The 63,733-nt window shown below is 42.7% G+C and overlaps 1 protein-coding gene across 5 annotated transcripts; it reads right to left on the bottom strand.

The window, feature by feature from the left end:
* Positions 1-1,580: 1,580 nt before the first annotated feature.
* On the bottom strand, positions 1,581-43,510 carry esrrb (estrogen-related receptor beta). Of its 5 annotated transcripts, none has more exons than XM_051954863.1 (8): positions 42,992-43,510; positions 39,232-39,300; positions 29,386-29,795; positions 23,480-23,596; positions 17,458-17,568; positions 16,815-16,976; positions 7,849-8,118; positions 1,581-4,837 (listed from the first exon to the last, which is right to left on the bottom strand). In XM_051954863.1, the coding sequence occupies exons 1-8, from the start codon at positions 43,039-43,041 to the stop codon at positions 4,593-4,595; spliced, it is 1,434 nt and encodes a 477-aa protein (XP_051810823.1). In that variant the 5' UTR covers positions 43,042-43,510; the 3' UTR covers positions 1,581-4,592. The 5 variants fall into 5 exon arrangements, with proteins under 5 accessions (XP_051810823.1, XP_051810799.1, XP_051810815.1 ...); XM_051954839.1 differs by having other exon boundaries at positions 17,386-17,568; XM_051954855.1 differs by having other exon boundaries at positions 23,471-23,596.
* Between the last annotated feature and the right edge of the window lie 20,223 nt (positions 43,511-63,733).

The raw sequence follows: 63,733 nt of genomic DNA on the forward strand, positions 1-63,733 counted from the left end.
ACAACAATATAGCAAACTGTCTGCCTTTGGAAATTGATGTGACGTAACGTTTCTGTCTGGGACATTGATAGCCCACGGTTGTGAAAATGCCCAGCTCCTGTTATTGAATAGTAATAGGCTTGTCGGCCGGTGCCTCCAATTTCACAAATGGAGCAATAAATACACATAACAGAATCAGTGGAACAATAAGAATGCCCATAAAGAACGGTTGCGCCTCAAAAACAAGGAGGAGCGCTCGGAGAGGAGGCGAAGGGAGACGGGAGGGAGGGTCAAAAGAAGATTTGACGAAGGAAAAGAGATGAAAAGTGTGCGTGTATGTGAGACAGAAACAAGGAGAGGGAGAGAGAGAAAGATGGTGGCCCACTCTTCATTTCTGTGCCACAAGCTCTCCTGGGCATTTACGTGCTCCGTTTTCAACCTAAGTGTAATTTGAGCCCTGGGTTGATACAAAGTGTATGCAGCAGCTCTGTTCAAACCCAATCACTCACCCTGACGTGTAATCCTTTCCCTCACCATCATCAACGTTGCTTTGGGAATAATGAAACACACTTAAGCAATACACAGCAGTCATACAGCTGCGAGCGGGGCCGCATCTTGATGAGATGCCTCGTAACTCTAATGAAAGGTGTTTTGACCTGTCAATGGAGGTAAATGATTGCCTTGCTACTGTATCTGTGAGAAACGTATTGATGGCAATATCTGGTCCAACTGGATGATTTGCATGGGAAATGAGGAGCGCGTTGCTTTTAAAAACCCAGCGCCTGGCATCATGTGCTCCACATTTGGTTTGCCTCCACGTCTTCTTCTTTTTTTTACTTTCCCTTTCATCCTCAATTTCATCTTGTTTCTTGCCTTGTGATGCCATTGTTTCCACATAGAGGATTATTACAATTAATTGGCTAGCAAGACATTATTTCAAAAAGGGAAATTGGCTCTTATAATTATATAGAGAAGGGAATACTTTAACTCCCTGGAATATCAGCTTCCTGAAATAATGGAGCTACAACCCCTCGCTCCCCCTCCCCTCCATCCACCTCCATCAGCGTTAGCGTGTCTGTCTGCCTGTTTCCTGTGACGGATCCATTTTCAACAGTTCCCGGCCCTGCAGTGGCTGCGGTTGATTGCTGGATGGTTGGGTGGCCTGCGTGAATCTCTCGCTGGCTTGCCTCACTTACTGCCACCAATCTCTGGTCTTCTGGGAGCTCCAATCTGCTCTTTGCTCTTGTCCCATCGCTGAACTTCCACTCAGTGTATCTCTCTCTCTATGTGTGTGTGTGTGAGTGGCCAAATCAGAATGGGTATTTACACCGAGCAGAGGGCGGGGTTCTGGTAAGAGCTGCTCCACTGGGTTAATAACTGAGCAGACACACTACACTGGTGGTAGTGTGAGCACAGTAAAGAGCAAATGTGTGTATTATTAGCATGCTGCGGTTTCAGTCGCCTCACAGAGCTGCCGGCATGGCTGTAGGCCTAGGAAAGCTGCTACTGTAAACACTGTCGACTGACTGGATGAGATTTCTAAAACTTTTCCCTCATCCGACTTTTACTTAGAACAGAATTTTAGTCAGAACACGAAAGAATCACAGAGTTCAGTGAGTATTTAATTCATTGATCCTTTACCTTTTTGAAAATCAAAACATAAAAGTTACACAGATATTGGTGATTCAACGATCAGAGATATCAATGTACACCATCGCCAAATGATATATTTCACACCATAAATACTCATAGCACAGAAGCAGGAAATCAGTCACCTGCCCCTGTCTGCAATTTGTCATCAAGGGACCAATTCTGACACACTGATGTTCATATAAACACATACCCGCTTAGTAACCAAAATGGGGGGGGGTCACACCCACTGATGGCCAAGTCATATGGTCAACGTGAAGCATGCTTTACTTTTACAAACAGATCTATGAAGAATGAAGGGGAGGAGAAGATCAGTTACTACAATTACAAATATTTTGGCAGGAGCACTGAGGGAGGAGAAACAGTTTTTCGATAAAAACATGGATGGCTCAGGTATGTCACAGACGTGAAGATGATATAGAGCAGAGAGTGTAGAATCAGAGAAATATTGACAATATGATAATGAGGTAGTAGTCAGCAGGGCGCTGCATACTTTATTTTCAATGGTATTTCGGCAACCTACTGTATTGATGCTGATATATTTACACACGTAGACACATCTTGTAATGTAAGACATGGTGTCTTTGCCTTCACACAGTGTCATATTGCAAGGTAAAAATAATCAAAATTATTATGATTCATATGGCTGATCATCTTGGGCCGCTACAAAATTCTATCTGTAAAGATTTCTTGCAAAAGTTTTCATTTATACTGCACTGTTATTGAAAGAAGCACAAAGGTCTTTTATCAGTAGAGCAAATCAAATATAGTTCTGATATACAGGATACATGTTTCTGATTAGAGGGACGTAGAATATGTCACTTAATAGCATACAAATTCTCCCAAATCTAAGTAAAAGCATGCTCTTAGCATGGTTTCAGTCAGAATTGGTCCCTGTTGTATTGCACAACAGTAAAACAACTCAAGTTATAATGTCACCCTCTACAGTGGAGCTTGTTAACTGGACAGCGGCTAGTTTAAGTTGGGGAGCAGGAGCAGGAGTGGGTAGTCGCCCTCTATTACGTGGCCAATCAGACTGCTGTATAAAAAGCCATGCCGGCCACTGGATCAGTGCTAGCCACTGATATCACAAGCATGGCGGCAACTCTACCCTACTGCAATGTCAGGGATTGCTTTGATCACAGTATCATATTGTTGTGACAGTGCCACAATTTATCACATCACATAAAATCCTTCAGCAGTATAAGCATTCGCCTGCAACACATCCTCTCTCACATGGAGACCGGTGGCATGGATCAGTTAGACTGGACTACAGTATTACTCACACCCAGTGTCATGGCCCTGCAGCTAAACACAGGGAGAAGGGAGTATGAGATCTTTCTCCCACCAGAGATCACACCTTGTACTGACACACTGTTGGGTTGCTGTTACCCTTTGGAGCATGCTGACACTTTGTTTCTTGCATAGCTATTCACATGTGCACGCTCGGGCATCCCGAGTTCTCCTCACAGATGCCTGCCTGCCCGCCTCCTGGCCGGTGGGAAGGGTGTTACTCTGCACTGGCCACTGTGTCAACATGAGGTCAAGAAGAAGTGTTCCACGTGTCTACTGTACTCCTGGCGTGAGGCTGCGCAGACAACAACCTCCTGCTGGGTTAAAAATAAACCCAGTGTGAAGTGCCACCACTCGGGCTCTGCACCTGCCATTTACCTCTGTTTGGTCGCAGCCCTATAAATGCAGGCACAGCTATTAAAAGACAGGAGGTGTCTAAAATGGTGAGAGCAGATGCTGGGCACCTTGCTCCCTGTGTGTGGCATGACTCTGCCACAGGCTTAAAGGGGCCCAAAATAGAGTGGTTGACATATGGGCCTCTGATTGTTTGAACATGGAATCTCCTGGACTTCTGCCACTCGGCATAAATCCTTTGATACCGCCACACCAAAACCGCTGATTATCTTTCACCTGGCCTGAATCAGGTCATCTATTTGCATGTCAAGAGGCAATTTCCACAGGCTTAAACAATGACCAAATCGGGGGTTCAATGAGTTGCATGAGCAGCATCAGGACAGATCACTTCAGAAGAGGAGCAACACTAGTGTGAAACAGCGGTACAGTGGTGCGTCTCACTAGTGGGACAGAGATACACGCAGGCATGGTCTTTTAGAAACAGCAGCAGTGAAAAGCGCATGAAAGTGAACCCCCAACAGCTCCCTTTTATTGCTGAGTTACTACAGAATAAGACGATTGACTATTGTACCTGCCTATGCTAGTTTGGTTAAACATGGGACCAGCAAGTCTTCCAGTCGGAGACAGATCCACAAAGATCACACGGCTTACTGCTCTGGAGAGGTATATCCAAGGACATTTAAACTGATAAGAGTTCACATTTAGGTAACACCTTTAGTTCATTTTTTTCCAGGAGGAGAATAAGAGAAAATGGCCACCAAGTTCACCAGACTTTGAACTGTACACTCAGTCTTCCAAATAATAAATATTTACACATCCTGGTCAAGTCCAGGCAAAAACACAACTGTGAGACAAGTGAGTCTGTTTGTCGTTGTTGACACCTCTGCTGTCTTCAGAACAAAATTTTTAGGAACTTTTAGTTTTCTGAAAAAAGAATCTTCTTTATCTTGTTATCAAGATCTGGCAACTACTTATTCTGAAGACGCTGAGGGACAGAAGGGTCCTTCTTCATATACAGCATGACCACTGACAATTAACAAAAACCAAAAAAATTATTACTGTACATAGTATTTCTTATATATTTTAAATTAATCTGCATCATTTTTATATTTATACTAATAACCAAGTTTTGCATTTGTTCTTTTTTATGTCGTGTCCCAGGGCTCCAGGTAGAGGAGGAGTGAGGGAGGTCAGTCTCTGTCCTGCACTCAGTGGGCGTCTCCCTCTCCTGAGAACCCTCAGCCTTGGTTCAAGTCACTTTCTGTATCAGTAATGCAGCCCTCCGCTGTCGCCGTGGCCTGTGAGCCTTCCTCCAATCAGACCTTGGCCTCCAGCATCTCCAAGAACAGTTTGTGCATGGGCACCTTGCCCTGCACCTTGATGCTGTAAAAGTGCTGCACAGCCTTAGTGGCTGTCTGCCTCAGCAGGGGCAGGGTCATGAGCAGTTTGCCAGCCCGCCGTGGGTCCTCCTGGTGCTGGCTGCTCTCGTAGTCCTGCAGGGCCTCGTGGAGAGCGTCCTGAAGCTTCTGGACCGCCTCCATGTCCTCTATGTGCATGGAGTCTGACGGGACGAGAGCACAGAAAGCAGCATGAAAGATTGATGGATTTTCAAATTTGAAAAGAAAAAAAAGGAACTTGTAAGAAATGTAGTTTGCACTTTGAGACACTGGTAATATAACAGCAGTCATGGGAAATGGATTTTTCTAAAACAAAATTAAATCTCATGATTGATCTTTACTGCTCTGTCAGTAGCAGCAAGGTAAGAAACACATTACCAGTATAACTCACGCTCTGACAAGATAAAGAATTGATCATAAAAAAGAAAAAAAACCCAACAACATCTGCTTTATTTTATTTATATATTTATTCTTTGGCAGGCTGGGTGGGGTATTCATATGGCCCTTGACCACTGGGACTGAAAATCAATGTTATCCTCCAGTAACAATGGCATGAATAGCACCCAATCTCTGCTGAGTGAGTACACGTTAAACACCTCAGTGTTCCAAAGGACAGATTGTTTTCAAACACAAAAAACAAAGGAAAAAAGGGGGGCTCCATTAGAGAATTGGACACCATAAACAAGCGTGAGATGAATACAACACTTGCTTTCAATTAATCTCCTTCCTGCTCCCTCAAATGGGCATGAATGTGGACAGGAAAACAAACACTTGATTGCTAGATGCAACAAAAAAGCTGCCACTTTTTTGTACTTTCCAAAAAAGGTCTTGCTTACAATATTCTACTGTGAACAACAAAAGCTGGGACTCTGTCAGCTTCAGTCTGCCCAAATCTCTCCCTCCTCCCGAGCAGTTTTAGAGCAGTCTGCAGTTTCAGTCTGGCTTCCCTCCGGTGTTCCTCACTCCTATAACGTTTCGCTACAGTGCCAGCGTTTTTTACTGATCCCACTGTACATCATGTTACCACACTCCCCTCCAATTCTCGCCTTTCTTTCTGTCTCTGTCTCCCAGCCTCCCCCTCTGTCTCTCTCTCAGGGACAGTCCGGGGTCGAGCTTTCTCTCACTGGTTAACTGGCATCTGGCACTCCGGAGGCAGCATGTCATTGGCTGCCTGACTCGTCTCACCTTGGCGGTGCATATTTTACCACACGGGACAATAAAAGGCAAAACAGATTTCAGGCTTCGCCCCAAATTCATTGACTGGAACAACTGTATTCCCAAGACCTTGAGACATTTCTCACCCTGACGGTTTTCAAATCCACAGTGGTAAAATGAAGTAGGTCGTTTTGTAAAGTGAATGCGGGAGGGGGGTGGTGAGAGAGGGAGGATGGAAGAACAAAAGGCAAAAAAAAAAAATCTCAGATGAGGATGTGGTGTGACATAATTATCTCGTGTTCTTTTCACAGAGGTTGCATTCACACCCTAACAAGCTGCATTTTTACAAATCAAACCCATGTTTTGTTCTATTTTTCACACTCGCAAACACACGCACGCAAACACATTTGAGCAATAAACTTGATCTGAACCATGCTTTAATGGGATGTTTTGCAGCAAAGGGAGGAAAAAAAGAGGAGGGAAATAAAAAGAGGGATGGAGACATCTCAACAGATGGGAAGGAAAAGAGGGCAGGAGACAGCGAGCACGCAGCATGCAGTCATTGGAGGAGGGGTAGAGTAAAAAAAAAAAAAACAACTTTGAAGAAACAATTTCCTCGCAATCCATCAGTGAGCCCACGTCGATCCGATTGATAAACTGCTAATTACAAAATCAATCGCTATGAATTTTCACAGCTGTCAGACAGTGGGGCTCCCGGGAGAGCGATCTCCCAGAGACCTTGTTCTAACGTTCCGGACACCCGCCTCCTCCTCCTCTCCTCTCCCCGACCCCCATCTCTCCTCTCTCTCCCTCGCCCCACCTCCCCTCCAAAGCTCTGTTGTCTGAAAGCAAAGTCCCACCATCAGCATTTTCATTTTTCAGCCCCCGAACAAAACAAGGGAAAGCGGCCCGGTGACCCAGGCGTGCATTGATCAGAGCGGGACAGGTCCTGCCTCCTCAAAAGGCGCCTGTCAATAGCAGCGTGCCGTCTTCGCGTTGGAACAAACGAGGCCTATCACTCCCTGATACTCATTCCATTCGACTTAACACATTTTATTGACAGCCCCTGTGCTCCTAATGAAATGCTAAATTTATCTCCCGTGGCTGCTGTGCCCTGCAGCTACTGTTATGGAGAAAGAGGAGGGAGAGGCAGCGCTGGAGAAATACCACAACACGGAAGGTGTTCAATTAAAAAAAGCTCCCTCCTCCATCCCTCTCTCTCTCTCATACACTGGCCTTATCTTCTCTCCATCTCTCCATCTCACGCTACAAACTAAAGGTTACACTGTAAAAGTCCTGAAAAACTAAGAAATGTCATTTCTGAAACTGTGTTAGACAAAACCTACTTTCTGAATATTACATTGCCTCGTGTGCATAGCTCAGAGGTCCAGTCAGGAGAAAGTAAAATATTCTGAGTTATACCCATGAGGGATGCGTTGTGACTTTTTAAAAGTAAAGGTTTAACGTTAAATGTACTTTTTATGTATTGCCTGCATAAAATAGTTTTTCACTGACGAAATAAAATGCTAAAATCTTCATTCTTCTCTTCTGTTGTGTCATTTTATGTGCACTGTAGTTTTGGTTTAGTTTATTTAAAAGCATTGTGTTATATTTCACCTCGTATAATATATTTTTTATTGAATCTATTATGAAAATGGAGAGTGATTAAGTTGATATTTTAAAAACAAAATGAAATTATATCTTAGAGTTCAAAAAGATCATCGATATAAAAATAAAATTATAGTTCATTGTGATTAAATTTAGTTTAAAGAAATTATTTTGATTTTGTGTTTTTTGCAAAATTTGATTAACAGTGATATTTCTGCCTTTATTAACATGTACTATTATTATTATTATTATTGTTACAGTAAAAAACTTAATTTTAATGTCTTCTAAATCAAATCTAAACCACATTCTTTCAGTTTAATGCGTAATTCTTTAGTTCTTAATTAAAACAAAAAAATTACTTAAAGTGCTTGCATGCCATTTATGACGTGTCACTGTGCTGAAGATAACTCACCTGAGTTGGCGAGAGCGATGGCTTTGAGGGTAACAAACTCCTCCTTCTCCACTTTGAGCTTCTTGTATTTGCGGACCAGCTGCAGGATGGAGACGTAGAGGTCGAGCAGGCCTGTCAGCCGTGAGTGCTCCTCGTCCATGATGTAGTCCTCGGCGTACACCAGCTCGTCTTCGTACGGCAATGAGCGGAACACAATGCTGAGGATGAGGATCTCCATCCAGGCACTCTGCAGTAGACTCATCTGGTCTCCCAGAGAGAGAGTAGAAAAGCCTGGACAGGAAGAGACAGAAACTATAAGATGACAGGAGAACAACATAAATGGAGCACAGTGTATATTTAGGGATGTCACATCTGAAAAAAATAAGCGCATACCTTTTACATGATTTAACAAAAGTCTTCTTTATTAAAAAGTATTTAAAAAGTAAAAGAAAGTATCCGAAAGTAGAGAGAAAACTGACACCATCTGATCTTGGAGTTGATCAGTTAAACAAACACGCCTCGGCAGCTGAGAGTGCACGCCAAGGCACATGTTAGCGAGTGGTGTTTAATTTTAAATGCACAGTGGAAGGTCCTCTTTGGAGCCGGTGTCAGAGCACTTGAGTGGGCCTTACTGTAAGTGAGGACAGTAAATCGGTGCAAAGGTCTGGGATACACAAAGCCATGTGGTTACCCCTTGTATCCTGTCACTCTTCTATTGGTGTGAGGGGGATTAGCACCGAGACACGTTCTCATTGGAGGGGTTGAGGACATGACATGCACTGTGTAACAGGAGGAGGTGATGAGGGGACGCACACACACACACACACACACACACCAACACACACACAGACACACACACAGACACACACACACAAACATGTGTCAACCAGGAAAACAAACAGACACATGTGCACAAGCGGATCGTGACATCTATATGTATGCACATAAATCCATACACATAAAAGCACACACATACATGCAGCACTGAGGGGGTCACATGGTTCAAACCAGGACCACATTCAGCAGCAGCTGGATGAGCTGACATTGGCACGGGCGCATCAAACCGCTGTCATTTCCACTCCAACACCTCTACATATGCTCAGAATAGAACATTAAATAAAACAAACTGCTAGATCCCCCAAAGATGAGCTGTGAGAAATTCAAACACATTAAAAAGGGTAAAGGCAAAGAGATAGAGGGAAGAGGGACTGAGGGGCAGACAGACAGATAGCCATCTCATCGCTTCTCCCTCCGTACTACCCTTTAGCTGTCAATAAACTGCATGAACCCCCCAACGCTCCCCTCACCCGTTCCCCTCCGTCTCCCGCCTCCCCTCCCCCCTGCACAGCGTTCCTGCAGGCGGCTCATTCTGACAGCATATTAGGCTCTTCAGCTCCGCCCCTGATTAATATGATTGCTTTTACAAGTTTGCTGTTGCCACGCTACCTGCCATTGTGTGATTAAGAGGCGATAGATTACAGTATTGACCAGGGCGCTCACAGCACCTACGCCCCACGTTTTCTCTTAAATATAAATGATCTTACGAGGGTGCAGCCACCAGCCGGATGTTTATCTCCTCCTGCCAGGATGCCGCGAACACACACACACAGACAGACAGACACACACACACACACACACACAAGCAGCCCAAGAAGAATAAGAGCCGTAATGAGGAAGCGTGAGAGAAAGTGAAAAAGAAACAGGACGGAGAGAGGGAGAGACAGGCGGAGAGAAAAGAAGAGCCACGGAGAGTAGTACCTCAGTGTTCAATTTCCCTTATCGTGGTGATGACCACTGCAGGGGAAGAGCTGGAGGATACATTAATTAACAGATTGTGATCAGAATGTGAGGGCCTTCACATTTTGAAGGGGAATCAATAGTCAGTAGAATAGAGTGCTAACTGAAAGGTGCGAGTGCCCGGGTGGACCGGTCAGAGGTCTGAAGAGCCCAAATTAGACCCAACAAAGCAAACTGCCGAAAGCACTCAAAACACTTGACTATTATCGGTGAAGGCAATAAGCCATATTTTATAAAGCCCTGTGCCATTACACGTATCCAGACGGCATTTTAAAAACCTTTGTTGTGTTATTTGCTTGTCTGCATACGTGGCCATTATGTTGGACAGAATGTGGACTGGCCGGAGAGAAATTGTCATGCAAGCGTGGACGTGGTCTTGATTGCCGCATCAGGTTGGCATCACAATCACAGGCGAGGCTTTGTGTAGCCTTTTAATGGCAAGAAGGACTGAAGCGGAACTAAAACGCTGCTCCCGATATGACAGCCCGTGTGAAGGCCTTGTTCAGGGCTTGTTGAAGTGGCTTTAGAGTTGTTCTGATACAACAGACACCTCTCAGCCATATGCACACATGCGGCCCAGCAGCCTACAATTACCTTTGACGCTAAAAGTCCTTGAATTTAATCCAGTGTTGTGAGATGGAGAGGTAGTGTTTTTCCCCTGCTCCATCCCCTCTCTTCAGGGCCTAAATTATCGCTCCAAATGGGATCTCGTGTCGTTGCCTCGCCTTTTTCCACTCAATTTAATCGAGTAATGAAGTGACTTCCCGACTCCGCAGGTCACACGGCGCTCCGGCCGCCGCACTCCGAAGGTGGCCCGGTTAAGTGCCATCGGAGTGGGTGATTTCCTCTAATGAAATATCAATATTTACATCTTCATTTCCAGCCCACTGCCTTGGCGGGGTTTGACCAAACATGACACAATATTGACCAAATCAGAGAAGCCTGTCTGTGCGCTTGAAGGGCCTTTTCCACTCCGCTGCTGAGTGCACCGGTGGATTTCTGCCTGAAAGTCGTTGCAGTAGGAATGCAGGAATAACAACAATGCAGTTCTGGAGTTTGTCTTTGTTTACTTTTACTTAAGCACCCTGCTCAATGAGTGATCATACATTTATGTTTCAAACAGATTTTCACTTCCAAAAAACCCCTGGTGTGACATATTTTATCCTGCATGAGCATCGCTGAAATTCAATCTAGACAAAGGAACAAAGGTGATAAAGGAGCGACACTACATAATCGTCCACCTGACCATTAATTCCATCATTAATAGCTCAAAGGGTGAAAACAAGACCACTAAAGACCAGCAACAGAAGCCACAACCATCATCTCTCCTTTTATTTCCCCAAAAGCCCTCGGCTGTGGGCAGGAGGGGGCAGCCCAAACCCACAGACGGCTGCTTCAAACCCCTTACAGAGATTAATCAGAGCACTGTTTCATCTGCCAGAGCACAGGACGGTCCAAAATGAAATGCTGGAGATTTCTGTTGAGCTGGAGTTCATATTCTATTAATTTATTATTGTTTCCCTCTCCCCGAGGGCCATTAGCGCGGGTAATAAAAAGAGATGTAATTACGAGGCACGGTGGCCCCCTCCAGCTGCAGCCCCCTCGTAACTCACCCTCAATCAGACAACAGAGCAGACAGAGGGAGGGAGAGAAAAAGAAAAAGATGGCAAGAGGGAGAGAGGCAGAGAAATGGGGGATAAAAGAGAGGAGAAGATATGGGCCAGAGAGGAGAGAGATAAGGAAGAGAGAGAGAGAGAGAGTGAGCAAAAGAGGACTGAAGCATGAGGGAAAAGGAAAAGGGAGATAGAAAGAGGAAAGAGAGTAATTCTGGCTGGACAGGGGCTGATCTATCATGGCCAGCTATCAGAAGGACAAGCAGGCCCTGAAGACTTCTGCCCAGCGGCAATCTCACCTCAGCCAAGTCAAGTGCTCTCCGGGCTCCAGTTGGAGTAAAACTGCCCCTAACAGGACCCCAGAGGTTGAGCACGTCTTTTTTTTGTAACCTCAAACTGGGCTGAATGATCAAGCTGCCATAAGCTTATTATATATCAAAGCTTCTTTTTTATATTTCAGATGGCAGTTTAAAAGAAGAGAGGACAAAGGGGAAAAAAGTACCTCTGATTTGTATAGATTCATCTAATCTGGAAAAGTGCAAAACACTAGATGTAGAGTCAATACAGAAATTTTGAGCAGTTTCATAATGTGCATGTGCAGGCTGGCTGTAGATCGGTATGTGTGTAACCTGCAGCTGCCGACCGTGATTCTTCTTGAATTTACATGACAGCATCGGGAGGATCCAATCAATAGCAGCTTGGTAATAAATTGCTGTGCTTGACGTAAATAATTTGACCTGAAATCCAGCCACATGTACAACACAAACAGCTCAGTTTGCTGAGAGCTTTCCCCGGACACTAAACTGATGATGCAAAGGCTGTTTTTTATATTGAACAAAATCGTGTCAATACAAACTAAATTGACTCGGTGGAGAAAGAGCTTGATGACTGAAAATTAATCGCTCCAGCGCTCGCTTTCAAGGGACCCGGCTATCTGGCTTCTTTCGACGTGATAACCAGCCCATCATTCCACTGCAAGTAGCTGAAGAATGGGTGATTTGACCAGCAGCCTGTGAACGTTATGAGATTGGAGGACGTTAAATACAGTAATCCCCTTGTTTTAATCTGCACCCTATGACCTCGTGACCCCAGCGGAGAAGTGGTTAGCCCTCCCCAGGGTCCCACTGGCCAATACTGACTTTACATTTCTCTGTTTAGTCCCAAAGACCAGGAGGAATCAGGCTTTAATCACTGCCATAATTACACATAATTTATCTTCGCTGCCATCAAGTAACATTGCTTAATGAGGTATGGCGCTCTGCTGACGATCACTTAAAGGCACATCAGCATAGAAGATTTCACACAAGGCACTTTATATAAGATGAGACCCAAATTCTTCACAGATGCTGTGATTTCAGAATTTCTACTAATTTCACAGAGATTATGGCCACACGCATACTCGTGATGCTGGATGTACCTGTTCATGTGCCACAATAACTAAACAAGCTCTTCCCCAACCTGCCTGTCAGATTCCCCTCTTCCTGGCCCTGCATACTCCTGGCTGCCTGTCTGCCTCCGATTTTACCCCCATCTCAATCTCCCTGCAGCTTTTCCGCCTTCCTCCAGCTCTCCTGCCTGGGTTCAGGCCTCAGCATCCACCTGATTGCTCAATCTATCTTTATCTCCTGTGTTGAAGCCTACGTCAGAGGGTAAATTGAATATACTAAGAGCTGTCTGTTGGTGTCTATATTTAATAAAGTGCACTGATGAGGTGCTGATTTATTGCCGGGCAGTATTCACACTCTATTACAAGGAGATTACGCAGCTTGAGTGGGATCAGGCTGGCAACACAGTAAGTAGATTTCACAATTTAATGGCAAAGAGAAAACAGGAGCCCGGAGGGGGCTGGAGGAGGGTGGGTGATTACGGTGGAGGGGTTGAGCTGACACAAACACGACTACATACAAGAGGCGTGATCTCTTTTCAACATCGCTGCCTCCATGCTAACAACTAACACGCCTGGCAGTTGTCTGTCAAACGCAGAGCTGATGAGTGGGAATCCAATAAAGCACAGATGATGAATATTCCCAAAACACCAGTGATGAGTAGAACAATGCAAACAAGCCTGATTCATTAGACTCTTCTGACCTGAATCTGATACAAAAAAAAAAAATCTGTTAACATCTGCTATTATGATGTTAGAATCACTGCTGTGTAAGAAATTAATTTACTCAAATTATAAGTAAGAATAGACTTAACAAATAAATGTAAGTTGTAAATGTGTTTTGAGTACTATACATTCTTGAGGTGACATGGCTGGGTGAAAATAATGTTTTATTGTGTAGGAGCAGAAGCAGCAGCAGCAGCAGCAGAGTGTCTATGTTTGCTTGGCCCTTCAGCCTTAAGAGAATTCCCAGCTGAAAACAGTCAGGCCTGGGAAGCTGGGATGGGAGCAGGCAAACACAAAACAACGAGCGCCTCTTGTATAAACAGCATGCATGGCAGTTTTTACATACGAACGCATGACATTCCCTCTGCGGGTAGGACGGGATGTGGGATGGCACTGGGCTACAGAGGTCACACCGGTATCCCACCACTCATACAGACGGCAGCAGTGTCAACGTGGTAAACAGGTCTTAGTGTACAGAAGCTGTCAGTATACTTAGTTCCTCCCTAAACCTCTTGGACAGGGTAAAATGAAGCTTTACATGATGGAAGGGGGCCAGGAGGGGTGGACAGTGGACTGCTATGTGTGTCAAAGGTTGTTAGCACCTTAGGAGCAACAAGCCATCTGTCAGCATCCCCCTAACGCTGTTCCTAATGACCCTACACCCCTCAGACAACAGCCGTGCTAGACTCTACTTCACGGTGCTATTTGGAGCAGTGACACTAGCATCCAAAAGCTCCACAGTGATGATCAATTAATCAAAGGCAGATTCAGAATGAGGGCAAGGCTGCAGCGTGGCAATGGCAAACCTGTGAAAAAAAATATTGATATGTGACACCGGCCGGGCCTGATTGATTAAATGTATTCGTCATCCACCTGAACTTGCAGAAGAAGCGCTGTATCACCTAAAAAGCACTTCATGAATGTAAACTGACCTTTCATGAGCGAAATATCAAAGTTGACATTGGACCCTGTAAGGCAAAGATATCATCTGCACTAATGATACAGCTTTGTTATCCTCCAATCGCCCTCCCATTAAAACTCAATAGGGCCACTCTTCTCTACATTATGCCACTTCTGAAACGCACTTTCAAATGTTAGCTGAGAATAGGAGAAATTAAAAATCAATTGGGAGAAGGTAAGTGCCAATTTTCGTGACATTTAGATTGTTACATTTGGACTTTAGCTACTAGCCCATCTGTCAATGGCCTAATCAATGTGCTCTACTTCATAATGAACTGTTAATCTTTTTAATTCCATTGCCCAAGGCCACAAAAATCTATCAGAATACAATCAGCATTTTTTTTCCTCCTTTCCGTTCTTGTCCTGTGGTGGATGGAGGGGGAGAAATATAGTAGGCGCTGAGCATGGTAGGCTGCCCTGGGGTACCGTTGGTGCATGGAGTGTTAGTGCATGGAGTCTCGCTCAACCAGTGAACCGTCTCTGATCAGGTTCAGCCATGTACAACTCAATTATGCAGCCATTTCATGGCTAGAGGACACCCACTGTCCTAATACAGACACCACCAAAGGGACAGGCACAGACAAGCACTCAGCTGAAGTGGACGTCTTTTTTCAGTTAAATTGTCATTTAATCTCAAAAGAATACGTGAGATTTTACCACATAAAAAAATTAAAAAGTGAGCAAAATGAAGCAAAAGTGTGAGTGTAAGTGTGTGTTTATATAGAAGAAGATCAGAATAATCCACTTAAACTCTATCATCTCGCAGGTAGTGCAGATTGTTTAGCAGCTCTTTTGAGTTCCAGGTATTTCCTTTCAGTTAGAACAGACACTCAGGCTTATACTGCCTCAGGTTTTGGGTTAAATGATCATTATCGACACATTTGGAATGACAAGCCCTCTGCCGCAATCTGTAGGGCAAATCCCATTAACGTTATGAATCTATCCAGTGTACAATACGTGTAAGTATAATCTGATTAACAGAGCTTCAACAGCATGACACATAAAATCCGAGTTAGCGTGTACACATATTAAAATGATGATGCAATTCAGGATGTGAGATAACACCTTTAACACTTAAAGTATATTAAATCAAACTTTAAGGGTATGATTTATGGAGAAAAATCACAAATCTGAGTCCAAGCAATACACGAGCGCAGCTGTGCACTCTCTTAACTCTTTCTAAATGTGTGTGTGTGTTAGTGAATGGTGCTTCCATGCCTGAACAGTCTATATTCAGCAGTCAGCATGGGAATGTTGTAGCTTTTGTGCACGTCTGTGGCGCTGGTGTAATTTTTGGGTCACAACGATGAGAGTGTGTTATCGGGTCAGCTGTGATCCAGTCCTGACTAAGCTCCTTGGTTAAACTCTCAGTCTGCTGACCATGCATGGCCTGTAGGGAGTGATCCAAACAGTTTAGACGCGTAAGGGATCGGGGCTGAGGCCAGGGGCTGGGAGCGTATCCATCTCTAATCTCCTTACTATCAGATCTGTACCTGATTAATACCCCTCCTTCTGAGAAGTACTCTAATACCTTTTCGGTACAAAATGCACCTGCACGAGGTCAGATGGAGTTCATTTCATAAAATAAATAAATCCTATAAAACTTCCTAATTAACTCATATAATACCAAAATATTTACACACTTTTATGTATGTGAGTGTAAAAGAGTCATGTTGTATTGTGTGCTGGTCAGTGCTGCAGTGATGTTGCACAGCTCCTGCATGCTGACAGCTGTGTGCCTGTCCAAGTTATTCTGATGAGAAGAAATAGGTTATTGAGTTGCCGCTGAGGGACACATTTATTTAGTTTGTTACCCTTCCATGCCTACAGCACTGTAATGTTACAGAGTTATAGGGGTCAAGCGGGAGATCAAGGAGAATCTGCCATGGTTGCAAAAAAAGAGCAGCTAAACAACATGTTCTCTGTCAAAATCAGAGGAAAACTCTCGAAGGAAGCAAAATCTCTGCTGACGTGAGGCAGTGTATCCTTAATTCAACAGCCTCTTATAACCTAACACCTCGTCTATCAGAACGTCTATGGGGCAAGGAAGAAACATGATTATGCCCATCAATAATTCAATGTGTGTGTGTGCTTGCGCTTGTGTGCATTCATGTGTGCATATGTGTGTCTGTGTGTGATATGATGTCTTGTTTGATTGGGCAGGTCCCCAACTTTGCTCTAAATCTCCCTGGTGATTACAACATACATTGGCACCGGGTCTGTGTCCCCCTCTCCATTCAATGCAGGGATTTTAGATGCACTCTATTGATTTGTTTCTTTCACAGCTATGTCCACTTTGCACCCCCTCAATCTTCCACATGCCCCGAGGCTGTATGAGCTGCTGTCATTAATTATCTACGTGTGTGTGCATGTTTATTTTCAGTCCGACTGAGACAGGAGACAAAGGAAGATGAAAGAGGAATATAATAACTAGCCAAAAAGATGTGTCTCGAAAAGACAGGACATGAAGGAAGAAAGAGAGCAATATATAAGAAATGTTTTTCTACCTGGGATGTGTTTCGCCCAGCCGATGATGACCACCAGCTCGCGGTCAGCCAGGTCACACAGCGTGGTCAGAGCCTTGATGTCGCTCTCCGGCATGGTAGGGTCAGGCATGGCATAGATCTTCTCCGGCTCGGCCACCAACAGGTGAGACACTATCTTTGTGACTGAGGATAGAGGAGGAAGGAGGGGAATGTCAAAGTAAAGCAGAGGTCAAAGGTCATGTGTCACTGCAAAGCTCATGGAGGCACAAAGATGCACACCACGGATAAACATGATAGCATGATAAAGTAGACTGGTGGTCTCTGTTTCCCCGTTTCATTTTTCAATTTTCTTTTTTTAATTTGTGCAAGTTAAAATGCAGCTGAGAAAAATGCATGCGTGAGAATGTGAGACACGGGTGTCCTCGAGCGCGGTCGCTGTTTAATATCGGTCATCTGCTCAGAGACTTATCGTAATTCAGCTCTGACCGGAACAATGCACGGCCTATATTTCTGACCAATGAACTCTCAACTGTCCAAACAAGGCAGAGACAGGGGAACATGAGTCTGGCCTAGAATTTTGTCTCAGTTTTACCTGCTTGCTGGCCTGGCAGAGGAGGGGCGACGGAGCAGGGAGACAATGGGCTAGTGACGGAGCAGTACTCACGAGGCTTTTTGGTGGGAGGGGGGAGCGTCAGACCCAGGTAGGGGTTGTTTTCTGTGTCCAACCTCCGCTTGTACTTCTGTCTGCCCCCTCGCACACGGTCCAGACGAACCCCTGGAGTAGAAAAGACAGGAGGGACACGACATGAAGGGAGGGTATTTTTCCAGAACACAGTTGAAGGGATATCAAATGCTTGAAAATTAACTAGGCCAACAAAGCCGTGAAGATTTAGATAGAATATAACACAGTCATAAATATGTTCAAATAAAGCACAAGAATAAAAAAAGGAAGGCCGATGATCCAAAACTATAGATGAACATATTATGTATTAGATCGTGTGTAAAAGCAATGTGAGCCACCATGCTGGCCTCTGGCTTGTATGTAAGCATTATAAAAGGACTGCATGTAGGTATAAGTGTGTGTCGGTGTGTGAGAGGCTGCATTCCAGTGTGTACGTCGATGTGTCAGAGGCGCGGCTGCCTTCCCATATGTGGTCCATGCCTGGCTGGTCTACTGTGACACAGCTGAGCCCAGAGCAGGTCTAAACATATGAATATTTAACGCGGGGTCAATGATCTCACAGACTGGCCCTCTAATTATTTAGCTTTTCGGGTGAGGCAGACTGCATACTAATTAGCTGCCAGCTACTTGCCTCTTTGTTTGTGTGTGTGTGAGTTCAGGTGTGTGCTCTTCAATGTCCAAGAAACAGAAACTTAACCCGCCTACAAGCGAAGACAGAGTCACAAATACAGTGTAAAAAAAAGCATCCACTGTCATACTGCAGATAGATACCTAGGTATTGCTTTCCCATAAAAGACGCTTATTTCACCCCTCTTTCACAGGAGAAGCACTGAGGCCTTATCACCCCGAGCCACACCTAGGAGGCCAGGTTCCACACTGATACTGTAAATGTCAAGTCGGCCTCATCATAACATAAGTTATTTATTATCTCATTATTTGATAAGAATGTTTCCATTTGGATGTCTTTTCTATTCTATTAATTTTCAACATTGTTAACATATTTCATCTACACCGTTCTATTCATTTGATATCACCGGGCAGGTATTTGGTTATTAATGTAATTATATGCAAACATTTATATCCTGCATCCCCATATTTGGAATAGCGTGTCACTGCTCAGTCTAAATATACCGGATATCTTAATCCTGTCAAGAGGGAGAATCCCTTCAATTTACCCTGTATGCATAATGTAACCCCCAAACAAATTTAATACTAAAGGTTGGATGAGAAAAGGCTCAGTGAAATGCTTGTGGTGGAGGAGGAGTTAATTTGTCAGCCTCTCGCGTCCTCTGAGTGAACAACACCCGCAGCCAGAGCACTTCCTTGATGATTTCATCACTTTATAACAGGGAGGACGGTGTCAAACCTGGGCATTGTGTGGCCCCTGCAAATGAGCCTAATACAATTTGCCCATCAGCAAGTGCTCTTGGAGAGGATGAGTTTGGATGTGTCCCATGCACGGTGATTGGAGGTCGCTCGGTGATCGGTGGGGGAAAAGGAAAATCAGATGATATAGGATAGAAGCAATGGCCTTCATTTAACAAAGAGGAATTCAACAGCGGATTTATGCAAAATATCTTCTTGATTTTCACCTCTTATCTTACATTGCCACAGCCTCACTTCCCCTCAGTGAATGCATGAAAGGGAGGGTCCAGTAAAATGTATTATCATGTTACTGTAGAATAGAGATTTCTTCTACTTATATAAATTATTTGATTCCCTAGAAACACAAATCTGATTAGGATTGTCTTTCAATTTCCTGACACTGACAACCTACTAACCTAATTACCCCCAATTCCCAACAGAGCCTCATCCTTCCCAGCAAGAAGCAGGGAATCATCTGATTCCAACTACCTGTACTTTACGCACTTACACAGACGGATACACAATGACTATTTCATTTTTACGTGCGTCATATCAAAAAATAGATTTTGGTGGTGTTGATAAGGTGTCTTGATTAGTCTTCAAAGACACTCCATTTGCAGCTTGGGTTTAAGTGCTTAAAAACTTTCCACTTCAGCTAAGATTATTGTGGGCATGGAAAATTCCTCTCATTGTCAAATGTGATGTCACCACTTTCTACAGTTTCTTCCGGCTCTCCCAGTGAGCTCGGCGGCTGCCAGGTGGCCACGCTTCTGCTCTCCATGTTCCTCTCTGTCGGTTGAGTCATGTGGCTGTGGCAGCCAGCGATGAAGGTAGATGGGTGCCTCTTTTAATTAGAACAGTCCTGGCCATAATTAACAGATGCTGACAGGAATTAAAGCTTGGCACTAACCTGTCTCATTTTACTGTCCAACAGGGCCAGACACAGGCAGAGAGGAAGAGAGAGTGATTAAGAGTAGCTAGACAGATTCATTCACTCACAGTGCTGGTCACTATAGCCAGGACTTTATAGGGGCGTTTGTGAGGTTTGTGTGTCCCTTTGGTAGCACCCGACGCTTTAAGTGGTCTGACTCTGGCCGGTCTGTTGTCCTCCCTCCAGAGTAAACAGTAGGTGTGTTATAAATGTGGAAAGAGAGTCGAGTACCATCTCATCCAAAGTCATCTCACTGTTTTATGGCCCACTACACAGTGTAGCGAGGGTAGCAGCGGGTGAGCTCGGGTATCATCTCTTCAAAGAAGGGTGCTCGGGGAGGGGGCTTTTGGCCAAGGCGGCTGGCATTTGTGCACGGATTAGCGCAGGCCTCGAGGTGGGGGCTGGGGCCAGCTGACCTAGGGCTCTTCTTTCTCTCCAAAAACAATAATAATCCCCTTCCAAGCACACTCCTACAAAAGGGCCTGTCTTCACTCACTTTGTGTGACCAGCCATGGTAGGGGCCCTTATTTTGAGTCCCTCACCTGTTCTGGGTGTCTCTCCCTGGGGAAAGTGTCAGGATGTCTGGGATGGTTGGCAATGCCAAGGGGGGCTTAGGCGGACCCTATTTTAGCTGGGAAAATCAGAAGGCCACATGGCAAGGCATGGTGAACCTTGCCTTTCAAGGAAGCCGCCCAGCTAAACTGCCGTCAGCACTATTTCAAAGGGCCCGTGTTGCCAGCTTTGCATGCTTGTAAGTGTGTTGCAGCATTTTTAATCACAAGTGGTGATGAGCGAGGGTAGCGGAAAAATTGTCACGCACTGCCCCCCTCCTCATCTGCTGACCCCAGAGGCTGCCATAGTGACACCCTCGTCACATACTCCATTTACAGGTTAGCTACAATATCCCTAGTGAGCTGACATCCTTGCTCATACTGCTAATTGAAAAGACTAAATGGCACTTAAACGGCACTTCAGATTCAAACTTACAGTACTGTGAAAACATTTTAAGTAAGGTTCGCTATAGCAGCAGCTTCTTATTACTTGTCATCACTACATTTTAGAAGCAGACTGTTTTACTGGTACAGGAAAATTATATTTACTGCTTCAGGGACAAAGTGCAAGTTTTGTGTGGTTCGTGTGTACGTTCTATATGTTGTGTATGTGGCTACGACCAGGTTATTGTGGCTGAATCTTCTGCACAACTGGAGGTGTATTGTATATCAATACAGACACACTCAACTCCTTTGTTCAGCAAATGTTCACAATTGTCAAACTGTTCTATTACAAGAAGACAGAATTATTACAAAGTGAGGACAATAGAACAAAAAGCTATTGTCTTTGGTCTGTTCCAAGAATGTGCAGGTAAAATATATATATTACTGCACAGAAATAATGCATTTTCCTGCTCTTGGGGCTGGGTGTGCACATCCATACATGTGGCGACGTCTATGTGTAAGTAACTGAGAGAGAAAGGAAGCCAGTGCACAGAGCAACTGCCACTGAATGATGTCAATGTAATCTCTCAATACTATCTTGTCTTCTCTCTTGCTCTAAGCTCTGATCCGTTTCCATTGATCAGAGGAAAAACCTGTTGCCCCTGACATTTGATTCTTCTATTGATCACTTCCTCTTTTATACAGTCAGGGAAGAGTACAGCGACTCAACACGGGGTTTAGGCAGGTCTCCTGTAATCGGACTGCTGATCTTCAAAGACCACTTTCCTTATATCTCATGCCACACTTTCACCTATAAAAGTGTAAACTGTGGTTCCTGTGACTGACCAACCAATATCAAATGAAGTTCATCTTTGAGAGCATAAATAGAAAAAACAAAAACACCAAATCTTGATTTTGTCAAAAGATGCCTGGTTTTGCTATTTCAGAGACGGTAATGGATTTAAACTTATGTTTTTTTGGAGAGCAGCACAGTACATTGTTGGAGCTGTAAAGTTATAATTAGGTGTTTTTCCATTGAGACACAATGTGACCTTTCTGCAGTAATGAAAGTAAGTGGCAACCTCAGTCACATGAGCGGTGGCCATCTCCACATCCTGAGTTTGAGCGTGGCGTTGAGCCGACGGCTTCATAGAGCTTACAGTGGACACAGACCATGTGTCTCTCTTTCTATTTAGTCTTGGTGACACTTTCAAGTGCCGGGCCAGAAGACAGAGCTTACGTGGAAATGTTCTTCACATCTGTCTGTTAATCGTGGCGAATTTTGATTGCGACAAAAGTCGTTTGAGAGAGATCTTTGATAACACCAGCGGAAGACTTTAATCAAACTATGACAATAGCTGCAGCGTGGTGATGACAGCCACTATTAAAAGAAGAGAGTCATTCTTATTCTGGGAATGTGCTGAACACACAGAAGAGTGCATTAGAACCTGAGGCTTAGCCGAAGTCTGCATATTTGAGTTTTACACTCTTTTTACTCTGACCTGACACTGGTCATTCATTTATAGCCAAGGCTACATATTTTTGTAGTCTCTTATTCTCCAAGATGATATATTGGCATAAATTTTCATCAGATAGTAATGCGATTACTCTGTCTTTCTGGCACTGAGGCTTTATCTGGCTGCATGCAGTCCAGGGGATTCTGTTACTGTGTGGGGATCCATACGGACTACGACTCCGGCTTCAGGTGGCGACGGGATATATATGCATCTATAAATCCCACACTGCAATGGGAGAATAATGGGAGGAATAAAGGGGGAATATATATATTCCACAGAGTTTGACGGAGAATTTAAAAGTGAAAGCTTTTACAGAATTTCATTTATCAGCGCTGGTATCTGGCAGAGAATTTATATCGCTGTACAACCATGAGGGACGATCACACTGCGAACACCTGACTCACACTCGTCAGCACTTGAGGAAAGCAAAATAAAAAATGAATAAAAAACAATCAATAACAACTGCCACTTCAACCCCAATCCAGATATCTTCATTATTCATTTGTCTGGCCTTTCTGGAGCAACAAACAAGTGACAAAGAGGACCTGGATGGAAAGAGTGAGGCAGGTGAGAAAGCATCTACTAATCTAGGGGGTGAGGGACAGCGGATAGGTGCCTCCCCGAGAGGAGCAGTCAAGGCTCTTGGCCTCAGGGGGCTCAGTCAGTGGCAATGGGGAGGGGGGCAGAGAAACCCAGCCAGACAAATCCATCGGAAGCATGTTTAATTGTCACTGAATTCCCTGCTGGCGTGACTTTAAAAAAACATCCACAGGAAGAGAGCTGAGATGTTCGGAAAACATTTAGTGGATCAATATGCCGGGGAGAGCTGAGACCGTGGTGGGCGTGTGCTCAGGGACCCGGCCTGAGCCTTTCCAAGTGGAATACTGTTACATTTCTATTACTCAGACGGCAGGATCAACCTATTCAGCGTATTTCTGTCCCCAGCTCAACTGCACATTATTTACTGCTGTGTAGGTAGGGGGAGGACAGGGGGCTGGAAACTGTTGTGTTGACCAGCAAGTTGCATGCATCTCTTACGTCAGTGCAAGAAAAATACTCATTACTGAAGCAATCTGGGACTTGAGCAACAACTATTACGAGAGCAAGTGTGTGACGCTGGAGTATGCAGCCTGCATTGATCGGATCAGATGAGGTTTTGCTTTTGTGTAAATGTGTTTTTACATAAGAATTTGACAAACATCCTGTATGTGCATACGTGGATGTAAGAATAATAAAAATGTTCTTACTCTTCTTACCTTCTTTGAGCATCCCCACTTTGAGGCATTTCATGAAGCGACAAGCCTGACATGATTTGCGTCTCCGTTTTGTGATCTCACATTCATTTGTGGCAGGACAGCTGTATTCTATGTTACCTAAGGAGAAGAACAAGAGGAGCCGGTTAATACCAACAACGTAAAAAAAAAGTGCAAGCATTACTCCAAGCACTACAGTGAATCTAATAATAACCGGGTGCTGTAATAAACACCAGTGTGTCCTGTCTGTGCTATCAGATGGTCTATAATAAATCATCTTTTGCCAATCAGGAACTTGGTAATCGTATGGTTTGGAATACATCCATTTCTGTAGTGTGCAGGCGCTCTAGTGAGCAACTTCCAGAACTGGGGACCACAGCAGGAGGAGAGGTGGGGGTAAGAGGTAAAAGGGTAGGGATAGAGGGGTGGGGGTGGAGGTAAAGCTACAGTAGTCCTACAGGACCGTTCAGTAGATGCCACTGTGGTCCAAAACTAAATTGGCCTCATTAATTCTGCACGTGTCCCCTGCAGGCCTTGGGCGCAGCCGATGTCCCCTTGCGCTCAGAGGGGCCTGCCACTGCCTCAATAGCAGGCTAGAGAGCCAGACATGCTGCCCCTGACCACTTTACATAATACTCCTGCAGACCCAAACCTGTTGTTACCACTGTTGCCATTGTTGACTATTTACATAGCGTACAGGCAAGAGGCCTTATGCATTATTCAACTGCATCGTCTGATTCCAGGACGGAGCAATGAAAAGAGTTTCATTGCTACACAATAAAAGAGGCCGGTTCTGCTCTGCTCTAGCATTAGCAATAGAAAGGGCAGGATATTTGCGGCTGTTCCTCCGCTTCTGCCTGATTCCCTACATTTTACTGTATTCAGGGGTTTTCAATAAAGGGTTTCAGTGTAATGGTTGCTTCAAGCCCAGGAATTTGAATCGTCCTCAATTTGATTCAAAGCTTTTGACATTGGAATTTCTCTAAACTTTTCTTTTAACCCCCTGCTCGTGTCTTTTTCAGTAGAATAGTGATGGGCATTGTTGAGTAATGCAAAAATGTAACGCAGTCATTTGAATTTCCAAAACATATTCTTCCTCATCCACTAAAATAGATCTAGGTGAACATGCACGTCCCCTTCAACAGATAAAATATCTTCTTTTCGTGTGTGTTAACTGGCTGACAAATGTTACACGCAGACACATTCAGATTTCATTCCAACATCCTGCAGCTGCTCCACAGCTCTGACCCTCACTCCACATTTCTGTACAGGAAGCTGTGTAATATTCCACCGGCGTTCCTCCACTAGCCCTCCAACAGCCTTTGACAACTTATGCAATTATGTTAACATTATTGGACAGATCAAGTGGAGGGTCCCAAGATGTTATAAATAATTAGAAATTCCTCCTTATATCTGGGTTAGAAATCATTATGCTAATTCTCCTCATCTCTTTGGGATTGGGGTAAATAAAGGTGTGAGGGAAGCGGCTGATGAGCTCTGATTGTCTTTCCTCGGTCTGTTTTCTCTGTTGTCATAGCAGACCCAGACCATAATAATCCTATCCATTTCCCATAAGCTGGGAGAAGGCAATCAGTGCCACCCTGTGCTGGAGTTAATTCTTCAGGGTCTTTTTTGTTTGTGTTTCCATTATACACTAAACAATCAGCAATTTTGACAGAAACTGCAAAATAAGTTTCATAAATATGAATCCTGAATACAAATCTGATGGAATTCACACTTTACTCACTGTATCAAATTCTAAATTCCAGTAAAATTGGCACTGCAACATGTATTCTGTGTTGTAGATTTGTTTGCAAGGTGCCACCCTGCCCAGTTGACCCATGTGTGAGGACACTTTGCTTACGGGGTTATTTTTTCTCCTCCTCCTCCTCTCACTTCCCTTTTTCAGAGGTCCCAGGGACACGTGCACAAACCACACCTGGTGGCTAACTTAGTCCTTTGATATCATACACTCCAGAAACAAAAACAAACAGCAGCTCCCACGCTGCCGTGCTACTGTGTCCACCTGTCCTGTGAAGCCCTCTGTTCGTCTGATGTTCTGTCAGAGGGGGCTTCTCGTAGCTCAATGCAGAGTGAGGGGTGGATTAACTAATTTTTCATCTCTACATTCGGCTTGTATTTATAGCTGAGGGTATTTTGGTATCAATATACATACAGTCCCTCTAAAGTCCCACTTCATAACACGTCTAATTCCTCCTAGCAGATGTAGAATGACTACCGGTATACACTCTGACCTCCCTTGGCCTATGAATGTAAAAGAAAAAATGTAATGAAATGTTATTGTGTTGGCAAAAGCCATCATGTAAATGTTAGCTAAAGTGAAGCCTTGCAACCAAATGGTAAAGCACAAGATTGAAAATTACTGCGACTCCAAAATCACAGCAGATAGCAGATATTTAAATACATGCAGAAAATTTAAATAGAAGTTAATATAATAACTGATGCTGGTCAAGACTCTCTTCCATCAGTAAAATATCGAAACGCAGAAGCAGAAAACAGACAATCTGATTATATTCAGTCAACATCACATCAACTCTTCATATATATTATAAGCAGAATGTACATTCTATTTTTAAGGTTAATTATTAAATTAAAATAATTACTCATTAGAGATCAATGTGACGTAAAATACATATTGTTAATCAGATTTATATATTTAGTTTTTTGTGCATACATAGTTAATATACTCGATGACAACCTTTAATTTCTCTTATATAGTTTGTCTCTTTCTTGTTTTTGCCGTTGTCTTATATCGTCTCTTTGCTCATAATTTCCCCTGAATTTAAGTGAACTGACTTCACTGAACTAAGCCATACAGAGATTAAATTAAACTGATTTCAAAAACAGGAAGGGGTTAAAGGAGAAAAAGGAAATACGTAGATGAATGAATTGGCAGATTGTTTAGTTCTCTATAAGGTGTCCTGCACAGTAATTAAACAAAGTAACACATAAGTACTGTTTTAAACAGGTATTTCTGATTTCAATAAATTCAGACATTGAGTAGCCAAGTTTTAAATGTCATAAAATATCTTTGCCATTTAGAAATGATGTCCAGAAGTGATGTCCTGGCTCTTACAGTAAAGGTATGGCAAGTTTCTCTTTCAAAAATGAAACACACTGTCGGGAAACCCTTTAACCCGAGGGCCATGCTCGGGTTTATCCGTCTTTAGAGAGGTTATGGTATGGTTACCAATAACATTACAGAGTGAAGGGAGAAGAAAAAGATTTCCCTCCTTCTTCTCTTGATAAGTATCTGTCTCAATCTATTTTATGGCTTTTCAGGACCCATGCCAGGGCACAGAGGGGAAAGTCAGGTCTTGTAAGTAAATTACAGTAAAATGGCAGGTATTTCTCATCAAAATCTAAACTGACTTTTACAGGCTTACTGTCAAGGTCTATTACTTCATATAAAAGAGGGCCACTGAGTTCAGTTGGTTTTCAAGCAATTTTACACTTGGGTTCAAAATGGGAAGAAAACACGGTTCAATAAGACATTTATGTTTTTGATTGGTGGGGCACGTGAGGTGCAGGGATGGGGGGATGATTAGGGAGCAATGAGAACAGGGGTATTTCTGGGATGGATGGAGATCCAGGTTGACATTAATTTGGGTCTGGCCTTGACTAATGCAACTATCTCCACGTATGAGTTCAAGGGGCTTTTCACTGGATGAATAGGTGACGGAAGATGGATTTGCCGTCTGCTTTTTGTTGAAAAGGTAAGAGCCTCAGCTGAAGAAGTGCAGGCCAGAGTGGTAGTGAAGCAGACTTAAAGATAACAGAGTGCTCAGAGAATATGTGTAAATTCCTACACTTATTTAAAAATCTATTCATAAAAATACTATATGTTTAACAACATATTGACTATTAAGAATAAGCTGCTGCATCACAAGAAAACACACAGAGTTACACAAGGTGAGCACAAGGTGATAAAGAAAATGTCATGTACATGGTTAACATTAACTTAGCGTGTTTGCCCTAAGTGTTATAGAACAATGTGATAAAGGGCTGGGAAAGACAGCTCCTTTGTTTTCTTCTCATTAGAGAGGGCCGTCTCACACTCCACCCTTGACTGCCTCGTTATTCCTTTAATTAATCAGTTCTCATCAACGGCACCCTCTCATTCTTTCAAGGGCTCTACATCCCGCTATTTACTGCCTCCATTTTCCTCTAGCAATCCTGCATGTGTTTCTTTTATCATTTCAGAAGGCTTTCACCTCCCCCAAAAAGTCCCTCTGTCGTCCTGCCTTCTCTGCCTGGGACCCCTGTCTGATTATTATGCCATTAAGCCTCTCCTCCTCTCCTCTGAAAGAGCAGCAGGGTCCCTCTCCAATCTAAAGAAGTCCTGGGTTTTTTTCCCCTCCTTTCCCTGAAATTACCCGGCGACGCGTGCCTGAGTTTCTAATTGGCATGCCCGTCCCTGGAGACGGCCCCCTCCCTTCTTCCTAATGAAAAGCCTCGGCCTTAATTACACTTTCCAAACGCTGATTGTTATTGACAAAACTCCTGTGGCTCGGACAAACGACGGCAGATTAGCTCCATTACAGGCAGCCCTCCAAGAAGAGAAAGAGAGGGATTTCAAATCGACAATGCAAAGTGAGGGGGGAAAAAGAGGAGCTTTCAATTTTTTTTCCATGTACCTTGCTCTTAATTGTTTGGGCCATTGCTCCACTTAAGATGTCTCTTTCTCTCCCGATGCCTCTTTTCTGTTCCATTGTGTTGCCGTCAGTGTACTTTTAGTGAGGGGACAAAAGCCCAGTTATGTTACTTGAGAGAAAATGTTCATCTTTTGTCAATAGACAGGATTGCTGATGGCAGCATGAGTAAACATGAGGATTTGGACTAATGCTTTTGTTTGCCTGCAAAAGGTACATAGACTGTCTAAAGCTGATAGGACCGTAAGGTCCAAAATCAACACCTAGCATCTAGACAGACAGCCTGCTATCCACAGAACGCCTGCCATCATTTACTGATGAAAATTTACTCAAAGCAGTGGATGAAAGATGCCATTTAGCCTAAAGATCAAATTCCTATTTTTCTTCCACTCTCAATCATCTCATTTTACCATACTAAAGCCTTTTGGCTCCTTTTACCTATTTTATCTAGTTTTTCCACGGCATGTATTCTGCTACTAAGCTGGCAGAGCTTAGTCCTGGGCAGCTGTGCCTGTTGTGCAGATTTTTTTTCCAGGCTCAACAATATCTTCGTCCTCCTGATTAATCTAGAGCAGAGCGCACGGTTTCACAGTGGGGGGCCTTTCATTGCCTCTCTAATGAGAAGCTGTGATACATCATGCCTTGCAGATAGCCAATCGCACCCTGGTCCCAAGGCATGCACACACACTCACACACAAAACAGGACAAGAATAATAAAGCATGCTCTCAGAGCCCCCCAAGGCATCTGGGCAAACAGCCCCACACTCTACCAAATCTGACCTCTGAGCGATGATGTCGTGTCCACCATACTCCACCAACCATGACAGATGATGTCATCATAAGCTCACTGGGTGTCTATCCTTTGTCACAATATTCTACCGTTTTTTTGTTGCATTAAGTTGATGTATATATTACTTGTGAAATGCAGAGTTATTTGATGATCATTAAATGCATGTGTTTTTATTTTACTCCATAGCAGTCACCTACTGCACATTTTAATAACAAGAAACAGTATTTTTTCTGGAGGCTGCTGGTCTCAGGAGGTTGAGAACACATCTTCCACACTCCAGTGATTATTTTACATAGTGAGTTTCTTGGAGTGAGTATGTTTCAGTGTTGTTGTGAGGCCAAAGGTGTCTTGTATGGAGGGTGTTTCTGTGTCTAGTGATGCGGCGACATGGGATGAAATAACTTGTATTGAGCGTTTGTTGGGGGAAGGTGAGAGGAGAAAAATACCTTGTATTGTCCTTTTAAAAAAGGCTTTGCAGGCCTCACAAGAGGCCACCCCATAGTGATACCCCGAGGCTATATCTCCACAGACCAGGCACAGCCTCTTGGGGAGGGAGTTCAACATGTATTCGCACTTAATGGACGAGTCCTCCATGATGGTGCTGGAGCAGTCGTCATAGCGCTTGCGGCAGGTGCCAGCCCCGAGCCCGCTGGGGGTGAACATAGGCGGAGAGTCCAGGCCGTTCGAGTGGCTGTTCATGGCGCTGACATAGCCACCGCTGGCGTCCGAGTTGCCACTGGGGCTGTGGTGGCTGACCGTGTCGATGACCGAGGAGGGACTGGATGGCTCCGTCTTGATGTAAGACCCACAGCTGGAGGGTAGATGCCGGTCATCAGCGGCCATCCTATTCAGCAGCCTGGAGGAGGTATGAGGTGAGTCAGAGGGGGAGGGTTGATGGGAAAGGGAGGAGGAGAAGATGAAGATGATTAGCAGAGGTCTTCAGAGGGTAGTAATGAATCTCATTATCCAGTAGAGCGACGGAAGGGCCTAAACAGCAAAATATTAGATTGAATATAATGACTATGTGACAATTCATGACAATTACACTGTAAGTGTTGTTTCCCTTTAACAAGACATTATGTTAAATATTTGAGAATAATGAATTTACAGTGAATGAATCACTAAAAGACAATCCTTAATATATTCCTTATACAGAACAGAACAACTGCCAGTTATTTTTAAAACATTTTTGATGAAAAAGATGCATTTCAAAATATAACTACATAATTTTCACAAATAAGGCAGGAAGCAGAAAAGATGTGTGGTGAGACATTTGATAGGTTTCCTGTGGTTGTATACTGTAGTGACACTTCAATGTACCGTACATCTGCTACAGTCATGTCTGCTGTTTTTTCCATCTTTCCAGTGAAGCCAGGTGAGAATTCTAAGTGCTTCATTAGCTGCACACTACGAAAGCTGCAAAAGTGCTTCAGAGCCTAAATACACACAACTACAACACACACATCTTCAGACAGCTGCACACATCTCTGAACAATACAAACACACAGACAGACAGAGAGGAAAGTTTAAGAGAACAAGAGACAGAGGGACAGAAAGAGGGAAAGAGAGAGAGCACTCAAATAACTTAACACACAAGTGCACACACACATGCAGCGCATCAAGACAGGGGCATCTCCATAGTTTAGAGAGCACAGCGGACCTTGACTTGTCTCCTTGAGTCAGCAGTCAACCAAAAGGAAACATGATGGCAAGATATTGACTTTTTCACTGTCTGTCTAATAACTGTATTTTGGAGTACATGCAATCTGATGCTGTAACGTGTGCAGACTAAAGTGCAGCCTTTTGGCTGTGGCCACAAAATGCACTCTGAAGTCTTCCTTGCCCATATAAATCTATTTCAACACTGCTCTATAACCTCTAACTTGAAATTGCACTGAGAGAACAACAGGGGAAAAAACTTGGTCTGGACAAATCATTTTTCCATCCACAAATCGAGTGAATGGAAGAGGTGAACCGGTGGAGGAGATGAATAACTCAATGTGTTGGGGATGCCGTGTAGACATAGTAACCTCTATGGGTCAAGGCGAGGTCACACACTAACATACACACACACATCCTTTTGCATTAGGTACCATGGAGGGGTGAAAGGTCACCTGCACTTGCCTGCATTAACTAAATTGAGCCTTGCATGGCTTATGCAAATTCAGATACAGGGGTTCCTACTGAGTGGCAGCTAGACAGCACAAGTTGTGCTTTAGCACATTAGTTCCATTAGCATATTGCCAACTAATGGTAATGTTTACATATTTGACATGTCAGTTTACCATCAGCACAGGGAGCGGGGATGTCTCCCACTGGGCTCTATCTTTCTGATTGGATGAAGGCTGTCAGTCTCGGAGCACTTCAGAGAAAACCGGAAGCGAGAGGCCTCCACTGCAGTGTCCCCTATTGGTTGGCCGGACTGCTTCTTGCTCTCTGAGGCTGATTTAATTGTGAGGATGGGTGACGGAGGGGTTCAGGCCCAGGGGTCACTGGGTCAACCTTATTTTCTCACCCTGGCTTCCTGGGCCCGTGGAGATGGGGGTCAGCGTGTCAAATTAAATCTCATTCCAGGGTTTCCCTCCCTGCTGTCATGTATATTCATTGGAGCTCCAGGTGCCTACCACTTCTGGAAATTCACAAAAAGGTTAACTGCTAAAATAAATAATAAAAAATGCCCCCTGTTAAAACCGTTGACCTTGTGGAATAAGCCCTTTGCTTGAGTACTTCTGGAATTCTTCTCGCAATATAAGCCTTCACTATATAAAACAGGCACCACTCTGCTCAACAAACTGCTGTCCGATGTAGATTTTTCTCTTTCAGTTACTCTCATTTGAAACAATTAGGTGACGGCATTGTAGGTGGTTGTTCTGATTTACTGCTTTGAGAATTATCCACCTCTACTCTTTAATGTTCGTGCAGACACAGAAAAAGTGAAACCTGTTCATGCCTTTCTAAAATAGAACTTGCCTCTCTTGATAATGAATGCAGATTGCATCCCCATAAATTAATGCACGGCTCTGTGTTCATCTGCTTTATGTTCTCTGTTTCAGATGGATATGTGCACCTGTGCGATAGGGCACCTGCACTTGGCTTATTAAAGGCTATATATTAAAACGTAGGAGCACAAGATGGCTCCATTTAGCTTTTATTTCACAAATTCAGGGTAAGCTTAACCCCAGTTCAAAGGCCACCTTCAGGGTGACACTTAGCATAATTGCATAAGTGTCTTAACTGTTTCCCCTCCAGCTCAATGTGGTCATTTATAATAAATGTGCTGGCTAGAATCCCCTTAACTCATTCTGCTATGACACATTATACCACTGCTATGCTTATGTTTTTAACAAGCCTGCATATATTGATTAATGATACTGAGGGACTCCTAACCACTTGAACCTGGCGTATTAATCAAACAGTCTAAAATATTTCTATAAATATTCGTAATCTCTGCTGGGACAGGTCCAATTTAAATCTATAAATACAATTGTAAGGAGAATGAATTATGAACATTAAATAGTTTGACAGCAGCAATAGTCCTAATAAATAATTCAATATGCAGGGCAGGTGCTAATTAGCTTGTGTGCTACACAGACAGAGCAGACAGGAAAGGGGCTGCTGAACTATCTGAGACTTGATGCTGTAAAATCTATAGTTCTGTCTTCCTTCCTTCCTCAAGGTAAGAGCTTTTCAAATTCTGCTGCCTGGCTGCCCAAAGGAGCAGCTCTCGTCTAAGACACAGTATCTCTCCCTCTCTCTTTTTCTCTCTCTGTTCCTCCTCCTTTTGTTCCCTTTGTACCGATCAAAATTCATGCTGAGTAGTAGGTTATGGGCCCGCAAACGCACACTGCGCAGTTTGGTTTTAATCTGATTCCACCTGGCCCTCCTAACAGCATTTCAGATCCCTAATATCATTCCACTGGTGCTGCTGTGACCAGGATTAGCTGGCCTAATGATCTGGCAGCTCGTCTCACACTCGCTGTTCCTCCACTTCCGAGAGGAGAACCGCAGAGCTCTCATTCCTCTCGTCTCAACACTTCCCTCGCCTGCAAGCAAAATTCTGAACATTGGATGACACTATTGTAAGAACACAGAACATTCAGGATCTAACTGAGCCAATTTGTAAGTGTTCCTGCTGAGAGCTATACCTGCCTCCTTCAGGAGGATCCCGACATCATCCGCTGCTCTCTGTGTGACAACAGCGCTCTCCCTGTTCCATGTATAAATCACAGCCATACAGAACAAACCTGTGCTCCACACTCAACTCAAACAGTGAGTAAATTCCTGATGTCCTTTTCACTCTCAAGGCCACCAGATGCCAAAAACACCATTTTATAACATTTGCTCACCTCATCCCAGAGTGTCACATCCCTGCTACATGATCAGACTGAGTAAGTGAAGGGGAAAGGGTTAGTGGTGGGGGTTGACATCTGAAGGCAGGGTGATGGTGATATCAGATGCCCCAGTAGGGGCAGATCTGTCTCGAGGGCCCCAGGCGATGTGGCCTGATAAGCCACTGGCCCCAGAGTCAGCGCTGGTAGGACGAACTCAATTAGCTCCTGACAGACCTCCTCTCAGCCCGGCTCAGCCTCCCCACCACAGCCAGAACCCACTGGCAGCTGCCATGCTGACCTCTTCTCCAGGGGCCACTGCCACCTTTTAACGCTCTGACACACACAGCCAGGGACTCATTTTTGGGAAAGCAGAGACCATAGTCAAAATCTGTGCAGCCCCACAATAGTCACAGAAATACATGTGGATGCTTGTACGCCACCAAGGGTGCTTGGTGTGTGTTCTCACTGGGGAAAATGTAAATGAAAAAAGGCTGGGGCTCAGGGAGGGGGTTCTGTGGCCCTTGGGAAAAAGGAAGGAATTGGAGATTCCAAAACACACTTAGCAGGAATATGGAGTATGCCTCTCTGTCTAACTGGTTGCAGGTTAATGACCACCGGGGGAATAAGGGGCCAACAGACTCTTGGGGCAATGTGCATGAGTGTGTGTGTGTGCTGCATGGCCTTCTGCACTCGTATGTCTGAGTGTGTGTTTGCGCTGCAGACAGAATATGAAAGATGGAAATATGGGGGGGTTGGTTGACGGCTGTGGTTTGGTTGGAGGCAAGCCCGGCACTCCATAGGGACCCATTCTAATCTATGAGGGAGAGGCCCCTAATTTTGGAGTTTCTCATTCATTAGTCCTGTTCTGGCAGAGAGAGGACTGAGAGGAGGGGGTGGACCTGAGGAGAAGGGAGGGGCCTCTTTATTAACGGATATGCCAGACACTCAGGAGAAGCTGACAAAGATTTATGATGTGCAGATCTATGGAGGCAAACAAAAGGGAAGTCGAGGAGACAGAAAAAGAGGAAAATGTGAAAAAGAGAAAGTAAGTGAGGAGATACATGAGGGGAAGAGCGAGAAGAGACAGAAAAAATGTTTATTGTACCAATGGGGAGCGAGGGCCCCGGATCAATAGTCGGTCGGCTAGGGGCTAGTGCAGGGTTACCACTTGGGGGGACCATGCTGCTCTGTGGCTTGGACAATTAAGTTTTTTCAGTCTCCAGCAGAGGATTATATTTAGCTGCTTCACAGCGATGTTACTGTAGTCTTTATAAAGCCATGAGCTCACTCCACTATGACAACATGAGCCCCATGCTCCAGCGGCACCACAAGATAGAGCTAGCCAAGAAGCAGATCACATCTATTGATCCCCCCTCCCGCTCCTTCCTGTTCTAGAGATGCTGCTGGCAGGAAAGAGAGGGCCTCTTGTGATACAGGCGCTGCTGTTTGTCTGACGTAAACTGTCTGGGCCGCACTGGGCAGATCTAGTTCTTATAAGGGGCTGAGTTCAGGATGTTGAGGGAAGCAACTGGCTAATGATAGAGCTACTGTCGCTGGGCGATACGAGAGAGGTGTTCGTTGTCCAAACTTCCAACTATGGACAGCAAAGAGTTAACAATCTTCTACACAGACCCCGTGGAAAAGCTCTCTGCAGAATTGGACAGCTCATCATACTGTATGTAAAAAAGAAGTTCAGGGATAATTCCAGCCTGCCGTGCAGTACATTTGGGATCAAATTTCTAATTCTGCCTTTTTATTAGAAAAGATTAGTTTTCATTACATCCATTATGTGGCACAGTCGTGGTATAATTTAACAACATAAATTTACAATGGCTCTTGATAACTACAAAAAGCAATTATAATACACTGGCAAAAATGACCCTTAAAGACACTTTCCTCCGAAGCTTGTCACAAGAAAACTGGCGTGGGTAATGACATCAGACACAACCTGGTGTTGGGTGATATGTTACTGATACACTGGCAGCAATATCACAATACAGTCCCTTGAAATACTGACACTGAGGAGGATTCTTGCTTTACTACATGTTTTAACTCTGAACTGATCTGCTTTTGACAGTTCGTTTCTTTATGATATTCTGACTGTTAAAAATTTGAAGGAAAATGAAAGAGTATGCGAACATGTTACGAAAAATATATGTTTTAAAAATGTGCTTCATTTCGGCTGTAAGATTCTAATGCATAAATTAAATTCTGAGTCTGATTTCTGCCTTTAGTTAAATTACCTTGACATTTTAGAATAGTACAGTGTCCTCTCAGTCATGCTGATTTTGTGATGTGTAATAGATTAATGTTTGTAAGACAATGTATATCACAGCAACACGATGCAATCAATAATACATCAAGAATGTAACTGTAACAGTGTATCATGAGATTTCATGTGCTTGTTGGCCAGACATAAACTGACTCAATAAAAACAAAATTTCAACACTCTTATTTTTGAAATTGCTTTCAACTGACTGACCTGTACAGATTTGCTTTGTAATATTGTAGGAATATGCAAAAAAAAAAAAGTCTTTTAAGGCTATGTTTTGTTTAACTGCCATAAATTCTGTGAAAAGTCAGCAGACATCAACCACAGCACACCTTTTATGTACTCTCAGTAGGGTAATTATGTAAAAAAAAAAATAAAGACGTGGGATTATAAAATATGCATGATGGAAACTTAGGCAACAAATTTGAATATAAGTCATGCAAAGCTGTTCACAGTCCACAGATTCTAGTGGAACAAACTGAGAGAAAACAGATCTAAGAGACATGTCAGAGAGGTGACAGGTATTCCTGATTGTGCATGTTTGTGACAGTGTGTGTGTGAGAGAGAGCTACAAACAGAAAGAAATATTATTATAAAGGGTTAAGGCTATTTAACACAGTCCAATGTAAATCACAGGTTTAGACACAGTCACTGTGCGTACAGGGGGACGGAGGCATAGAGCCATGCATGAAATTACTTCATTAATCTTCTTCTGATAGGCTGTCCTTGTTTAGGGGGAAACTCTACCTGCCTAAAACAAAGAGCCAATCCTGCCTCCACCGTAAATTTTCCTCTTCATCAAAAGAAGAGCCAAATATAAACAGACAAACACACATGCAAGCACATGCATGCACATACACAAATGTGCAAGGCAAAATGAACAGGCCAAAATTAGCAGGTTTATCAGGTGTCCGGGATGATTTAAACACAATCAGATGTGTCAATGTTTGCAAAGGCTCACAGTCAGTGTGTATTCCTGGCACATAGGTGAGATTAAAATGACGTGCATGAGACAGCATGTTCATCGAGTTGAAAACGTAACTTGGTTTCTCGCATTTGAAATGTTGTTTGACGCACACAATTTAAACAGCTCCAAAATGAATTCACGTTAGTCAAAAGCACCATTGTTATGACTGTCACACGCCACAGCAGTCGACACAGTCATAGCAATAGCCTCTAGCTTTTTACAGGCTCATCTCTACCAGCTGCCACACATTCTCCATAAATAGTGCTGGTAATAAAAAGGCGGGTGGGCCTAACTGATTTATATGGTAGTGTCCACCACCACACCATTCAGGAATAATTAAACTTTGGGGATATTTCCTGAATTAATGCACCTCCTTCAGGGGGCGAAACGTGCAATGTAGCGCTCACCACGTCTTGCGTCGTGGGTTCAACTACCAGCCACTCAGTATGACCAAGGAGACATTTTAATGGGAACATGTTTTGCACCCAACAGGCAAATACACACTAAGGCACATGGTTGTATAATTCAAGTAGAAGCACGCACGGAGAAGCATGCACTCTTTTACACTAACAAATCTGTCCAGTTATCACACTAAATTGTTGTATGACATGACAAGTTGTACAAACGTTAACCTGTAACAAATAGCGCCCGAGGCAAGAAAGAGTGAGGAAAAAAATATAATTGAAATACAATTTAATTTTCACCTCACGTTCACATTTGAATCACTGAAAAGTTTGGAGTGTTGACAGCGATTTTGAGATCTGAATGCAGACAAAGGTAAATGAGTCATGTAAAATGCTGCTTCTGATCTAAACTGAAAGGGGAGAAACTACAGTTCAAACAAATAATTAAAATGATGACCCAATCCTCTAAAATGTAAAACTAAATAAATAAACAAATATGAACGACTATAAAACCTAGGAAGTGCATATAGCCTAAAGTTATTTATCAGTATTTAAATGGAAAAACATTGCTGGATCTGAGGTAGTACTGAAATTCATTTTTGTCAAAGTGAGAATCTTTTTCAAATATTTATTATGTTAATTTTTAAGACCATCCTATTTAGAATTTTGGAAACAGGATTTCACAGCTACATTTTCTAAGCTTTATAGCCAAAGCTTTTGTTATTTGTGTGATACCAGAAATGCATATTCAGCCAAATATATACAAGGACAAAGAAATTAGGCCCATAATGGCTGTCTTTTTGCACACTGTCTGTTAATGGCTGGGTATTGGTCACATCTACTTTCTCTCTCTCGCTCTGTTGTAGACACACTCATAACAATGCATCAGTCTCTTTAACATTTTCAACAGTTGATGATGCCATGCCCCTGAGCTTTCTTTCCAGCTACGCTCGGTGTGTTTTAGCATATGAGCCTGAAATATTTCAGTGCGGCTCTCCAACAAGTGATGTAAAAAAAAAAAGTGCTTGCTCTAAAAGCTGTAATGGTTGCAAGGCTCACGCAGGAAGACTTGGTGAAGCTGTCAGTGGGAATCAGAGCTGCTACTGTGACGGACGGTTTCAATATTGATTTCATAAATAAACAAAGCTAACCATCGATTCTAATGTTATTTTGCATTTCAATTACAGCTTCGAAACATAACCTTCAAACAACTGACCGCTCAATACCAATAGCCTTCACTGATAAACACCCATATAGTTACCCACCTTACATCACATTTTCTAACAAAGTGTGAATTACTGGAAGTAGAATTTGCTTAAAGAGTAACAGAACTGTTGTGTGGTTCAGGAAAGATATCAGACAAATATTAAGAGACACATTTGTATGAAACATGTCAAATTTGGAAAACACAGCAAACTTTAGTTTTAGTTTTTGCATTCAGTGTTTTCTTATAACTACTGTAACACTCAGCTACCAGCATTAACAGCTCTTTTCTTGACGCAGGTATTTTTCTAAACTTCTGTCCTATTGTATGTGCGTGTATGTATACGTGCATGCATGCATGTGTGTGTAAATGAAGAGGAGCCCTTCAACGTTGGAGCAACAGGAAGAAGTGCTGACGCACTGTGTCAGTGATAGCACTCTGCTGCCACAAGGGCATGAGAGCCCACATAGGCTAGCATTATCCTTCTAGACTAATGGACCTGGTTATTTTTAAACAGATTCTCACACTGCGGTGGAGGTGTCCAAGGTTACCGTGGACGAGAAATTAGGAGGGATGCATGCAGTGACGGTTGGTGATTTCTGTGCAGGTGGATGTTGTGAAATAGCCAAAGCGGCAATGGCAGGAAAACACCAGGAAGTGTAAAGGCCAAACGTCAGATGACCTCTCAAGAGACGTGTCATTATAACAATTAATTGTCCAATTACACAAAAAATAAAAGGAAAAAGTAACTGGAAAAAATGACAAGATTTACATAAATTTCTAAAGTAATATTTAAATAAAAAAGAGTTCAAATTTTAAAACTGCTGTTTCTGTTTATTCTGTTCTGGATATTGATGCTTTTCTCACTATTATTTTCCAATTAATGACCTTAAGAATAAAGCAGCAAAGGGATGTGCTTGATGTGGCAGCTCTTTAAAAGCCAGCCTAAGCAGTAACTATGAACCCAAATACCTCTGGAGCTACAGAATAGTGAACATCCAGCGACTGCCAATATACTCTGCATCCCCATTTGGCCTGGAGAGGGACAACATGCTCCCCCCACTCAGCCTGAGTTGAGTGACATATTTACAGTGAGAGTAATGATACTAGATACCAGAAATGAGAGGGCTCCAGCGTGGCCAGTGGACTCAGGAATCTCTCTAATGAATTGGACAACAAAGCCCTGTTGGTACAAGGAAGAAGTATTTAGAATTGGGCAACAAACTGAACTCAATCACATTAGGTTTTCTTTAAAAGGCACACATCCCAACACCTCCTAAAAGCTCTGCTGGATGAGGAGGGTGGGAGTGGGACAGGTGGGATGGCTGGGCTGCACGCTGCTGCTACAGAGGCCACCAGCTACTGGCTCATAGCGGGGTGGCCATTCTCGGCCAGGAGCCTCTTCTGGTAATGTATTCTGAAACCAAATTACCGTAAGCTGATCCCATCTGGATAGTGTCTGTGCACGGCTGCTTTGGTTACCCACCACTGCCTCTAGCCTGTGATAGCATCTCCATGAAGACAGCGAAAATCTGATTAACCCAATAACAATGAAACACTTGGTCAAAGAGCAAAGAGCTTTTAACTTAAGATACACTAATGCAATTCCCTCGCCTTGTTTTCTGAAACCTAATAAGAATCAAGTGGACGGACTGCTAGAGATGGGTGTTTGTAGGCTCTAATGCAGCAACCTGGGAATGAAGTCAAATAAATTGAAATCTAATTCATCACTGTGTGCTAACTTCTTTCTGCTTCTCTAAAAATACATTAAAAAGCTCTTATTTCATGAAGGGAAATTGGATAGCCTAGTTAGTTTATTGCAGTGGCTCTGCCAGGGCTTAAGGAACGCATGGGTGTTGATGGAACATTTAGAAACAAAAAGAAGTCACATCTCAATTCACTGCCGCTCAAATCATGTGTGTTTTCTAGCAAGCTCTGAGGAACTCTCACTGGCAATCCTCAGCCGTAGCTGACTTCTGAAAAAGTGTGAACAGCCACTGCAATACAAGATCAACAATAAGCCTGTCACACTCATAAAGTAAATAACTCACTGCATAAAAAAGGAGATATTTAGACTAAAACAAGCCTTGAAAAGGTAAATAACAGTGTGGATGTAATGAGCTTCATAAGGCAAAGCAGGAAATTTTGAGCAAATAAATACAGTTGCAGAATACTTGGTAATAACTTTCTAATGCTTGCATTTCCAGTTCCAGTCTGTAAAGAAACAAGAGGACAAAACTTCTAATTTCCAGACACATCCTACAGTGATTCCACCACAATGTTGTGCTAATTACATGGAGCACATACGTCCCACTAATCCTCTCACCCAAGCATCACATCCAGCCCTCAGTAAAAGGCTGCAAATACCACTGTACAATTAGCAGAAGAGAGCCAACGCTAAACAGAAATTAACAGCACATTCAAAGCAGTGCTATAAAGATCCCGCAAATAAACTGTTGACAGGTTAGGATAGGCTTTTGCAACAAAACAAATGTGACAGATTTTGAGTTTAGGGGTTTAAAAAAACACATAATGACATACATTTTATTGATATGAACTTCTGAATACATGTACAGTAATTTGCTGAAGTTATTTCTACATTAAACACCTGTTCACAATTCAGCTTTGGAAGGCTGAATTCTCTGCTCACTATCATTTTAAAACATAAAGATATTCATGTCAGCTAAATACTGAGACCATGAAGCACGAAAATGCAGCTTCTTTCTAGTTTAGAGAGTCATTAAAAATGAATTAGTATTTCCTATCGCTATACACAAATTCTAAATTAGTGCACAGCATCACTAAATCTATAATATATTTACAAACATGTCTGCTATGTTTTGTAAAACAAATAACAAACCAACAGGAATATTAATAATTCATGTTTCAGGGAACGAATTAATGGAAAATAATTTTGCCTGGATAAATTTCTGAACTTCTTCTTTTCCATCTAATAGAAGCAACACAGTGAATATCAGTGTGCTTTCTGTCTTCAACAGTAAAACTTATTAAAAACATGTCTCTGAATTTTTCACAGAGGACTTGAGAGGATAAAAAAGGAAAAAAAAGTCTAAATGAAATTGATTAAATCCTTAAATAATTTACAGCATGACTGAAAATGTCAAAAGTTTATGTGTTTAATGTTTCACCTTGTGCAATAAATGTAATTCAATATTTGTTGGAAACTGCATTTGTGGAGGAAATAAAAGGCAGGCGGCTGTAAAGATCTGCCAGAAATAAATATAAATCGCAGCAGCTTTGCTCCCCAAATTTGGAAATACAGCTTTAAGAACACAATGGAAAAACATAAAGATTTTTCAATTTGTAAGACTTAACAAGCTACAAAAATGTCCACTTTGCTACTGCTGCTTGTGTAATTTTGTATTAAAGTGTTTCAGAGAGGAAGGTGACGTTATATGATCCACATTTAAGAAAAACAGCTTTGATAATTGCATATATGTCGAAGATCTTAATATGTTTTCTAGAATGACTTTTTGCTGTGACTAAAGCTCAGAAGAATAAACATCTGTAACCTAACTGTGCAGTAAAACAAAACACACTAACACAGTTCAGCTTAATAACTTCACACTGAATTGTTTTCAGTTAAGGATTTTGAATAAAGGTATTCTTTTAAAATATAATACATTGAAAACAGAGAGACTAACTATGGTGACACTGAATCATATTAAGAATATGAAAATATTAGTTTTAAGTCCCCACAATTTAGCACACATGATAAAAATGCACTTTGTAATTTGGAACATTTTTCTAACATTCCACTGAAGAAAATTAAAATTGTCCACTGAGGCATTAAAATGTCTTTACACATTTTATGGGTCTCCCTAAAACACCACTACTGATTATGTTGCACTTTATCAGAAGTATGAATGGAAAATAATAAATCCTGATACATAAAGTAAAATATTTAAACAAAAACTTTACACAAGCCTAATGTTTAGTTTCTTTCATTCATTATCTGGGATTTGTTCTTGGTAAATACATTATTTTGTGCCAAACCAACAAAACTGATCTAAAAAAAAAAATCAAACAACAAATAAAATTGTTCTACAATTATATATAATTTATCTGGTTTTAAATCTAAGTTACTGGTGGATTTATAAAGTTTCATCACGCAGGCGGGGTAAGCCCAGACTGTCCCAGCACTGAGGAGCTGTTGAGAGAGCAGCTTCCCTGGCGTGCCGCTGACTGGGACAGACCGACCAGCTCACTGAGGTTACAGGGTCCTTTCATTCGTCTTTCCCTGGCTACAAATATATATTACAGCGTGTAATTTATCCTCTCCAATTCCATGGATTCACGTTAATCTCATCTCCTTAAAATATTACTCTCATTCTCCCTGGGCGGCCGGATCTAGGAACAAAGCCATCAGCAAACAAGCTCCTAACCCAACTGGACAGGTACCCCAAATTCTTTAGGGAAAAAAATACACACTTAGCAGAGGGGCAAGTTAAATCAATCAGCCATGCTCTGAATGGTATTTAGAAAGACTAGCGTACATGATTTGCTCACACAATAAATCTACACGCGCTGGCACGTATATACACAGTTGCACCTGCCCTGTTGCTCAATACTGTCAAGTCCAGCGTTGTTTAAAATCCCTCAAAACAGTGTGAGAGTGTGAGTTGGTGTAGAGAAGCCAGGAAAAAGAAAGCACATCACTGTTAAAAGTGGGAAAAAGTTCACAATAATAACTAGCAGGGTTTAAGAAACATAAAACAAGAGCAGTTACTGTTAAAAGAGCAGATGAAATCAGAAAAAGGATGAGAGAAAAAAGATTTTAAAAAAGCAAAGAAACTGTGATACGGCAGAGGGGTTATAAAGAAAAGTGAAAGAAGGAAAGAAGGTGCACCTACTGGTTATGATAGCTGAGAGGGTCTGGAAGACAAAGTTCTGAAATGTCCATCAGTCCAGTTTTAGCATTCCAGGAATGAGAGGAAGAGGAAAGAGAAAACAATTGAGACCCGCTTCTTCCCCAAATGATAGCACAGCACCCTCAGAGACAACGCTGCCGAAAGCCCCCTCCAGCACCGCTCCCCCCAGCCTGCACAGGTATGTTGGACTCTGATGGATTGAGTGGGCGCGTGTGTGCGGGAGCATGTGTGTTGTGTATGTGTGTGTTTATGTATATATGAGTGGGAGAAAGAGAGAGAGAGAGAGGGAGAAAGAGTGTGTGTCTGAGTGCATGTAAGTGAATGTGTGTGTGTGACAGAGAGAGAGAGAGAGAGAGGGAGAGAGTGAAGGGGGGAGGGACGGATAGACGGAGAGGTAAAGGGGGGTGAGAGAGAGAGAGAAGCGCAGGCAGCAGCGGGATGAGCGCTAAGATGGAGAGAGCATGAGAGTGCGAGCGAGAGGAATGACTCTTTCCATGGTCGGGATAGGGCTCTTTAAGACTCAAGGGCTTGATGAATATGGAACAGCTGCTGTTGGCTGGCTCTGAGGGGCAGGACTTAAAGCGACAGAGGGGCTGGCGGAGCACCGGGGAGGAGGGATCCAAACGCTCACACTCCGCTATGCACAACACACACATAGACAAAACAACCTATCACATGAACAACAGAGATGCAACTGGGAGAACAGTCAACACACAAAGTTTCCATCTCAGCTAAACAGAAGGAGCTGATCAATGGTAAATGCTAAAAAGTCAAATTCAAACAGAAATGTAGGTAATAAATACAAGTTGTAAGCATCAATACATGCAAATAGCACTTGTGAAATAAAAAGTAAAGACTGATTATTTTTTCTGTGCTGACTTGTAGAAAATTGAACAAACTTCATGTAATAGCAGGTACAAAGTATATTTGGGCTTTACATGAAGGTTTTATCGTTTACATTTTATAAACTTAGAAAAAATTACTTATATACATGTATATAAATATACATATAAACTTCTTTAAGTTTCTATATTTTCTATATGCTTGCAATAACCTGCAGTCATATCAAACTCAACCACAAGAAAAGCCTAAGCAGTGCTACTCTACACAACTAATAACTTCACCAAACAGCATACACCTCACTTCACTTCTTCACATGACAACTTGTAACAAAAAGATCAAAATGCTGCCTGATCCATTATAGAACACATAATAAAGTCAAATCTGACACCAGCCGAAGCCACACAGTCGAAGTTCCAGCAAACAGTCGAGTGCATCTGCAGCACTTCACTTTCAAAAAGCAATAGCTTTCAAACCACTAAGGACAGTAAATGTATTTATTGAGCTGTGTCGTTAGCTCCATTTGCGGGTGTTACATGTGAGGGACCATTGTGAACCTTTCACCACCTGTGAGAGAGGATCTCAAGCCATAACTCATATTCTGGAAGCCCATCAGCTTCTAAAGCAGCGGAAAATCCAGCTCTGTCTTCTCTAACCCCAGCTTTAGAACCGCCTGTGTTTCACTGTTGATCAAGCTCAGTAAGAATGCAGAGAATGCAGATAGCATTTCACAGTCAGTGAGGGTCTCCGTGTTACTGTATCCCCACATTATAAGAACAGAGCTTACCATGGCATCTTGACACTTGGCAGAGTCAAGGAAGAAGAAACAGCAGCTCGCCCACTTCTCAAAAACTCAAAAGGTGCCTGACAACGGTCCTCAGCCTCTTCAGTAAAAATAAGAGCGAGTGAGGAGGAGTCGTGACCTACCAGCAGATTCATGCGAAAAGGTGTGTTGTGTCGCTCTGCTGCTCTTCAGTTTTCTCTGCTGAACAGGAACTGCATAACCCCTGGAGAGGAATCCAGTTCCATTCATCGGCTCACGTTTCTATAATCAATGCAAAAACATCACGCAATCCCTATTGATCATCACAGGCCTATTGATGTGCAGCAATAGTGCCTCCACAGTGGCACAGATCACACAGCATCTGCTCTCTTTTCGTGACAAAACAAATGACTAAATAAATGAAACTCCAATTAAGATTGATGCCAAATCAAACACCTGTCAGTTTAATTCATTAAAGAGGGGGGAAAAAATCACTGAAACGCAGTTCTCAGACTTCAATATGAGCTAAATATTGAACAAAAAGGAAAACACGACATGCTTATACAGTCAGCCATTTGTTCAAGTTGGAGGGCTCCAATCTATATTGTTTAGGATCTAACGAATATATGAAAATACATTGAAAAAAGAACCAGTTAAAGACACCAAAACTATCAAAATATGTGCCAAATGGACCAAACACAGGGCATGACATACAGTCGAGGCAAAATTAGGACACCTGAATACTTCAAAGTGGAGTACTCTCTCATGACACACTGCAGTATCATCCTGGTATCTAACTTGTGTACAGCTTTCATGCTGATAACTGCGTTCATTTGACAAATCACATTTCTGTATGTTTCCTGTGGCCTCCCAACACTTGACACCATACAGACTTTTGTCATGCAGCGTGAGCTATGAAAGCTCTGCTGCTGTTATCACTGCTTCTTATCAGCTCCGTTATGAAAAAAAATCACAGTGCGTGACAGCTGATTTGACAGGAAGGGATCTGATACAAATAAATAATCGACCTGTAGTAGGCAAACACTCCATCACACGTGGCATGGCAAAGTTAGGTATGACAACAGGGAGCAGGACAGTGTTGGGAATCAAAAATGCTTTTATTTTTATTCGCTTGTTTTGTTTCAGTGATTTAAATTTTGTCCTTTTGGCATCACATATGTTTGCTTTGCATTTATTCGGGCTCTGCACGTCATATGTGCTTGTGTGCTGGCTTAAATATACTATATGTGTAGATGGTGCATTTAGTAAACATTCAGCAATATTTGTCATAAGAGGAAAACAGATTTCATTTAGGTGTCTGAAGTAACATAGAGGTGTTTTTAAGAGACTTCAAAACTCTTTGTATTCAAAGTATTTTGAATCACTATTAAAAAAAATACATCTTATTCAAATTACGATTTACTTTTTATGCAGTAGTTTAGACAATCAATGGCACAAGATACTTTTGCTTCACAACTACAAAGTTAAACCAATACCAAACCCTCAGCTTTAATAAAGCATTTTGTCAGGTTAATTTAAAACACAAAATGTCATTAAAGTCTGCTGATGTAAACAGGTTTGATGTAGGGGAAAGGCCATAACAGCTCTTGAACAGCCCCCTTAAAACTACGTGTTTATGATGAGGAAATCCGAGTTTTTAAAAAGAATATAACAATTTTACCAAATAATTTCTGTGATTTAAAAAAAACTGCTCTAGGCCTTAAAATGCCCCGATATTTAACCAGTTCATGCATACAGAAATGGTCGAATCGATCAGATAATTCAGTGTCTATTCCCAGAGGAAAAGCTGCGTCCGCGTGCACTGCAAATGCCTCAATTAGAGCTAACCCGCGCGTGCACACTCATGTAATTTACACTGCAGATACAGGCGCGTGAGAGCTAAATTCAAACTAGCTCAAAAACTCCTGACTTTTTAAAAAACACACCAAACAAAACAGGGAAATACTGCAACAGTGTGTGTGTAACTGGATGCTAAGCAGCGGCTGATGAATGTGTGTTGTACCTTACTCGGACAAGTCATGTCACATCCCCGGCTGAGCGCAGCGCACTGTGGACGTGGTGTCTCCAGGTTGTGGTTGTGGTCCTGCTGCTGCTGCTGCTTGCTGCTTGCTGCTGTGGATCTGTGCGTCTGAGCGCCCCGTTTAACAGACACACACCGCAGCCGCACCGCCAACTCCTCCTCCGGTGCGCGCCCTGTAGCTAAACCAAACACCTCCAACCGGCAGGCAGCGGCGGGACCCGGGCAGCGGGGTCAAATGTGATTCTAGGTAGAGAAAAAAAGTATGAAACCAGGTAAACAAAAAAACAAAACAAAAAACTCAACTTAGACATGCTACCGTGTCATAACTTTACCTCTTACTTTTCCCTTAAGCGCTTGTTAAAAAATACCATGACACTTTTGAATATTACTCGACAGTTATTTGATTTTTCTGTCCTTTAAATTCCTATAGACGGTAGGAAACCCTAACTATTAGGCAAAGTGTCTTTTATTCTTCACTCTATGCGTCTGTACAGCTGCTTGGAGGCTTTTAAGTTCAGTTTCATTTTGCCTGTTGGGTACTTTCCACCTGAGAAAACGGCAGGTGACGTCTAAAGGTTGAGTCCCATGGCAGTCGGTTGGTTTCCACTGTTGATGAATAAATAACAGCACAATAGCAGCGTCGCGTCTGTTGCGCAGATCACAGTTGCTGTATCACGTAACGCAGGCGTTCACAAATTTCACAAATTACATTTTATTTGAGCTTTAAGCACATGTACATATTTATTTATGTAACTATTTTAATGTGTTTTCTTTAGGTATGACTACTACAAAGGCCAACTTGTGAAATTCCTGTTATAATACTGATATTTAACTTGTTGGCAGATGCCTTACTACCACTCCATATACTGGTGGGCCCTCTTTTGGCATTCACTGTCATTATACCATGAACATCAATGTGTAAAAAATTAAAAAATATATAAAAATTTCCATTAGCACACCTGACCTTTGACCTCCCCATACCCTCACTACATATAGCAAATGTTAAGATTTCTCATCTTCTCTGTTCTGCCCTTTTTCATGAAATGTTTTCCTTTCCCACATTCTCCACTCTCCATCACCAACTGACTGCCTCAGCTGTGGACCAGAGCATAAAGCCAGCTGACAGCAGCAACCAACTCTATCATCTCCACTAGAGGGAGGGCTATCTCACAACAAGGCCACTGAGGAGCTGCATCAGAGGTAGCCTTATTTATTTATTTTCCCAGCTTGATAGTGTAATTCATAAACTGAATGAATGACACTCAGGACAGTGCCAACAAACCGGGCGCACAATGGAGACTTGACTGCTTTTACTTCTGAGCACACAAAAAAACCTATCCATTACAAAGGTGTAATTATTGTCCTTAATAGATTAATTCATGCTGAAAGATAGAAATGGGTTCCAGGCTATTGATGTAATCATTTCACTGAGGAAATTAAGTGACATTAAAAGAATGATATTGTCAGCGTGAAAGTATCATTGATTCTTTTCAAATGCAATTAACTGTATTTGAAAATGGGACCTGCACATTGAGCTGTGCAAGGAGCACTGAGGATCACTTCATTTGTGAGAGATATAAAGACCAAATTATCCCATCAAAGAGAAAATCTATAAATGTAATGACACGGCGCTTCAGCACTAAGGAATGACAACAGCGGCCCTGTTCAGTTCCCTGTGTATTAACTAGAAGTGAACGGCTCTCAACACCCAACAGAAAGATTATCCACACAGTGAAGGAAAGGAGAGTATCGCCCAATTTAACAATTCACATGTGAATTATTGCTGGCTAACATAAACAATCCTCTCAGTAGAAGCCATGAGTGAGGTTGTAATATGTCATGTCATTGAGGCATTGCCAGAAAATACCATTACAAATAAATAGTGAGTAGATTAAATAGTGAGAGGGACTTTTTAGATGTAAGAATCCTTTGTTTTAGAGATACAAACTTAATCAGCATCTTTTGATAATCAACTGAAACTGAAATTCAAATTGTCTCCAAGTTGCAGATTTTCAAATGTGAGGTTTTACATGCTTTTGCCTGTTTCATGTCATTGTAAACTTGATATCAGTCTTCATATTGTTTGCTTTGTCCATTAGACAAAACAAGCAAGAGCTGGTGCAGCGTTTTCTCTTGAATCCTCTGCTGTCTGCTACTTTGATGGCTAAATAATTACGGCACTGGCGGTTCAAGCACTTTTAAATTCGAAAAGATGAAAGCTTACACCGTTTTCATCATCTTTGTTTGTTGCTATGGCTTTAGAATTGGTGTCTCCATTTACATAAAGGTATGCATGCACCTCTTTGGAAACACCACTTTTGGATGTGTTTGTTTTGTTGTCTTTGCGTTCCGCAGTTGTGCAGGGAGTTTTGATGGATTCCAACAAAAGCAGGTTTGTGCAGCAATTGCTGGTCCACACAGCTCCCTAACTCAATTACAGTGTTGGTAATCCACTGAAAAGACATTCAGTGAAGAGGCAGGCAGAGACAGAAAAACATGAAACATATCAGGCGCAACTACTGATGTGATGTCCAGGCATCAGAGGAATCAGGCATCAATCTCCAGTCTTGGTCAGAAATGCAGCATAATTCAGACCCAAACATTTTTTCAAACCAAATCAGAGGGTCCAAAGCCTCTTTCCCTCCACCTGCTGTCAGCCACCCGCCGCCCCACCCTTGCCTAAATTTCATTTAGGAGACATCTTTCTCCCTTTCCCTCTTGCTCTCATGCTCTCTACATTGCTGCCTCTGCTCTCTCTTTGAATTCAGTGCTATAGCCTTTAGATTTACTTGCTTAACAAATATGGACAGGGCACCTAAGTGGTTTTTGAAATCTTCGAATGGACTTTGGAGTGCCTGTGTTGTGCTGGGTGACAACCGTCTCTCTGTCTCTCTCTCACTGTCTAACCCATGTGTGTGTGTGTGTGTGTGTGTGTGTATGTGTGTGTGACTGCATGTGGCTGTCTGGTTGTCTGTCCGTTCATGTTTACGTCTGTATGTGAGTGTGCAGGCGCATGCATGTATATGGCTTCCCTGTGCTCTCACAGACTCCCAGGCTGGGAGATGGTAGCGCTAGGTGGAGCGGCAGTCTGGAAATGAGATAAGGATGTCTGATTCATAGGATCTGACAGGAAATCTATACTCTGCAATGTTTATAATCCAGCCATTACTACACAGCCGAATGAAAGAACAATAATCCAATCATTTACTCCATATTTACCTGAGGCAGATTCTCGGCTTTAAAGGCAAAGTGCATCGTGCTGTGACGGAGGCTGTAAAACGACTGATATGGGTGAGGTTGTGGTGGAGCAGTCTCTAGCTCAGAAAGAGGAGGACATTGAGGAAGGCGAGGATGGACTTTCCTCGGGGGAGATGTATGTCTACAGGAGACAGGATGGTTCACCTGTGTGCGCTCTGCAGGGTTAAAGGCCATCCATTACTCATCATTAAGACCTTATTGATTTATGAGTAATTTGCAAAAAAGGGAGTAACCAGAGTTTATTAAACATGAGGTTAAAGGTGGCAGAGATGAGCACTAAAATTTACCTGGGTAAGATTCTAGGAAAAAAATCCTCACCACACATGGACTGTCCTGTATTAGCAAAATGAATAAGGTTGTACATTTTGAAGTAATTTGGCTCCACTGTGATAATGTGTCATCTATAACAGAGAAGTCCATACAGGTAACGTCTAAGCATAGAGGAATTTTCTGCTGGGGGTTCACTTATCATAAAGTCTTTCATGGACAGTATGAGCGGCTCTTCATTGTGTACGACGGGGGAGGTTTATCTTATTTGGAAAAGTGAAGGGGGCCTGCCCTTATCTGTCAATAAACAGTAATTAGATTTTGTGGCCGATAGCGTCGATTGGTTTCTAATCTAGCTGTCGCCCTAGACGTGTGTAATTAAAATCCTGATTGATAAAGGGGCAGAAGCCCGCCCACGCCACCACTTTACCAGACCCTACCCCCGACCCCTTCAAAACACAAACAAGAGAGAGATATGAAAGAAGGCCTGCGGAGAAAACTGCACTTCATATTGATCAGCTCTATCTGCCTTCCTATCAATGCCCTTTTCCCACAATGGAGAGGCTAGTACAAAGGTTTCCCACGTAAAACTTCATAGCTAATCTTCACCCAGCAAATGTAATCCTCCCAAAACACACACACACACACACAAAAAAAAACATTTGACCAAGGAAAATGAAAATTTGGCTACTTGAGATCATACCAACAAAGCATTTGCATGTGTATGCAAAAAAATAAGAAATTTAAATATGCTTGCCACTAATGAGGGAAAGCTTGCTGTGGGTGTAGTGCAATCAAGGAAAAACACCCCTTAGGCGGTTAAGAGATGAAAGAGGAACAGTGCATTTTATCTACTTAACAAATGGGCCTGTGAACACAAGAATAAGGTCCAGACAAACACACAGGCACACACACAGGTGAATGTCAAATGTGCATCACGCATTACACAAATAAGCTAATACTTTCAAGTCAGAGGACTCCCACAGAGGGAAGCCAGGCTGAAAGATGTTCAAAAACAGTGCCTCCAGACTTCACTGTCATCAGGGTCCATGCAGACAGACAAGGCTGGAAGAAAGGCTACGTGCTGTCTAAATTCTAGAGGAAAAGGGACAGTGAAGAAAGTAAAACAGCAAGAGAGAAGAGAGCAGGATGGAGAAAATACCTCAGTCAAAGAGACATCCAGCTGTAAGAGCTTGGACGCTTAGCTGCTCCGGCCAGTAAAATCTCATCATGACCCAAGCTTTAGAATGGTACCATGACGGCATGAGAGGGAGATAATCTGTCTTACAGAGTCAAATTTTACCTGGTTGTCTGCAGGATTTTTTAAGCTCTGTAAACTGGGAGAGCACGCAGATAGCAGCCCTGTGACCTTTCCTGTATGACACTGGTCACCTGCTGGTATGTGTGAGTGTGCTGACCCACAGCAGTGACTGATAGCTGCATACTCTGCTTCACCCTCCTCTGTGATACCATAATGCACTGGCAAATGCACATACATGCACACACACATGTACTATGTCCACTGTTGAGAGGATAAAACACCTCCCTCCACATCAACAACATATAAATTACAAGTGTGTGTGTGTGTATTTTGAGTGGGTGGGCATTCTGGAAAGCAATGATCCAGTGGTTAATTTGATTCTTAATGGAAGGTAAAATTTCCAAAGGAAAACTTTTATTGGGCACAAAATGACCTTCCTGAGTTTTCACTTTCTTGTGCAGTGAGAGAGAGATTGAGATTGATAAATGCTGGCAGTGCATGCATGGTATACCTCATTTAACAGTTTTCCTTTTTTTGTAATTTCTTCACTAAACAATGATTAATAATTGGCTACCTAAACAAAAGAAAAATAGACCATAGAACAATTAGCTAAGGAAACGTTTTCTTCCCAAGTTCTTAACAATTAGGACAAATTGCTTCCTTTGTAAACATGTCGTTCAATTTCATATAATATTGAAATAATAAAATATTCTATACACTGATCAGCAACAACACTTAAACCACCTCACGTTCCAAAGGTTAAATTCCCCCTTTCAGGCATGAAGTCCACCAACTTCTGAAGGTGTCCTGTTGTATCAGGCATCAGTTCCTGTGAGTTGTGAGGTAGGCCCTGCATGAATCAGATTTTTACTCCTGCACATCCCACAGATGCTAGATGAGAATGATAATAGGCGTATTTGGAGCCCAATCAATGCTCAAGTCAAGTCATGTTCCTCAAACCACGGCTGAATGATTTTTGTCGTGTGATTGGGAGCATTATCCTCCCAACAAGGAATACTGTTGAAATGGAGTATATGTGGTCTGCAACAGTGTTTAGGTAGGTGGTATGTGTCAAAGAAACATCCACATTAATTCCAAGGCCATCACACTGCCTCTACCAGGTTGCCTTCTTCACTAGTTTTCAGCCTTTCTATCATAAACAGCATTGAGGTTTACAACAATGTGTCCTACAGTAGCCCTTCTGTCGGATCAGGATGTCCCACCCAGCCTTTGCTCTCAGTGTTCGTCAGTGAGCCTTGGACAGTCATGACTTTATCACTGGTTCCCTAGTTGTCCTTTCTTACACTTTTAGCAGGTACTAACCACTTCACAAACACACGTCAAGAGATGCTTTGAGCTGGTCGCCATCACAATTTGGCCCTTGTCAAAATCTCTCAGATCCTCACACTTGTCCATTTTTCCTCCTAACACATCAGCTTCAACAATTGACTGTTCACTTGTTGCCTAAAATGTAACCACCTCTTGACAGGTGCCACTGTACCAAGATAATCAACGTTACTCTCTTCCCCTGCTTTAATGTGGTTGCTGATCGATGTAGACGACATTAGTAGTGAAAATGAGTATATCAGTGATGTTGTCAGAAAACAACACAACATATGAATAAGTAATATTGCTTCATTATCCTTCATATTAGCCACTTTGGCCATGCTATGCAATTTTTAAAACCCAAAGAAGCATATTGTTCTAGAAGTTATTTGATCTAATGGTTTGTTAGACATTTGGAGGATGTTGTATAATGTTCTCATTTAATATGGATTTCTGCAGTTTGATGCCAGATATTTAGCTCAATCTTACATAATGCAAGAGTAGAGAAAGTACTGAAACATTTTAAAATACATGTTTGAGTCAGGCTTGCCATGCCGGGCATACTGGGTGCAACAACTACAATAGAGTACTAATCGAATAACAGCAATACATGTACCATTTACAACGATCTGCCACAACATTATGACTACCTACAGGGGAAGTGAATAACACTGATCATGTTGGTATTATGTAGTGTTTTGTTGGAAACCTTGGATTTTGGCATCTGTATTGATGAGACACCCAAATAAATGCTGTCCCAGAACAAGCAAATTCATTCATGCAAATGGCAATCCCAAATGCCACTGGTCTACCTTCGCACAAAAATGTACTCCACTACATTGCAAAAACATCAAGCAATCAGGAACATCTTGAGGAATATGCCAATCACCCAAGATGTTGATTTGATCTCCACACTTCCTAGACCAGGCATGGGCAAACTACGGCCCCTGGGCTGCAATACGGCCCGTTGGGCTTTTCAATCCGGCCCACAAAATAATTTTGTCAATATTACAATTAACGAAATTACAGTAAAGACCGTATTCATTTGGCCTTCCCCTGCAGTAGCCGACGTTTCTGTTGTCTCCACTAGATAGCGCGCTCTGAGCACGTGACCTTTGTTGGTTTATTTTCTCTTCTTCTACTTTGCAACTGCATTGAGCCCTGCCGTAACAATGAGTGGATCAGAGAAAAGAAAAGTCGACAGTGAATGTCGAGTGTTTCAGAAGGAGTGGACTACTACATATCTTTTCGCTGAAGTCCATTCAAAGGCTGTATGTCTTATTTGCAATGAAACTGTTGCGGTTTTTAAAGAATACAATATCAGCCACCACGAAGCATGCTAACTATGCTAGCAACCAGTCAGTGCAGGAACGGACAGCTACGGCTCAGAGGCTGGCAGCCAGTTTAAACACTCAGCAAAATATGTTTTTTCGGTAAACTACGATTCAAGAGTCAAGCACGAAGGCAAGTTTTTTGCTAGCATTCAAAATAGCAAAGGCTAGCAAGCCTTTCTCCGAAGGGGAGTTTTTGAAAGAATGCATGGTAGAGACAGCAGGTCTCCTGTGTCCAGAGAGCAAAAACAAATGTGAAAAAAATTAGTTTATCAGCAGGACAGTTACTTGTCGTGTTGAACTAATCGACAAAGACTTAGCCAGCTCACTGAACGAAAAGGCGGAGTCCTTCAAGCTATATTCATTAGCACTTGACGAAAGTATTGACAAAAAGACACTGCTCAGCTTTTAATTTTTATTAGAGGGATTAATGAACATTTTGAGAAATCGTAGGAATTTTTGACTCTGGAATCCATGAAGGGAAAACACGTGGAGAGGACTTGTAGGACAGGATGTCTGGGGTCATCCAGAGGAGGAAGCTGCAGTGGTGGAAACTCTCCAATGTCACCATGGATGGATCACCAAACTCGACAGGAAGAAACGTCGGGCTGCTGAAAAGAATCCAGGATAACGTGAAGGAGGAAAACCCTGAGCTGGATGGGCTTTTCCTACACTGCATAATCCATCAGGAAGTGCTCTGTAAGTCTGTTTTGCATCTTGATAATGTCATGAAGCCAGTCGTAAAACTCGTTAACTTTATATGAGCGAAAGGGCTTCAGCATTGTCAGTTCATTACATTTCTTGAAGAAACTGATGCTGATCACCAGGACTTGCTTTACCACTCTCATGTCCGCTGGTTAAGTTTGGGGAAAGTATGTACATGGAGATTTCTGCCGTCAGTTCTCTGATTTTGAAAAAATTGACAAGACACTTCAGCTGGTATCATGTCCCTTGTCACAAGACCCAGAAACAGCAGCTCAGGAGTTGCAGTTGGAACTGATCGATCTTCAAAGTAACTTGGTCTTAAAGGAGAAGTTCAGCTCCCTTAAACTGAATGACTTTTACGCTTCACTAAGTGAAGCCAAGTTTCCGAACATTGGGAAGATGGCACACAGGGTGCTGGTGATTTTTGGGTCTACCTACATGTGTGAGCAGACGTGATGAACAGCAACAAAGCACACCACAGATCCCAGTTAACTGATGAACACCAGACTTTGATGCACTGGAAAAAAAAGGGTGACCAACAACACTGTTCCCACTGAAACTGAGTATTCTTTACTTTGTCAGTATTGTCTTTAACATGTAATTCATATTAGTTTGCACAATCTCCAACCATCTGATGCTGGTCTGGCCCGTCTTTCGAATTTCAAAAGTCAGTGTGGACCCTGAGCCACAAGGTTTGCCCACCCCTGTCCTAGACCCCATTCTGATCAAGCATTGACAATGGAACAAGTTTGACTCTCAGAGGCCCCACTGCACAACCCAGAGTACCCAAAGGATCCACTGTCAACATCTTGGTGTCAGACCCCATAGAGCACCCTGAGAGGTTTTCTTGTCCATTCTCAATGGTTCAGAGCATTTTTGACCACATAAGGGGGACCAACACAGCATTAGACAGGTGATCATAATGTTATGCCTGATGGGTATAATATTGTATAATGCAGTGCCCCTCCCAAAAATATTGTTTATTGTAGCATTTTTAGGTCTTGCTGCATTAGACACAGGAAATTATAAGCTTTTAAAAAAAAAGGTTTTATTAGGCTGGAGTGTGACTTTTACATATAAATGGACATCAGTTACAATTAAAGCCAAATGAGTTCACACAGTGCTGATTAAGTCTATCAGCATTGATTAAATTTCTCTGTATTTCGCAGCATGTAGGAGTTTTAAATCTGGTGTCTGTTGTGACATTCCTGCACTAGTGCACCAGGAGCGATTCATTTTACTTCAACCAGCAATGAACAGTTTGCCAGGTCTGAAAAGGAAAGCAGCCATAGTGATGGAGACGTAGTAGGCTACAACTAGAAATATGGTGGGGCCTATGGAGGAAAAATTTAGGAGGCACCCAAGGTACCAAAGAAACTTGGCATTCAGAGGAAGGACTACTGTCTTAAAAAGAAAGCATTCACAGTATTTAGTCTCACTGCCAAAAGGGGTATAAAAAATCTATGAAAAGTTCTGAACTGTAGTTTTAACTGGGGTGCTATTGTCCTGAATTACAGGCTGTTTTGAGTGTTCCTGTTATTGAAATAAAGTATCCATCCATTCTCTATTCACCGCTTTATCCTCACTAGGGTCGCGGGGGTGCTGGAGTCTATCTCAGCTGACTCGGGTGAAGGCGGGGGACACCCTGGACAGGTCGCCAGTCTGTCGCAGGGCTACATATACAGACAAACATTCACTCTCACATTCATACCTACGGGCAATTTAGAGTGAAATAAAGTATTGGTAGTAAATAAAAAAACTTAGGATTATTTTCACCATTTTTGTCATTCAGTCTTATGAGACATATTAACTAAATTGTTACCCTTGACAAACTTCGAAGGAAAGCTCCTGGATATAGAAAACCTTGTATTCTTGTGTGAATAATATGTGATTGGAGATCAGATCCTCCTTTTGATTCATCTTGAGATTGTCTCCCCTCCTGATAATAAGGCCATCTCCCCCCGTGGTGCCACAGCAGTAGAGCGACCTTGTTACTAGGGTGCCATGTGTCACAGCAGGCGAACCCAGAGGGAGAGGATGGGGTGAACAGATCATCTCCCTGCATGCCTGGCACCAGTGCCCTACCCTTCCTGCTCCCACCACAGGCCCAGCACCGGGGAGGCCGGTGCAGGGAAAGGAGCAGCTCCAGGCTCTAGAGAACATGACTCCAATTAAGCTGTGGAAGCCTGGCTCATGCTCCACTGCCTCTGCAGCCCAGTTGTCCTAGGCATGGAGACACAGTCAACCCAAGGAAATGAACTCTGTCAGCATAGTCAAGAGATAGTCACTGAGAGAGTTAGATTCTGCTTTACAAATACTTTGAATGGAATACGGATTCACTGGGATTCAGCCACAAAATTGAAATGAAACTGGATCTACAAGTATGATTATTATAGATGCAATAAAATGTTATTAAACAATATTAAAATGAAAGCAAAATTCTCAAGGAAAGAGCAACAACAATCATTGCTTGTTTCCTGTTTTGAGAGGCCTGGAGAAAAAAATGTGAAACGTTAAGCACACAGTAATAGATGAGAGCGATTGAGAGGCCTCGTTTTCCCCTGTGATTAAAAATGTATGTTGCCACACGCAGCCTTTGGTGTGGAACTCTCCTGGAAAAGGAGCTGGTTAATATTCAGGCCCATGTCTGGCTAATGTCTTAAAGTGATAAATAGGAGGGGGTTGCTGCCGTTTGATTGTTCTTCACAGGCAGTCTGGGAGCAGCAGCACAGGGGGATTTAAGGTGGAGGAATCCTCTCAAAGCTCCTCATTCATTCACTCTCAGACGCCCCATCATTAATTGGGCCTGTCGACATGACTCCTCTGTACCCAGGGCCACTGGCAGCTACCATGGTGGATGAGCTTTTTAAGACAGTTCAAAAGAGTCCTTGCCTCATGAAAGGCATTCAAATTACATGAAATTGCATTCATGTCAAGCCTTGCAGGCATATTCATACAGTACACTGGCATAATGTCTTGTTTCGTGCCCTGCATATCTGTGTGACTATATAATCGTTCTCTTGGGAGCAAATCGCACAATAAAGACTATGCTTTACGAGCTATAAACACATAATGTTTAATTTTTCAAATGGCAGTATAGATATATACAGTAAATGCAGCACTGCACAGGAGAGTGACATCAAGGAAATACAGCTCACCGTTATGTAAATGTATTTTCTAATTGAAATTAGTGGCACATTATACCGATACATCAGTTTTGCTTCTTGTAAAACAGGATTTAATTACTAATAAATAATAATAACTTTGTTCTAATGTCCCTCATTAAAACATACACTAAATGGCTACAGGGATTCAGCAGTACTATTAGTGAAAATAAAGACTTGATAATCTTGGAGCTTCCTGGAAAAAAAGTAAGATATTGGTTAAAGCATGTCAATCAGACATATCTGCGCATTAATCTTCACCCACAGTGAGAAAATAGACTTTTGATCAAATGTACAAGTGATGGAGTTTGTAACTGAAATGCATATTAGATCAAATCTAAATGGGTACTAGCTGTAATTCCGTTTGCAGCAGTTGTCCCTTTGGCACAGATTCCACTTTAACAGTTATCTCCATGCACTGTGGAAGTATAGCTATGCAGGACAAGGTGAGTCCAGCCTTCAAAACTTTGTGATTTCTACTGATGTGGAGTGGGAAGGTGATAGCAGAAGGTGGCCAGATTTGGTTCACGATGTCAACCATGTGATACTTCAGTATTTATAACCATTAGAGCCTGTATATATGTCATAAAGTACAGTGGGTTCTTTTTCAGGGTGGCTATTGGCCTACTTCACTTCCATCCTTGTCTGACTGTTTCTTCATGCCAGGACTGGTAACCTTTACTTTATAAGGAAGAGTTCAACTCTTCGGGGACTCTAGCTGATGCAGGAAACTCATATTAGATTTAACACAAATATTTAAAGGTATTTAAGGGTAGTTTATGAGTGTACAATTTAGCCCTAACATAAACATTTAAAGTGTGAAACCTGACACAGGGGTTTGGTTACTTAAGGACGGCATTGATCCTCAGGCCACTCTGCTCACTGGACTTGACCCTGTAGCCTCCAGTAAAACTGTCAGATGTTTAGCACATACTGTGCCGGGCCTGAATGCTCCCTGTTTGCTTTCAAAGAGACCTCACCCAGTGCTTTAAACTTGGGCCACCAATGATCCTGCTAATCTGTGCGTCTCTTGCATTGTCATTTTAGGCGTTTTTTTCATACTATTCGCAGTCTCACTCTTTACAGATTTCACTATCTTTTGCAATAACGTGCATTCAGTATCTTGCCATTACTTCCTCCCCTCCTCCCACTCTCCCTGTTGTGGAAGTGGTTTCTGTTATGGCAGTGGGAAGGCTACCCGCAGCGGGAGAGATCCTAATTAACAGGCTATTCATTTGTGTGGAGCGGAGGGCTCCTGCTTTCTGAGCACTTGTTTTATGGTGGCGCTAGGGAGCCCTGTCCAGGGATTTGGAGGGGGATAATTGCCTTTGCCGCAGGCTGCAGTAATCTGGTCGGCTAATTCATTATTTTAATAAGTTAGCTTCTCCTCGGGGGTGTGCTAGCTGCGCTGCGCCTCAAACCTTGGTGGTGCACCTCGTTATTGTGGCGCTCTTTTACACCGCCGCCCGCACGGGGTTAATAACTGTTATTAGCCTCTCTCCTCAGCCTGCAATTTCTCGTTTAACTGGGGCGATTCAAACGAAACCTTTGCAAGCGTCTAATAATCAACCTCTCTGGAACCAGGGGTAATCCCTATGAAGGGGTCCATATACTGGAGAGGGGTAATGGATGCAATCGCCTGAGTGCCTTTGCCTCCGCTCCTTTCATTATGGGTCCTGATGTTGTTTTTGTTGTTGATGCTGCTGTTGTTTTTACTCAATTCCCCCAAAATCATTTGAGGGAAGAAATATTTGCCTTGAGCAAGGGAAATGGATCAGATTTATACATACAAATAAGATGATCATTAGGTTTGCGTAACTAATGGTTTCATTTAGGCCATAATCTTCCATCTCCCTAATAGGCTATGCAGTCAGTGGGATGTGTCTGCGTGGAGGCAGGCAGGTTTAATGGCTCCAGAGTATTCAGACATTTTGTGCATCGGCTGATTAAAAACCAGTCATTTCAACAGGAAGGAAATAAAGAGAGGGCTTCATGAATGGAAGTATTCGAAAAATCCAATATTGGAGATGGTGACGGCTAGATTTTTGAAGGAACCTGCTGTTAAAATCCAATTACGAGTACAGAACAAAGTGGTTAAAGGGTTTTGAATGCAGCTATTGGATACATTATTTCACTTTGTGACGAAAAGAGATATCCTAATTCACTTTTGAAAGAAAATACAATGTAGACAAGGCAATCCTATTATGTGTCCCCAGATATCCCTGCTTTGCATCTGCCAATGACAAACTCTATCACTGCAGCTGAAGAAGACAAAATACAACAAACAGAATATACTTACCAAAGTAGCTCCAAATGTTCTGGTTAGAGGAGACCGTTTGCTCTCAAAACTTTCATGTCATTGCATTTAACCAACTAATGCCTTCTCATTTTGTAGGTATAGCAGTGCAGATCACAAATGCTGTATCTTAGTAACAATCTGTCATTTATTTGGTATCTTCTGTGCACTATAGGATAGTGCAGGCCTCAGTCCACATGCTCTGTGTGGCTTATCCTGTAGATTGGCTTGTTTAGCTGTCATCATGCTGTGACCTGCCAGCCACTGTGAAATGAGCTCCTGGATATTAAAGAGTCTATCTCTTCATCTGTACTTAACCATAGTGGAGTGACACGTCCAGTGGCCCCCGGCCATGTAAAGGAGAGGGACAATAACATCTAGGATGGAAAAATGTTGAAATGAGCAAGGCCATATTCTGCGGTCAGTCATATGACTGAAAGAATAACATTTTCACTAATATGCTTTCTCAACCCAGCAACAAGCTATTAAATTACCTGAAGTATTGCACAATGTTTATCCAAGAGTGTGACAGTCTGCAAATGGCTCTGCGTGATCATTTAGCACTTTTATCTGCATCTAAAAGTTAAACCTGTTCATAGCCACGGCCCCTTCTGCACACAGGAGTGGCGGTTGTGCTCCATAAAGTACGCACATGATAGTAAATGGCCTGGTTCACTATTAACTATTATCCACTTAATGTCCTTCCTGGCTTGCCACATGTGGAGCTTTGGCTGAGCACTGGCCTCTGGGGCTGCCTGCGGCTTGTTCAGGGCCATGGCTTTTCAAAGCCCACACTGCCATCTGCTAGACCAGCGTCCCTGCTCTCCTTCTTGAGCTGACGTGGCTACAGCTGGGACAGCAAAGGTTTGTGACTACCCCACACGCAGGTGTTAGCACAGCTTTATGCATATGGATAGAGAGATTGCTATAGATCTCTGTTAAAATATGTGGTAGCTGATGCACAGCTAATAAATGCACCGCTATATGGACGGTATTGCTCCATAAATGCTGTTTGTGCACAGGGAGGAGTTTCCTTATTGATTTTTTTTTCCTCTCATGGATGTATCTCATTTGACACTCTTGTGCGTGAGGCAGTGTTGATCAATGATATCAGCTGATGTTTATTGAGGAACTGCTGGAGTGGCATAGCTCAGCCCAGCAATCCTGCCCACCTTAAAGCCGCTCAACTTAGCATGACTGGTTTCTAATGAGTGGTCCCTCCTCTCATCAAACAATCCTGAGTCCCTCCCTCCCGCATTCATCAATTCTCATTAGGGAAAATCATCATGTGGAATACTAACTTTTGGCCAATATTCATCACTGTCAGCCCTCATCCATAGCCGCGCAATGACAGAGGAGTGCCTAAGTAGCACTGACTTGGCTGTTTTATTCCCTAATCTCACCCTCTGTGCTTGTGGAGTCCAGGCAACTCTCAGCAGTGCACATTCCCTGACAGCAATTACTTTATGCAAAAAGAGTGGAGGAGTTCAGTGAATGGCGTGAGTGAGAATAAGCCTCCTCTGAACTCTGGCTGCTGGCCGGCTGCAGCATTCCAATAGGACCGGCTCACTTCCCCTGGACACTAAAGGACAGCGAGGATGGAGGGGACATGGCAGAGGACAGCTTTGCAGCAGAGTGACTGGGATCTTGTTCTAATATTGAACATCTAATCTCATACATACCGTAGACCTCTGATATTAAAGCATTACATAATTACCCTGATTTATTTCTATTGTCAAAATAGGAAAAGAATTTTGGGTTTGAAAGCTTTTTGCAAATATTTTGATTTAACAAAATAATGGACGTTTTAAAAACTGCACTTGTTTTTCTTGAGAGTTGAATGAGAAGATTTGTGCGACTCTGACAGCTGTATGCAGACAGTGATGCTAACGCCAGCAGCCACAAAGACTGTTTGAAACGGCATGTCCGAAGGGATCAATTGTGCCTATTAAAACCTCTAAAAACGTCACTTTGTGGTTTTACGAGGGATCACATGCTGGGCTTTTTTGTCTATCCATAGCAACTTCATGCAATCTATTCATCAACTATTCCTTCAAATCATGCCTGCATCTCATTCCCACTCACCGGGTCCATCTCCTCTTTAGGAGCTTATCTACGTCACAGACAGTTTGCCTTCGCCAGCAGTGTGTTCCCCCTCCTGTAAAAATAGCTTGTGTGTGTCATTCTCATAACGGCAGCAGGATCGATACATTCATTCCCATTTTAGCTGCTCTGCCCCCTTTGCCCAGCCACGCCTGAGAATAGGACAGCTTGCAAAACCCAGCCGCCATGTCAGCTAATCACAGCCCTATTGCTTCAGTCATTCGTGCCCCATCGTTGGCCCACACCGGCTGCCTGCCCAGCACAGCTAGAGATTCTACCCAGAGGTCAGTGGGCTGGCCAGCTTGTCTCAGTCCAAACTCCCCTCCTGCCAGGTGGATCAGAGGGAGGCTAGCAGTTCGCCTCTCTGCTGAGAAAATGAGATCACACCGTCACAATGGGAGGGGGGCTGCCTTTGGAAGACCTTCATACCAGGCTATATATACTAAGATAATCGTGGAAAACCATTTGCATCAACCAAGGGAACATTATAATAAATCAGGCACCGAGATAAATTCTCCTAATGCTTGGCAGTAACAGGTGTTAACTGACACTCAATTATTGTCATTTAGCAGCAGCGACGGAGCTGAAGAAGGCTTCTGTGTTTTGGTATAAAAAATTTAAGTTGGCTGTAGCTCTCAGTTGCTCCAAATATACACAGTCTTGGACTTTTATATAAAATGCAATTAAAACCCTGCAGTAATTATAAATGTAATTAGGCACATTTGAGGCTGTTATTCAGCTACTGCAGATTGTACAGATGTCAAGCCGGTTAGGGGGATATTTTTGACCCTTGTTCCTTGTTGCATTTTGTGACCAGTGCATCAGTAATTCATGCAGCAGTACACACATGCGTGAACACACACACACATGCAGATTGTATTGAGGAACCTTGGAGGGCAACATATGATGGCCTGAGGCGGTGTCTCTGTGGTCGAGGCATCAGTCACTTCCCTCAGGGCTGCCAGCGAAAACATAAATAAACAGCATTCCTCCTCTGCAGGGTAGCATTCAAGGAAACTTATTTAATATACGGTATCTATCTGTGCGTTGGGATGACGAGAAGTGGAGGGGCATGAGAACCTAAACTAGACCGTAAAGTTTAATTGATGTAATTAACGAGGAAACAATAAACAAACAAGTGTGCCGTCACGCTAGCAAAGTGTAAAGATTCAGTTTAACAGGATTTAATGTGATGCCAAAGTGGCATTTAAAAGACAAGATGGACAGATTTTTGGCAGAAAACAAAAACGGACTATGCTGATCATGTAAATGTGTCAGTCAAGTCAAAATATGAAGACATTTATCTTGGTCTACTATGAGTGTGATCCTTGTGGTGAGAAAGATGCAGGTGGTGTTGATCATAAATGTG

This window comes from Acanthochromis polyacanthus, chromosome 1 (genome assembly GCF_021347895.1).
Source record: "Acanthochromis polyacanthus isolate Apoly-LR-REF ecotype Palm Island chromosome 1, KAUST_Apoly_ChrSc, whole genome shotgun sequence".
Lineage (NCBI taxonomy): Eukaryota > Metazoa > Chordata > Actinopteri > Pomacentridae > Acanthochromis > Acanthochromis polyacanthus.

Excerpts from the sequence above, each read along its gene's own strand:
- esrrb (XM_051954834.1), bottom strand. The coding sequence starts at position 43,041 with ATGGACATTTCAGAACTTTGTCTTCCAGACCCTCTCAGCTATCATAAC. Across the intron at positions 29,796-39,231 it reads CTGGAGCCCTCTCATTTCTG|GCTGCTGAATAGGATGGCCG; the intron begins GTATCTAGTATC and ends TACCTCCTCCAG. Across the intron at positions 23,597-29,385 it reads TTTTAAAAGGACAATACAAG|GTAACATAGAATACAGCTGT; the intron begins GTATTTTTCTCC and ends TCTTCTCCTTAG.